Source organism: Salmo salar, chromosome 13 (assembly GCF_965601325.2).
Source record: "Salmo salar chromosome 13, fSalSal1, whole genome shotgun sequence".
Classification (NCBI taxonomy): domain Eukaryota; kingdom Metazoa; phylum Chordata; class Actinopteri; order Salmoniformes; family Salmonidae; genus Salmo; species Salmo salar.
The window spans coordinates 84932256-85004344 of NC_138303.1; the positions used below are offsets into that span (position 1 = coordinate 84932256).

The 72089-nt window shown below is 42.3% G+C and overlaps 1 protein-coding gene and 1 long non-coding RNA gene across 3 annotated transcripts; one reads left to right on the forward strand and one right to left on the reverse strand.

The window, feature by feature from the left end:
* Positions 1 to 14948: 14948 nt before the first annotated feature.
* Positions 14949 to 59849, reverse strand: LOC106567868 (connector enhancer of kinase suppressor of ras 2). The gene is made up of 22 exons (XM_082960397.1): positions 59307 to 59849; positions 48887 to 49050; positions 40093 to 40295; positions 33095 to 33200; positions 31852 to 31893; positions 31582 to 31701; positions 27601 to 27660; positions 27350 to 27418; positions 27012 to 27158; positions 25405 to 25538; positions 24928 to 25133; positions 24243 to 24332; positions 19729 to 19910; positions 19530 to 19578; positions 19198 to 19376; positions 18958 to 19031; positions 18611 to 18682; positions 18291 to 18358; positions 18039 to 18142; positions 17362 to 17851; positions 15159 to 15358; positions 14949 to 15061 (listed from the first exon to the last, which is right to left on the reverse strand). Exons 1-22 carry the CDS (start codon positions 59368 to 59370, stop codon positions 15014 to 15016), a joined length of 2871 nt encoding a protein of 956 aa, XP_082816523.1. The 5' UTR covers positions 59371 to 59849; the 3' UTR covers positions 14949 to 15013.
* LOC106567869 (uncharacterized) lies at positions 17797 to 20404 on the forward strand. 2 transcript variants are annotated; one of them, XR_014380166.1, is made up of 3 exons: positions 17797 to 18726; positions 19300 to 19381; positions 19548 to 20404. It is a non-coding gene; the product is annotated as an uncharacterized LOC106567869 (long non-coding RNA). The 2 variants fall into 2 exon arrangements; XR_014380165.1 differs by having other exon boundaries at positions 19300 to 20404.
* Positions 59850 to 72089: the final 12240 nt, after the last annotated feature.

Here is a 72089-nt window from a genome sequence, read left to right on the forward strand (position 1 = left end):
CACCATCATTGGCTATATTCTCCTCCTGGTCAAACAATGGCCCCATCTTAAATTCTCCTCCAAAAATCCCAATTCCCTTAGCACTGTCGCCAAGACCAGTTTGGGTTCTAATTGGTGCTAGAGTAACTATGACTGTAGTAACGGGTTGCTGCACCAAGGCCACTGTTATTCACAACCCTTTCATCATCACCACACAATTAACAAGACTTTCCACCTATATCATAACAAGTTACTAAAGAACTTGCAACAGGGACCAAAGTGGTTCAAAGTAAAATTTGAAAACATGACCCGCTTCACACTACTCACTGCTTGTCTGCAACGTGCTGTTAGAATGTCGATATTCTATCATAACCAGGACAGAAGAATAAAATGTATCATGAATTCTGGTGTATGTATGTTGTTCCTCAACCCTTGGTAGTGTCAAAGGTGATATGGAGATCTGTGGCGTGTTCCTGGAGGAACACTCCATCATTTGCCATGTGGATGCCATTAACTGCTTCTCAGGTAAGGTCAAAATATTGCTCAAGTAAGACATGATGAGAGTAATGCCATGGCCATGGAGCCTGTATACCAGAAACCCAATACCCACCACCCTAAACACACTTTACTGTATTTAGTGTGGCCCTATGCAGACAGAGGTGACAGAAAATGTGCAGGTGAATCAAAATATCCCTCAAGCCGACACCGTGATGGCTCTCAAAAACTACAGTACAATGGACTATGTGCAAACTGGAAACCCCATATCCTAAGGCCGCATTTATTATAGCTAGGGACTTTAATAAAGGAAATCTGGGGACACATCTGCTGTGCTACATAAACATCATGTAATCAGGATCATTGCTACTCTCCCTTCCGGGAAGCTACAAGGCTCACCCCCCCCCACCCTTCGGCAAATCATATCCCGCCTCCATCCTGCTCCTCTTCACCTATAGGCAACAACTTAAACAGGAAGCATCCGTGCCAAGGACTGTTCAACGTTGGTCTGACCAATTGGAATCTATGCTATGTTTTGAACATGCTGACTGGGAAATGTTCCAGGTCGCCTCTGAGAATAATATTGATTGGGTTCATCAGGAAGTGCATAGAGAACTTATCCAAACCAAAAAACGTGGATAGATGGCAGCATTCCCGCAAAACTGAGAAGTGCAAACCAATCAAAGAAGAAAAACAACAGTACATGAACAAAATGGAATCTCAATTCAACTGCTCAGACATGAGACGTATGTGGCACAGATTCCAGACAATCACGGATTACAAAGGGAAAGCCAGCCACATCGCGGACACCGACGCCTCGCTCCCAGATAAGCTAAACACCTTCTTCGGCCGATTCGAGGAAAATAAAGTTGAGCCGCCGACGTGAGCCCCCTCCGTTCATGAGGACAGTGTGCTCTCGTTCTCAGTGGCCAATGTGAGTAAGTCATTTACTGTAAGCGTGCTAAAGTGACCAGTGTTCAATGACTCTATGTACAGTACCAGTCAAAATTTTGGACACACCTACTCATTAAGGTTTTTCCTTATTTTTACTATTTTCTACATTGTAGAATAATAGTGAATACATCAAAACTATGAACACATATGGAATCATGTAGTAACACAAAAAAGTGTTAAACAAATCAAAACATATTTTATATTTGAGATTCTTCAAAGTAGCCACCTTTTGCCTTGATGACAGCTTTGCACACTCTTGGCATACGTAGACGCTGGGAGTCGAGAAGCAGGTGGTAAGTTTAATACAACAAAGATCATGGAACAATACAACATAGGAGTAGCGTCACGAGTACCAAATAAAGGGGATGTAATGAGTGAGGTAATGGAGTCCAGGTGTGCCTCATGATAAAGTGCAGGTGCGCGTAATAATTGATGCCAGGTGCACGTAACGATGGTTTCCAGGATCGGTGGTTAGTAAACCGGCGAGGTCGAACGCCGGAGGGGAGGAGCGGGAGTAGACGTGACATAGTTTTAGAATGGTCCACAACATGGTTTATGAATGTAAAAACATTTATTGGTGATCCGCTATAGGAAGATAAAAATGTTGCGGCGGTAATATGGTTCAGATCTTTTGACCTGGTTGGGCTAGCAGCAAGCCATTTTGGTTGGAGTAATGGTGCAACCATGACACTAATGAATCTGCAATCGCTTGTTTCTCTAGGGCATACAGAAACAACACTACAGCAAAGTCTTATCATTACAACAATTATTATCTGGGAGATTCTTTTCATAATCGCACAGGGCTCCCAAAAATAAAACTCCTGGTTGCAGACCAAAATATTTTGTCGCACATGCGAATTGGTCACACTTTAGAGCCCTGCTTACTGTAGTTGAATAACCAAAATAGATTTGTTCAAACTCAAGGTGTCATATCATAGCTGGCACACCTTTCGCAAAGATATTTTTTATCTTCGTTCTGAGTAGATATGAAATATGGTTTGGGAAAACTTTATATCTGCTTCTTCAAGTAAATGGGTTTTTGTAAAATTTTCAGAGGAAAAAGTTACATGTAGTCAAAGAGTTTTGCATAGATCTGTATCGTTTGTTTAACTTTGCAATCAATGTTTTTTGTTTGGTAAACATTTTAAAGTGAAAATCTGAATCTCAGTATCATTCTGTTATCGTGGAATTACACACATACACAGTGCCTTCAGAAAGTATTCAAACGTTTTGTTATGGCAAGCCTAAATAAGTACAGGACTAACAAGACTTGCTTAACAAGTCACATAATAAGTGTCATGGACTCACTCAGTGTGCAATAATAGTAGTTCACATGATTTTTTTAATGACTACTCCATCTTTGTACCACACACATAACATTATCTGTAAGGTCCCTCAGTCGAGAAGTGAATTTCAAACACAGATTTAACCACAAAGACCAGGGAGGTTGTCCAATGCCTCGCAAAGAAAGGCACCTATTAGTAGACGGGGTGAAAATAAAAAAAAAAGCAGACACTGAATATCCCTTTGAGCATGGTGAAGTTATTCATTACACTTTGGGTGGTGTATCAATGCTCCACAATACTAACCTAAATAACTGACATACTTTTATGGGGATTTTTGTATTATACTAATTATATTTCAGTGGGGGACATCAACCTTAGAGGGTTAAATACACATTGGATGGTGTATCAATACACCCAGTCACTACAAAGATACAGGTGTCCTTCCTAAAGCAGTTGCCGGAGAGGAAGGAAACCGCTCAGTGATTTTAAAACAGTTACAGAGTTTAATGGCTGTGATAGGAGAAAACTGAGGATGGATCAATAACATTGTAGTTACTCCAAAATACTGGTGCAATTGACAGAGTGAAAAGAAGGAAGCCTGTACAGAATTAAAAATATTCTGAAACATGCATCCTGTTCGCAATAAGGCACTAAAGTAACGCTGCAAGAAATGTGGCAAAGAAATTAACTTTTTGTCCTGAATACAAAGTGTTATGCTCATGGCAAATCCAACACAACACAGCACATCACTGAGTACCACTCTTCATATTTTCAAGTATGGTGGTGGCTGCATCATGTTATGGGTATGCTTGTCATTGTCAAGTACTACGGAGTTATTTAGGATGAAAAGAAACGTAATAAAGCTAAGCACAGGCAAAATCCTAAAGGACAAACTGGTTCAGTTTGGTTTCCAACAGACACTGGGAGTCAAATTCACCTTTCAGCAGGACAATAACCTAAAATGACAAATATACGCTGGAGTTGCTTACCAAGATGACATTGAATGTTTCTAAATGGCCTAGTTACAGTTTTGACTTAAATCGGCTTGAAAATCTATGGCGAGACTTGAAAATGCCTGTCTAGCAATGTCCAACAACCAACTTCACAGAGCTTGAAGAATAAAAAAAAAAAGAGTAATGGGAAAGTATTGTACAATACAGGTATGCACAGCTCTTAGAGATTTACCCCTTAAACACTCACAGCTGTAATCGCTGCCAAATGTGATTTTAACATGCCGCTGCCAAAGGTTATGATATGGCTTCCAGGACACATACTTTAGTAATTTTAAAAAGAACAAGCTCAAACAATTTAAAATATATTAAGATGTTCACCCCCAATCAATAGAATCTTTGTTTTTCTAGCTTGTCACACTATTTTTCCAATCAACTTGATTTTGGAGTATAGACCCATTTCCCGACCGCTTCATGAAAAGTTGCCCGCGGATTTTCGAATCAGTAAGTAGTTTGTTTACATGGAAGTAGATACGATCATGTCCGACTTCAGAAGCAGCTCATGCAAGTTAGAAAACACGTAATCATATGGTTATCGTCTTCAACATTGCAGATGTACTGTAATTGGAGGATTGATTATCTAGCAAGCTAGTGAGCCATTGAGGCATGGTAAAATAATCACAAACAGAGCTAGATGGACCCAGAATAATAATATACTTGTTGAGTAGTCTGCAGTCTGCAGACTTGTGTGTGTTCATGGTCATCATTCACTCACTGTGAAGTTTGTCATGCTTCAAGGCTTTTTAGCTGCAAGCATGCGCACGCATCACTCGAACATGACATTAGCTTGTAAACTCCAAAAACTACTCTATAAACCTAGTTAAGCTGTGGGGGTCACTGGAGGATGTTTGCTGGTGCTTGTGCAAATGTTCATTCTTTTGGAAATACCTTAGGTTAGCGCCAGCCTAGTGCATTAACTTCCATTAGAACAAAGACTGAAAGTAGACTAGTGAGAATTTTCACATTACAGGATGGATCCAAAATCGTCCTTCAGTTAAATATGTTTATATTGTCATATTAATATGACAGTTTTGGTTGAACAAAACAAAAAGTGGTAAATCAAGAAAAGATGTCAAGTGATCCAATACACAGTACTGTTCAACATAATTTACCTTGGCTCATCAAACCAGGGTGGATTGAACACTTTCATTGTAACATGAGTGGGAAAATTCTTGTGTTCATGTACTGTATGTATGATTCAGTTGCTGCAGCTATAGTAGACCTAGCTAGTGCATACAGGGAAGGGCTGCCTATGTGACAAGAATATTCATATCATAGTGGTCGGGTGGCTTTCTAGACCTTAAAGCTAGAATCCTTACATACATTTTTGGACTTATAAATTAATGATATATAGCCATTAATTCTTGAAGAGGATAACTTATATAAGCCTCATGAGCTTAGTTCAACTGTCGTACCCCATCAGAACCCAAAATATAAGCTTTTTCTACTCAAATGTTTGTAAACAACGTAAATGTAAACAAACACTGAATAGCCTCAAATGCTTAAAACTATCATTTTGATATCATGGATAGTCATTTCTTGCATCCATAGTTCTTTCTATGAATTTAGTAGTGGTTAGGAGTGATTTCTCTAGGCCCATCCCTCAGCTTTTGACTAAAATAGAGGTAGGGTTACTCTTTGTTAATTTTTCGACTAAGGATTCTAGCTTTAATGAACAGAAAACACATTATCTTAGTTTGATAACAATAACAAGGTCATTAAACAGTGTTGGCCGTCTCCAACGGGACTGTCTGTGTGTTCTCCGAACTGTTTGTAAGTTCACCATGATCAGGCATTGCTGTCCCCATAGATCTAAATAAATAGGGAACACCAGCTTCTTGTTCTGTCCTAAGCTGATTAGCATGTTACACTCAAACCAAGTGAGGCCAAATTAAATTGGCCACTAAAGGTACAAATATCCAATAAAAAAAAATCTGAACTTGACCCGTCTAACTTCAAAACAAGTCATCTTAGATATTAACTGAAGAAAGTATTTGCCCTAACCCTCATAAAAAAAGAAGATTGTTCTATCATGTGTAAAATAATAATATTTGAGTATATCTGGAAAATGACTGGAGATGTCATTATTCCCCTTGACATTAATGTAGTTAACTGTATGATTAACTGTGGGAGAACATTATTGTGGGGAAAAGATTAAAGTAGTTAACCAATACTTCATAATTGACTAAAACAGGTGATAACTTGTCAATAGAAATTAGCAGACACATTTATCCTTATGAATGTAGTCTTAGTCTTCAAAAGTTATAAGTCCTTTCTCCGCCATGGGAAGGCGTATAAGCATTACCATTTATAGATCATTTTTGTCTCTTCTCTTTAATGTGGTCCAAAGCTTTGGACGCAGTGGTGTGTATTCATGGATGCCAAGGGAAGCCAGGCTCCCCCCCAAAATGTACTAAAATAAAATTACCATACAAAATCATTTCTCTTTCATATCTGTGTTCCGTAAATGTCCTTCAATTCACAAGAGGCTGAATGTATCTCACCGGAGAAAGCATCTGAGCAAACAAAACAGCGCCCCTCTGTTTCAGTATGGGTAGTGTATCTATCTGATGCTGTCTGGTCAGAAAGAGTATGACATTGTTCCCGTCTGTAGCATTGAATGCAAGGGAAGCCAGCGAGCATTTAGTCTCCCTTGATGAATTGTTTAAATTTTTATTATTGCCCATCAGCGTTGAGCTAAACTGAGTAAGCTCAGCTGTGAATGGCCCTGGCGCACCCAAAGAAAGTGTTAATAAGGGAAGCCAATCACACCACATGCCAAATGTCATTATTGACAGAAAATACATTGAAATGTTGCATCTCGTTGTGTTGTTGTCTTTCGGTGGCTAGCTAGCTAGCTAACTTACATCACCCCTTTCCTAAATTAGCCGTGAATGGAGATAGGGATTTGGACATGGTTTTACTCAGTGGTGTAAAGAACTTATGTAAAAATACTTGAAAGTACTACTTAAGTGGACTCACTAAACACATGCTTCGTTTGAAAATGAGTTTTGGACATGCCCCTAGCTATCAGTAAATAAAAATAACAAGAAAATGGTGCCTCCTGGTTTGCTTTATATAAGGAATTTGAAAGGATTTATACTTTTACTAATGATACTTAAGTATATTTTAGCAATTACATTTACTTTGATACTTAAGTATATTTAAAACCAAATTCTTTTAGACTTTTACTCAAGCAGTATTTTACTAGGTAACTTTCACTTTTACTTAAGTCATTTTCTATTAAACGTATCTTTACTTTTACTCAAGTATGACAATTGCGTACTTTTTCCACCACTGGTTTTACTTAATTCTCAGTACTGGCCAATGACTATAATGGTGATTCTGATCCAACCATAAATTCATACATTGTACCCGAGGCCTGAGAGGATGGAAGTTCAACATGTGGTATGCTAATGTTAACTAGCTGGCCTGGCGCATCGTTGCCCATGAAAGGTAGTTAGGCTAGCGAGCAAGCATTTTAGCCAGGTAGCCTAGGACAACAAAAACTAAAAGCGTGTAATGTCAAATCAAATCAAAGTTTATTTGTCACGTGCGCTGAATACAACAGGTGTAGGTAGACCTTACAGTGAAATGCTTAGTTACAGGCTCTAACAAATAGTGCAAAAAAGGTATTAGGTGAACAATAGGTATGAGAGACAGTCATAGACCGCTTCGGCAACATGAAAGAGCGGAGGATGGCATTGGTGTTTTTCTACAAGTGGGTGAGTCAACATGTTGTTTCTAGTTGCACGAAGACAAATCAGTACCATGGACAGCCACATCATATTTAGCTTATGTGGATTGGACAAAAAAATTGTTTTTGGTATCTTGTAGTTGTAACTGTATTAGACTAAGTATAGGTGATTAGATGATGTTGAAATGTTGAAATTCAAATGGTGCTGGAATAGTGGAGGCAGCTCCTGTTTTCTTTGCGACTTGCGGTAACTCTCTGTGGTTCTAAATCAATAGTTGTTTAGCAGTCCGAAAATATCGTAAACATTACCTTGCTTGACCATTCTGTAGGTCATGTAACTGTTTGTTACATGCAATATGTTTTGTAGACTTCCCCGGACAGATCTCTCTCCGGTTTTGTAATGAAACAAATGTGTGGTTGAATTTATTCTGCCACTGTGTCTTATTATTGTCTCGGGTTTAGGCCTATATACTGTATCACGGTGTCAAGACATATGAGCGAACAGGATGTAGAGCAAACAACGCAACACATAGATTGTAATATGGATTTTATTCTGGATTGGCTTCCCCAGTGATTTTACCCACGCACCGCTACTGATTGGATGTGACATCCCCTTTTGTTTAACATACCGGTAAGTAAGTTGATTTGTGTGTTCAGTGTGTTATTCATGCAATCTGTGTAAGTTGATGTATGTAATGACAAGTGTAATAACTATGCATTGTGGAGCAGACTTAGAAATTCAGATGTTAAAGTGTATTGGAATCCAAACTGGATTCAAGACCAGCAGGTTAAGAATATGGTTCTGCATTGAGCTAGGTACACTATATTACCAAAAGTATGTGGATACCTGCTCACGAACATCTCGTTCCAAAATCATGGGCATTAATATGGAGTTGGTCACCCCTTTACTGCTGTAACAGCCTCCACTTTTTTGGGAGGGCGTTCCACTAGATGTTGCTTTGCTGCAGGGATTTGCTTCCATTTAGCCACAACAGCATTAGTGAGGTTGGGCACTGACAATTAACCCTGGCACGCAGTCAGTGTTCCAATTCATCCCAAAGGTGTCCGATGGGGTTGAGGTCAGGGCTCTGTGCAGGCCAGTCAAGTTATTCTACATCAATCTCGACAAACCGTTTCTGTATGGATCTCGCTTTGTGCACGGGGACATTACCATGCTGAAACAGGAAAAGACCTTCCCCAAACTGTTGCCACAAATTTGGAAGCACAGAATCGTCTAGAACGTTCTGTGAGCTTGTGTGGCATACCACTTTGAATTGTTGTTCCTCCTAGATGTATTCCACTTCACAATAACAACACTTACAGTTGACCGGGGCAGCTCTAGCAGGGCAGAAATTTGATGAACTGACTTGTTGGAAAAGTGGCATCCTATGACGTTGCCACTTTGAAAGTCACTGAGCTCTTCAGTAAGGCCATTCTACTGCCAATGTTTGTCTATGGAGATTGTATGTATGTGTTCTCGACTTTATACACCTGTCAGCAACGGGTGTGGCTGAAATAGCCGAATCCACTAATTTGAAGGGGTGTCCACATACTTTTGTATTGTGTAGGTAGGAGTGAGTGTATAATTAGTTGTTGTTGACCTTCATCCTAGAACATGAGATCATGAACATGAGATCTCCTGTTGATGTTCGTTAGATTTGATCTGTGATGTCCCATCAGGCTGCTGCTGCTACTACCTCATTCATCAACCTCCTTATAGGCTGACAGCCATGTTGAAGCTTCTCCCTTCTCTTGTCTTTAGATGGATATTATAGTGAATGTTCGGTGTTTTTCAAAAGCGTATCCACATAAGAGTTTGCAGGCAAGAGGTACTTATTAATGCTCACCGCTGATATAAAGAAACATCCAACATTGAGGGAGAAACTTTTAGAGGAAACATTTTATTTATCTTCTACAATCTGGGACAAGAATTCACCCTGGCATTTTATCGACACCAGCACACATCCCTGCACGCGCCACAAACTCACTATGCACATTAGTACATGTCATATGTGTTCCACAGAATCAACACCTACCCTAAGGGCTGTATTCAATCTGTAAAGCTGAAACATTACAGATTCCGCAATAGAAATTTGAAGGTAATTTCCGATTGAGCCGACATATGCAGAGTTAACCGTGAATGTAGTCTCCGCTAAAGTAGGAACATTGCGTTTCAATTTCAATGACACTGTAAAGCTGAACTTTCACAATATGGATTGAATAGAGCCCTAAGTGTTAATTACTATTACAGGGCTCCAGACTAACATTTTCCCCTGGTGTCACTGATGCGACTAGCTTTTACAGTTAGTGGCACCAGCCCATGATTTGGTCTGACCCAAATCATGAGTAATCATCATGAACATTAATCTTAAGTCATTCATAGTGCTTTATTAAGTGTAATAAATTGACTACTGAGGTATTCAAGAAATACGCTGTTTCATCTAACACATCAAAGCAGGAATGCACAACTGAAGATATTTTGTGCAATTCAATCACATGATTGTCATGACATTTGGGTTGACAGTTAGACTACAGTTGCTTTATTTTACTTTCAAAATAGGACTCCAGAATAAACAGATTTTTTTTGGTTGAATAGCAATTAATTACTTACCTCTATTTGCACTAACTAATATCATAGACTAATTAATTTAAGTTCAACGCCTGAGTAAGTGGAAACTTTAAACACATTAACTAGATTGCTAACTATAAATATACTACCCACTGCTAGTAGCCATGTATTCATCCAACAGTCAATTTAATGTCCTAAAAAAAACTTTGCATTTGTTGGCTTCTACCCATGAGACCTATAGGCCCTCGCAATGGTGGATGTGCATTTCATGCACGCCACTTCATATCTCAAAGCCTTAAAAAATATCTTGGTTGTAAAATAGTTGCTATTGATCTGAATATTGAGACTTGAGAAATATAAATTATACCTACAGAAAGCTGAGGCCCTCCTCTATTCAACATGGACAAGGGGATGAAGCTTCATTTGAAATGTTATACGATAAGAACACATTTTTCTCACAAGCGCATGGCTCGCTCATTACAGCAGCAGGCCCCAGCAAAACAGGCACTGGGACAGGGCACACACTTTCATTACAAGAATCATTAGGTTAATGCACTGTTGGACCAAATCATGGTTTTATCCACCCATGAGGTGAGGTGACAATTTAGAATGTGGTCTTTCTACTTTTATAGGCACCCTTTCCGTTTTTTACGATCCATGATCTTGGCTGTCTAACTGATGATAGAGTCAGAGCAGGTCTCTTTGCTGATGCCACGTTTGACTTAGAATGTGAGTTTGCATGACCTCAGTTCAGAAAACCGGGCCAGCCGTTGCCAACTGATCAGCCAAAGGCTCATTAAATCAAATCAAATTTATTTATAAAGCCCTTCTTACATCAGCTGATATCTCAAAGTGCTGTACAGAAACCCAGCCTAAATCCCCAAACAGCAAGCAATGCAGGTGTAGAAGCACAATGGCTAGGAAAAACTCCCTAGAAAGGCCAGAACCTAGGAAGAAACCTAGAGAGGAACCAGGCTAACAGAGAAATTGCAAAAAAAAGAAAGTAAAAAAATTACAAATTAACAGGCCCATGGGCCGCCGGCCACGTCACCATTTAAAACATTTTTTTACACCAAACTAATTTTTTTTGCAAGAATTGCCTAATGGTCAATCCGCCCTTGTCCTCTCAGGAATAGAGCACAAAAGAAAATACTTGAAATGGAGGAATCATCATTCAGGGAGAGTTCTGGAGATGGACAAGCCTTTGTTTATTATTATTGAATAAAAAAGTAAATTAGCCACAATACGGCAAACATGTGCAACTTCCATATATTTCAAATAGCATGGTATTCTGTTTAAGTTATACAAAGCATGCTCAAACATTGAACAGTTTATAAATACAGTTATTTACCTTTTAGCAGAGATAACTTCAAAAACAAACACTTTCTCCTGTCGCTTTTACTTAAAATGTAAAATATTTCTTTGAAACACAATGTGGACGATGGGTTCACACCAGCAGTTTCCAGATCACACACACACACACCTCGGAATACAAAACCATTTACAAACATTTGGATAGATAGCATGCATACAAAAATAGACACGTGTTTCTGATCAATGCTTCACAATTTACAGTACTGGTTTATTATTGCCAGTCCTCGTCTCTGTGCACCAGTTTCTGTTTATTATAAGAGAGAAATTCCACCCTGCAGCCATAATCTATGTTCACCCAGTCCTGGAGTGTTAATACTTTCAGAATCTCTGAGGCACAACACTGAAGTTGAAAGAACCTCCTTACATTTTGTGCTGACATACCAGTTGTGTGATATCCAGTTTATGAAATAAATATATACGCTTAACATACTGTACACTCTCATAACACACAGACATACAGTACATACTCATTTACCATTCACACATGCATAACATAAACATTGTAGACATCAAAAATACAATTGCTTATTATAGTTAATTTAGGATCAAGATTAATTGTAGTGATACTGTGCACAACCCTGGCATAGTCTTCAGAACAGACAGTACTGTACAGAAGCAGAAGGTTCTAACATGGTCATGCAGGTGAGCAGTGAGTTAAAGGGTGCCCCACTAATGCAATCTTTCAGATGGGTGGAAAAATCCAATATCATCAAACCAGAATAGGCTGTGGATGTCATGGTTGCCTTCTAGAAAAATAAATCAAACAATACATTCCTCCACAGACAATGTTCTGAGAGCGAGTGGGAGAGTGAGTGAATGAGTCAATGAGATGGGGTGGACAGAAACCCAGAGTGAGTTGTATGTGTGTTGAAGAGATAAAAAGACATAACGTGACATTTTCCTCACACAAAACAATGAACTGTGCAAAAAATACCATCAAATTCAGGCCAGGATTCAATCAGATCAGCGCTAACCCCGGTAGTGACAAACGCATAGCTAAATATTGCTTTTGACAGCTGCAACGCAGTTACACCTTCCACCCCCTAAACGAAAGCAATATTAAGCTATGCATTTGTCGGTTACCGCGGGTTAGCGCTGATCTGATTGAATCCTGGCCTCACTATATTCTCCAGTGCAATTTATGTTGTAACTTTCCTTTAACCTTTTCACACTTGAGTTCCAAATATCTCTAACTGTCGCCCCTGCGTGAGTTTTTTCATGAGCGTGATGTCAGAATGCTCTCACTGTTCCAAAATTTGATTGTTACACAACAGGACAGTTACCCGCGCTGCCCTCAAACCAAGGCACACTGCCTGCTAATTATCAATAGGCTATGTTTCAACTTGTCAATTTCAAATTATTTTCGAACAAGTTTTATTTTCTAACAAAAGTTTGGATTGAGGTGTGTTCCGCCTCCTCGTTAATTTGCATAAGAAGTAGCCCATTTCACTCTTGCTGACAATTTATGTTTGAGGCTTTACTGAGCAGACAAACATCTCTCTTCAATTTGAGCCCAAGACATTGCGCATCTCTCGTCAGAACAGGGCTTGCACAAACATTTTCCCCCAGCACATTTTCTGGCTGGGGCCCGCATTGTCTTCATGGTTCTTTGTCTTACAAATTGGACTTTGGACATGTGTACGTTCCTATCAAAGTAAGTGGCTTATTTTCTGTATATCGTGTTATTTCCTTTTTATTTAACAAGGCAAATCAGTTTAGAACAAATTCTTATTTACCAAAAGGCAAAAGGCCTCCTGTGGGGACGGGGGCTGGGATTAAAAATAAATTAAAATGTAATAAAAATATAGGATAAAACACACATCACAATCCAGATGTTTGTATGGATCATAATGTATTTACTCTTTTATTAACATGTTTTCAAGTACTGGTGACAAATAATGCATTCCGATTCTTGCATAGATTGTAATGGACACAAATGATGCGTGTAAAATACTTGAATGTTGTACTGATTATGATGAGCTAATGCTAAGCTATTTGCCAGCTATGTGTGGTGCCATGTTTGTGAACATTCTGTTTGTCAGACCAAAGATGTTATAACAACTCGACTGACTTATGGTGCTTTCAAGACAACTGTGAACTCTGAAAAATACTAGGTAAAATCATGACGTCAATGATCTTCGGGTCAGAAAGTTGGAGCTCTAGAAAGAGGCCCGAGTTCCCGAGGGACGAGGAGACGTTCAAAATGTTCTTCCTGAGTTCCCAGTTGTCTTGAACGCGGCATCAGATTGTAACTTTGGTACCTCGGGGTTACCAGCTCCGATCCCTCTTTCCATGGGGTTTATTTTTATTTAGCTTATAACCTTCTTGTGTTTGCCCCCCATTTATTGATAAATTCCCCATCAAAGTAGTATTTCCTGCATCATATCCCCACAAGATACCTTCCCCCATTTCTACCCCCAATGGATTTGAAAACCCCCCCACAAATGAAAGGAACACCCCCACAAACCCCCCTAAAATGGTTTCATCCCTGTTTTAGGTTTTGCGCTATGGTTAGGCTAGGCAGTAGGCTTGTATTTGATGTGAGGTAAAAACATTTTATTTGCTTTGTGATTTGTCAAAAATGGTTAACGACTTGTCAAGTCATGTGTTCCAGTTCTTGTATACACTGTAACAAGTACATCAACAATTTGTAATATGCTGAAAAGTGGCTAAACTAAGTTTAATATTTTTCAGGCAATAAGCGCAGCAATCGTTGATTTTGTTTATTTGCGTTTTATAGTGAATAGCATTCTGGGATTAGGGAGTTTTCGCTTGTCAAACGTAAACCAACATGGCTGCCATCATAAAGAATTGAGCTGCTGTTAGCATAGCTGACACGCATTTCTTTTCTAAACAACATTACGTTAGTCTCGTGCTCACCAGAGATGTGGTACATTGTAAACTAGTCTAGCTGTTAGGTCACCAACTTTATGTTTTATTTTTCTGTCAGTGCAACTTGTTATTTAGACTGGTTTATGGAATGAGTTTGGCTGTGGATGTGTTCCATGTGATGCTTAGATGATGAAGTTCGCATTTATCTTTTACAATAAAATATAAAATTGAGGAATAAAGTTTAAGACCTTTTATTTTCCATCAGTACAACAAAAATATTTAGATGCTGTTCAGACAACAATGGTGTTTAGACGCGTTTGTTGCATCATAGGTTCTGTTACAACTGTTCCAATCACGTATTTGAGACCGCACGCTGCAGGGACCACTCAACAATGATTACATAAATACATGATTGTACGCATCAAAGGATTAACAATGTCTTATAAGAAGAAGAATATTATTGAACCAGAGTTTAAGTAAATAGTGTGAACATGCATTGCACGCATTTTATGATGCAAACTTGGATATTTAGTCATCCCATCTATTTAATATGTTATGGTTATTTTGCTCACTGAACAAACTATTTTGCATGAGGAAAGGTCCTTAGAAGCAGATGTGGGCATGTAGAGAGAGTGAGTGACTGTGTGAGAGAGAGAAAGAGAGGGAGAAAGAGAGGGGTGGGTGTAACACTGGTTGTTATGGTTGTCTTCCAGGGATGAGGGGATGTCTGGGGTAGGGCAGTAAGGGCACGTCCCTTGGCAGGATATATGGGGTGACTGTAATGGTGCTGCTGGGTCCATGGTCTGTTCCACATAGGCTATCCTAAAAAACCCAACGATGGGTCAGAGTCCTGAAGAGGGACATTCTGTCAGGAGGAGAGAAGAGGACAATTTAAGAGGTAATACACTGTATACACTACAAACACAGTACACACACACTATATTCTATAGGTCCTGTCATACCTTGAGAGCACTCTGTAGGATGCGGAGACGGTGCAGCTTTTCACTGAGCAGTGGGTCGTTGACGCGGCGGACAAATGAGCGTTTGTACTCCAGACGGGAGGAGGGCCGGTGATCGCCTATGGAGGACAGGTTGGCCCTCTCCAGGGCCCGGTACAGGTCCCCCAAAGAGTCAGCCTGAGGACGTCCCTCCCGCTCACAGCCTGATGACAAGCAGATTCACCATACGTGTCATTCATCTGCTGTTTTATTTTGCACCACATAACAACAACATGCATGTGAATCTAGATCTCAGCACAGCATTGCACTTCCTCAAGGGCAGGCAACACACACACAGTAGGCTGCTACTGTGGAAACCTGAAAATAACTGTGCAGTGACGCTCCCCATCCAACCTGACAGAGCTTGAGAGGATCTGCAGAGAAGAATGGGAGAAACTCCCAAAAGACAGGTGTGCCAAGCTTGTAGCGTCATACCCAAGAAGACTCGAGGCTGTAATCGCTGCCAAAGGTACTTCAACAAAGTACTGAGTAAAGTGTCTGAATACTTATGTAAATGCAGTATTTCAGTTTTTGCTTCGTCATTATGGGGTATTGTGTGTAGATTGATGAGAAAAAAAAACGATTGAATTGATTTTAGAATAAGGCTGTAATGTAACAATGTGGAAAAAGTGAAGGGGTCTGAATACTTTCCCGAATGCACTGTATACTGCCCTCTTATGGTGCTATTGTCACATAGCGCTTATCTTGTTAAGTTATCTGGCAAGCTTTGTGGACTCAAACAGAAAGGTTTTGTGTCTGGTGGTTGTCATACTATGTTGTGCATTTGTGAGACATGCTGTGTGTTTCGGGGGTCAGTTGTAAATCTGTGCCTCTTGAAGTGTATCATGCAGTGTTTGCTGCATGTTTTGTGTTAGATATAGTCTACAGAGAGAGCAGTAGAGAAATTAGGACAGAAAAAAAGTCCCCTTAGGCATGTTTCTTTGTCCTCTTCAAAGTTGAACATTAACATGGGCTGAAAGGATTCTTCTTCACCCCCCTCCCCCCAAAACACACAAACACACATGCGTTTGTGTGTGTGTCTGTGTGTCTATTTGTTATCTAAGGGCAGACTTGAACATTTAAGTACATATGTTTGCTTGCCTCTACGAGTGACATATATGGATTTATGGAGGTGTTATATGTATCTTTGTACTGAATGCATTTATGTGTTTGTGTTTGTTATGTACTGTATATGGATGTACGAACTTGTCAGGATATGGCTGTAAGCTACCTCTCTCTGTCTCTCTATAGGGCATGTACATCAAATCGACATATGACGGCCTGCATGTCATCACTGGAACTACAGAGGGAGTGAGTATATCTTCAACATGCTCAGTCAGGGCTATGAAGCCATTTGGCATGTAAATCATTCTCCTATGATACAGACGGAGAAGTGTCACTCATGGCTGTGTCACAGTGAATCCCATTAATGACAGTGAACAGCATCAGGCCAATCCGTTTTTATAGCTGTGTGATGTGTCTTCCTGTCCATAAGTCTCTGGCTGACCGCTGTAAGAAAATCCACGCAGGCGATGAAGTCATCCAGGTCAATCATCAGACAGTGGTGCGTCTCTCTCTCTCTTATTAACTTATATTATCTCTCTGCCCATCCCCTTTATCTTATTCTCATCTTACGTTTACATACTGGTATATGACTACCCTATGATTACTACTACGCTTGTGTGAAAGGTCGCCCTATGTGTTTTTCATTGTACGTGTGTGTGTGTGCCTGTAAGACATCAAGGAGGGGGTTGGGCTGCCAGGATGAATTAGGGTCAATTAGGACACTAAGATTTCACTTGACTTTAGAATAGTGTCCTGGAGGTCTGTAGGGATGGGGCTGGTCTAAATCTCAGACAATCAGCAAAGTCTGTGACACAGACTGTGTCTGAACAATGCCTTTAATTAGCAACGTCACTCACTACTGGTTACCAGGTTATAACCCTATAAGTACTAATTTCCATTTAAGTATATTCAACTATTTATACCCATCAAGTTATATCCTAGAATGTATATCCTAGAATGTGGCAGAGAGAGTGAGAGTGAGGTTGTTGTCAAATCTCTTTCTTCTCTGCCTCACAGTGTCATGTCTCTCCATTTCATGGCGTCATCGTGGCTGTCACATCTCTTTGTCCTGTGTCTCAGTCATGTCTCAGTAGTGTCTCACCTGTGTCTCTGGCCAGCTGGTAGCGGTGGTGGTCCCTGTGGTCAGAGGCGCTGGCTGAGGCGGAGAGGATGGCATGGAGCCCACTGTCTCGGGGAAGGGTGAAGCTACGGGGTTTCCCCCCAGCCTCTACAGGGACACTGGGGCTGAGTTGCAGGGGCAGTGGGCCATAGTGCTCCTGCAGCAGGCTGCGCTGAGCAGGGAGGGTTGACTGGCGGCGGTACTCCACAGACAGGCCACCTCCTCCAGGGGAACGCAGCAGGGCCTCCTCCAGGGGCAGGGTCTGCAGGTAGTGGAGCCCCGTGCTGCCCAGGGGAGTCTCAATCAAGTCCTGCCACGAACGCCGTTGGCTGGAAGACTTCTGACCAGGGGAGCCGCCCCCGCTGCCCTCCTGTGGCTCGGGGTGGAACTCCTCATGAGAGGAGTGTGACTGGAAGGTTTCAGCGGAGAGGCGGCCATGTTTGGGCTCCAGGTATGGACTCATCTGGGACACCTAAAGAGAACCAGACAGAGAGGTGTAATGGGATTGTAACAGTTATTAATATAAATACCAGAATGATAAAACAAAGAAGGAAGAGACGCAGCTAGAGAGGTATATAATGGCATTGTAACAATAATGTAAATAACATTAAAAGTATGCACAGAGTTGTTGTCTAACTTTTAGAGAGAGATTAACTTGCCGAGGGGGGCCTGGGGTAGCTGTCGTAGGGGGGTGGAGGGCTGTCCTGTTTGGGTATTGTTGACGGCATCTCCATTTCCTCATGGTCACTTTCACTCCAGTATTCTGGTGATGATGACAAGGAAGAAGCAGAAAAGAGGACACGTCACCATCAGAAAGAGAATGTGGGGGGATTTTCTAAAGTAGGGAAAACAAAGCGGCTATTGTCCTTTATTATTGCCAGCTTTATTAATGTGTATTCATGTATTCTCACCCTGGTCCTGTCGGATCCTCTCCTGCTCCGAGTAACCTGCCACTGCCATGGTCAGACGACTCAGCCACCTGTGAGGGAACAACACTAATGAAACGTGACAGCTACACACCATTCCAGATCTCACACACCACACACCATTCTGTTATCCCCTGTTGTTTATGCATCTCACATCAGCTCACCTGGTCATCTGCCTAGCCCTATTTTCCTACACTTTTCAGGCTTCTGTCAGTCTGTCTCACCTCCTTGTCTCTTCCTGTCTCCCCCTCTCATATCTCAGCTCTGTGTCAGCTACAGTAATCATCACTGACAGTGACTCTCACCTATTCATGTCATCCACATTGTCTGCTGCAAAGTAGAAACTCTTGATCTTTGGATGGCAGGCCTTGAAAGCACTGGAACACGGAAACATGATGTTAAGGACAGATTCCACCATACTGTAAATATCCTGGGGCACATACACAGACTGCATATTCTGTACTGTACATAGAGACACAAGACACCCATAAACATATATTGCATTTAAAGACACACACACACACACACACACACACACACACACACACACACACACACACACACACACACATGTCGAGGTTCACAGAGACAAACGGACCACAAGACTCAAATATGAATGAATTGGTATACAAACACAAATACATGTACTCACTACTTCCTACGGCACTCAGATGCACGATCAATCTTGAATTCAGGGAGACTTACAAAGCCCTCTGCCTTTTCATCCTGAGGGAGGAAAAAACACAATATCATATATTGTTCTGACACCCATTCATTTTCTGACACATACAAAAAATATAAAGGGATGGTTTACATTTTAGATCAGATAATCAGGACAGGAAGCCATGGTACTACAAATCAGCAAGTCTGTTAGTGTCACTCACACACTCACCTCCTCATTCATGTACCAGTACAGGCAGGTATCTTTCAGGATGAACCAGTACTTTTTCCACTTCTGGGAGAAATAACTTTTAGCATCCTTCTTCTTCCACAGCCAGCCCTCACAGTCCCCACGCCCCAGGTCCTTACAGGAGATACGCCTCTTACTGATGGAGGACAGAGAGCCACCTACTGAAGTGAGGAGAGAGGAGGAGAGGGGTAGCAATGAAGGGACTCTATTGGGTGATCTGCTGTCAGCATACATTTATGTATCTACAGTAGGTGTATGTACTCCATATTTGAGACTGTACATGGGGTATGAACTGTAGGTTTTGAATAACTCACCTTTACTTTTCTTCCTAGACCTTGAGAGCAGCGAGGATCGTTCAAACATCTACAAAATACCACACATGAAATTGAGAGATAGCAATACACATTGATCTGTCTCCACTGTTATCAGTCCTCAAAATAACTTACCATAATCACAACAAACAAACTGTATAAGTCAGTGTTGTCTCAGGGGTCTGGGACCAGTGGGACTTACATGGTAGAGGGAGGCAGAGTCAGAGCTGGACGTGGACATGGAGACCTCCATCTGGAGGGCTGGGTGGAGGGCGTAGTGGGCAGGGCTGCTTTTGTCACTCTTCTTCCTGCTGCGTCCTGTCAGGTACTCCTCTGGCATGGCCTTGTCCTCACTCTGACTCACATAGCGCAGCAGGGAGTTTTCTATGGGAGCAGGAAAGGCCAGCAATTCTATCACTTTGTCTAATGCCATTTGATTCTATAGACCTACAATGTGTACATCATTTCTACCTACTGAATATTAATTGTGCTGTAACTTAGTTAAAAACCTCTACTGGATCAGTGTCCCGAAATCGGGACAGTTGCTGCTCAATATTTTACTTGAATGGCGTTGTAAACAAAAGCCAACTTTCCGGGGCATAGACATGTCTTATATGGTCAGAAAGCTTAAATGTTGTTAACCTAACCACAGTGTACAATTTACAGTAGATATTACAGCTAAAAAATACCATGCTATTGTTAGAGGATAGTGCACAACAACAAAACACTTTTATCAAGGCAACTGGTTTGATACATTCACCTCTGACGGTATATAATGTACTTACATTCAGTAATCTTGCTCTGATTTGCCATCCTGAGGGTACCAGAGACAGAATGCAGCATAGTTTTGTTTGATAAAATAAATTGTTATATCCTAACACGATCCATGTTTTATACAGCATTTCGTGTGAATTCCAACTCTTTCAACAAAACAATCTATGAAATCTAACCGGCTAAACCTTGTTTCACCCGGTCAATTTTGGTTTCTGTGCAATCCTCAGACAATCTAGAAGGCAACCCAAAAATTGTTAATCATTTTACATTACGTATTGGCTACATAACATGTCAATTAGCCCATGAAGGACAGCCCTCATTATGCACCAATGAGACAGGCGGTGTTGACTTGATTGACCGTCTCTTGCTCCAATGACCACCTATCATTTTGAAACATAGCTAGCTAGATAGCCAATGAGCTGGGCTTTACATGAGAATGTGATGGTCCTTTGTAGGACTAATGGCCATTGTCTTATGGCTCCGCGCAACACGATTCATTCCCCATTGAAAATCCACAAAGTTTTCTCAAAACTGAAAAAGTACAACATGGCTGCTAAGAGTATAAACGCTAAATCGAACTTCAAGTATACACATTTGGATGATATTATTGCAGAAATTGACCGTGAGAGTGAAACGAGTAGTCCTGCGAGCAAGAAAGATTGGAAGGAGAAGGTAACGTTACTTTTATATCTGTAAGTAAAATACATGTTTTCTTCCCGTGCTAATCCAGTTGTTTAAATAGATGCATATTCATTTAAGATATTTGTCTTTGATTTCTATACATGTACAGTATATATAATATATAGACTTAAGGCATACAATATATTAGTATAGTCTGTGTATGTTATGTTGGCTATGACATGCTGTGGCTGTGGTTTTTGAGCGTCTTATAGGCTATTGGTCCTCGTATTTCATTATAGTGATTGTGTTCCCCATACTCTATATAGATAAACAAACGGGCAACATTTTTAGAACACCAACTCATTCAAGGGTTTTTCTTTATTTTTTTTACTATTTTCTACATTGTAGAATAACAGTGAAGACATCACAACTATGAAATAACACATAACACATCCCAAACCATCTCAATTTTGTTGAGGTCAGGGGATTGTGGAGGCCAGGTCATCTGATGCAGCAATCCATCACTCTCCTTGGTAAAATAGCCCTTACACAGCTTGGAGGTGTGTTGGCTCATTGTCCTGTTGAAAAACAAATGATAGTCCCACTAAGCCCAAACCAGATGGGATGGCGTATCGATGCAGAATGCTGTGGTAGCCATGCTGGTTAAGTGTGCCTTGAATTCGAAATAAATCACAGACAGTGTCACCAGCAAAGCACCCCCACACCATAACACCTCCTCATCAATACTTTACGGTCGGAAATACACATGCGGAGATCATCCGTTCACCCACAACGTGTCTCACAAAGACACGGCAGTTAGAACAAAAAATCTCAAATTTGGATTCCAGACCAAATGACAAATTTCCACCGGTCTAATGTCCATTGCTCGTGTTCCTTAGCCCAAGCAAGTCTCTTCTTATTGGTGTCCTTTAGTAGTGGTTTCTTTGCAGCAATTCAACCATGAAGGCCTGATTCATGCAGTCTCCTCTGAACAGTTGTTCTTGAGATGTGTCTGTTACTTGAACTCTGTGAAGCATTTATTTGGGCTGCAATTTCTGAGGCTGGTAACTCTAATGAACTTATCCTCTGCAGCAGAGGTAACTCTTGGTCTTCCATTCCTGTGGCGGTCCTCATGAGAGCCAGTTTCATCATAGCGCTTGATGGTTTTTGCGACTGCACTTGAAGAAACTTTCAAAGTTCTTGAAATGTTCCGTATTGACTGACCTTCATGTCTTAAAGTAATGATAGACTGTCATTTATCTTTGCTTATTTGAGCTGTTCTTGCCATAATATGGTGTTTTACCAAATAGGGCTATCTTCTGTATACCCCCCCTACCTTGTCACAACACAACTGATTGGCTCAAACGCATTAAGAAGGAAAGAAATTCCACAAATTAACTTTTAAGAATGCACACCTGTTAATTGAAATGTATTCCAGGTGACTACCTCATGAAGCTGGTTGAGAGAATGCCAAGAGTGTGCAAAGCTGTCATAAAGGCAAAGCTTTTGACCGGTAGTGTATGTGTTGTGTATTTGATGTATTGATGCAGTGCTAACCCCCTACTAAAATAAAGGTTAAATAAAATAAGTAATGGTAAACTTGAGTTCTAACTGATTTTTTTAAAATCCTCAATAGTGTTAGAGACTCCTCCATCCCCCACTCATTCAAACGTAGGACCTGAATCCTCCAGTCTGACCCTCCTGCTGTGTCTCGCTACACACCCTACCCCCGCCCGGCAATCTAGAGGTGTGAAGGTTGTACCTTTTATGTATGTAAGCTAATGATCCATCATGTATGACATTCCTGGGAGTGTGTAAACTTACATATTTTATTACCATAGCATTTTTGTATGTTCCCAATTTGGCCACTTGGGTACATTTGGGCAAACTCGGGACACCTGGGAGACTTGATACAAAATATTATGTAGATCTCTCATTCTTGAATGTATCAGTCTGACACTTTGCACACACACTGCTGCCTTCTTGTGGGAAAAATCTAAATTACACCCAGCTTCCTATGTCAATGTATGGCCTTTCTTTTGCATTTCAAAGATGACACAACAAAAATATAAATAGAGAATGCATGTTTTTTTTTGTTGTTTTATCTTTTACCAGATCTAATGTGTTATATTCTCCTATATTAATTTCACATTTCCACAAACTTCAAAGTGTTTCCTGTCAAATAGTATCAAAAATATGCATATCCCTGCTTAAGGTCCTGAGCTACAGGCAGTTAGATTTGGGTATGTCATTTTGGGCGGAAATTGAGCTGAAGGGTCCGATCCTTAAGAGATTTTAATGCCAACTTAAACAATAGCGGAAAAACAAGCCAAGCCAAAATCCAATTCTAGAGATTGTGTAATGATTGTTTGGATGAAAGTGGACAGTTGTGTGACTTGTGAGCATTAGGGCCTTATGGCTGGAGTAAGGCCCACTGACGAATGTCCTCCATCTGACTTATGGGCTAGTTTTGTGAGTCATGTCATTGGGAAGTGTAATTGATGTTTTGTGTAATCCTGTGGTGTGTCCAGGCATTCGACTTTAGGGCTCTAAGGCTTTACTCTGCCTTGTCATTCAGACAAATATCTAGACTTCACTCAAACTCCATTACCGCACTGAAACAACATAGCCATTCCTAAAGGACTGTCATTATGTTGATATTTGCAGGGCATTTCCCTCAAAAATAGAAATAAATGTTGCATTCAAGGCAGAAATTCAATATATCAAAGATACTGCCTCTTGACAAAAAGGCAGATAAATATAGCACCCTCACTGATGCTGAAAAGCCCACTGGAACAATAGACTGACTGCCACCACCCCCTTCAGGAATCATAAACATAATATCACAATGTCTGCCTCTCAGACGGAAACAAGGCCATTCGCTCTCTTCCTACTCTGTTTGCCACTGGACTTGGCAGCAACCAATGAAATGCACGAATCTTGGGAAGATCCTGGCTACAGTTGCCAAGGCAACGACATACAGTACCTTCAAGACCCAAAAGCAGAGAAAGAGACTGAGAGAAAGAAGTGAGAGAGGAAGAGAGAGAGCAGGAAGGACTAATTAAGATATACAGGAAAAAAGGGACAGATAAAGAGGATAGCTAATTCAGTATCATATCTATCATGCACTGAGCCCTGCCTCACATGGCTGCTCAGCCTCCCGGTCCCTTGGCTAAGACATCTGAGATGGGGAGGTAGAAAACCCGTCCCTGGCCCAATTATGAGAGATTTCCACCCACTCACCTCTGCTGCTTTCTCTCTCTTTCTGTCTCCCCTCTCTCTTTATCTCTCCCTCTCTCTCCATCCCAGCCTCCCACTCACCTCTCCTGCTCTCTCTTTTCAGCTTGGCCGAGTCTTCATAGTCTCCCACCCAGTTATATTCCACTGGCATGGAGATGGGTCTAAGCCTGCCTGGAGCACACAGCACAGATAACATACAACATATCAGACCTACCCAGGAACATGAAAGAGCTACAAACATTCTATATTAACACCACAGTGACACAAACACTAACATTACAAACACAGAAGGGATTGCATAGGAACAAGTGCACCACAGGCATCCCACATCCAAACACATAGCCTTGGACTGGGTTAATGCCATATCTGGGGGATTGATATCCCACACCCAAACACACAGCCTTGGACTGGGTCATGCCATATGTGGGAGATTAACATCCCACACCCAAACACACAGCCTTGGACTGAGTCATGCCATATGTGGGAGATTGACATCCCACACCCAAACACACAGCCTTGGACTGAGTCATGCCATATGTGGGAGATTGACATCCCACATCCAAACACACATTCTTGGACTGGGTTAATGCCATATCTGGGGGATTGACATCCCACATCCACACACACAGCCTTGGACTGGGTCATACCATATGTGGGGGATTGACATCACTCATACAAACACACAGGGTTGGACTTGATCTTACCATACAGTATGTAGGGGGCTGACATCCCTCATACAAATATGCAGGCTTGGACTGGGTCATACCATAAGTGGGGGTGCTGTCCCTGCGGGCAGGTGGAGGTCCATGGTTCTGGTCGTACTCGTAGCAGTAGAGAATGGCATCCTCCTCGACCAGAGGAAAACGTCGGCGACACTCCTGGTCCAGGAAGGAGTTGGGGGACTCAGAGCCCTTGGCTACCGGGACTTCAGCTTGGAGGTCATCGTCACCTGGTAGATTCCCCTTGTCATCTCTGCAGCACAGATCATGGAGAGAGTCTGTTTGCCTACGGAGCATCGACTGCGTAGGTAAACCTAAACAAACTCATATACTACAAGGCATATACATCACCCCTCAAAAGGGAACAAACTGACTAAATAAACAGACTATCGTAATTACACAGGTAAACCATTGTACAATATTTCACTGCAGTTAGCTTACTCACAACATATGAACAGTGACTACACTGTAATCCCTAAGGTAAGGCATACAGTATGTCATAGTGAGGCAGCTTGTGTGTGTACCTGGGGGTGTATGGTTCATCAGGGGGCGGGGGGATGAAGAGGTCCTGCAGGGCACAGCTGTCTCTCCTGGACGGGGTGCTCAGGGTACTGGTGGGCGTGGCCACACTGCTGCTGGGGCTCTGAGGGATGATGGGCTGTGAGGAGAGAGAGATAAAGAGGGGGGAGAAGGGGGAGAGAGAGAGAGGGGGTTCGTTTTCTGACATACTGCAGTGATGTGTAGTTTCGTAAACAGTTTAAGACTACGCTTAATCAAACCATTAGAGCTTCAATATGTGTGAATTGCTTGTTTCTCAGTTGGAGAATGGCTAGAGGCAGGGTCAGGCCATGGAACATATATTTCATCCTTTTCATTTGATGTGACTATAAATTCAAAGCATAAGACAATAACTGAATCTGGATGCATGATGAAACAAGAGGAAGAGGAAGGTAGGGAGAGGAGAAGAGAGGTAGCAGAGAAGAGGTAAAGGTGAGGGGGAGGCGGCAGAGCTCTGATGCGCTCCAGTTGGTCAGGGCCCCAGGATGGAGGGAGGAAAACAGCACTTAGCCCAGCATGGGACTCAGAGGGGGGGGCAGGGATGAAGTCACATATGCCCCTCACACACACGCTTCCTCCACGCACCAGTTCAGATACGACACCTATATTACACAACGTTTTGGGGCAGAATATGACACACAGACAGACACAGTCACAAAAACTCACTGCTTTACCGAGACCCACCAACATACAAATGCACTCTCCTGATTGCATACTCACCGACACCATGCACAGACAGTCACATACTATGCACATGCAAAAGTTCACACACCATCTCAGCCATGAACCTACTGATAAGATAGATGTATACAGTACATAAATCACTTCTCACTAACACAGAGGCTGTGTCTGTGTCCATATATACTATAAAGTAACCACTATAAAGCCCCGCCTTATTACAGCTCACTGGTCACCATAGCAGCACCCACCCGCAGCACTCGCTCCAGCAGATATATTTCACTGGTCACCCCCACAGCCAATTCCTCCGTTGGCCGCCTTTCCTTCCTGTTCTCTGCTGCCAATGACTGGGACGAACTGTAAAAATCGCTGAAGCTGGAGACTCTTATCTCCCTCACTAACTTCAAGCACCAGCTATCAGAGCAGCTCACAGATCATTGCACCTGTACATAGCCCATCTGTAAATAGCCCATCCAACTACCTCATCCCCATACTGTATTTATTTATTTATTTTGCTCCTTTGCACACCAGTATATCTACTTGCACATTCATCTTCTGCACATCTATCACTCCAGTGTTTAATTGCTATATCGTAATTACCTCGCCACCGTGGCCTATTTTATTACCTCCCTTATCTTACCTCATTTGCACACACTGTATATATACTTTTTTCCCCTACTGTATTATTGACTGTATGTTTGTTTATTCCATGTGTAACTCTGTGTTGTTGTATGTGTCGAACTGCTTTGCTTTATCTTGGCCCGGTCACAGTTGTAATTGAGAACTTGTTCTCAACTAGCCTACCTGGTTAAATAAAGGTGAATTAAACAATTTTTAAAAAAACATAAAAAACACACATTCATCAGTTGTGTGGAGGTTGAAAGTGTTGTCATACTTGCAGGGCTAAGGGTTTCCATCTCATGTTCTTCAGTAGTGCTGGGGTGGATGTCAGCGTGCTCTGTGGGCGCTTCTTCAGAGTCAGCATAACACCCCCGGGGTCCCCGCGCAAAGAATTCACCAAGTTCTTCAACTGCCAGCCCACCTAGCGCCACACGCCAACAAACACACACACAAACACACACACATAATGAAAAACACATAGGGCGACCTTTCACACAAGCATAGTAGTAATCATAGGGTAGTCATATACCAGTATGTAAACGTAAGATGAGAATAAGATAAAGGGGATGGGCAGAAAGATAATATAAGGTAAGAAGAGAGGGAGAGACGCACCACTGTCTGATGATTGACCTGGATGACTTCATCACCTGCGTGGATTTTCTTACAGCGGTCAGCCAGAGACTTATGGACAGGAAGACACATCACACAGCTATAAAAACGGATTGGCGTGATGCTGTTCAGTCATTAATGGGATTCACTGTGACACAGCCATGAGTGACACTTCTCCGTCTGTATCATAGGAGAATGATCTACATGCCAAATGGCTTCATAGCCCTGACTGAGCATGTTGAAGATATACTCACTCCCTCTGTAGTTCCAGTGATGACATGCAGGCCGTCATATGTCGATTTGATGTACATGCCCTATAGAGAGACAGAGAGAGGTAGCTTACAGCCATATCCTGACAAGTTCGCACATCCATATACAGTACATAACAAACACATCAATTAATTACGTTTGAAAGATACATATAACACCTCCATAAATCCATATCGTAAATATTCAATCGGTCCCTGTCAATCATAGAGGCAAACAGACAATCGTACTAAAATGTTCAAGCCTGCCCTTCGATGGGCTGTAAGTGCATAACAAATAGACACACAAACACACACACTCAGTGCATTTCAGTCTGAGTGAAATGAGAGTAAGAGGTTTATTTTTGTCCCATTCGGCCCACTCCTCTGTTCAGGTTATATTGACTGTACGGTATGTGAAAAGCCCTGTGGCCCTCTGTGTGGTCTGTGCATATGTTTGTGTGTGGGGGTGGGAGCTTACAGCCCCAAGCAGGACAGTCATATCTAAGTGCAAGTCAGAGCAAACATGGAGGTTTTAGATAACAGTTTATGTCCACATATTGTATAGGAGAAATAAAGTAAATACAGTGTATTCGGAAAGTATTCAGACACCTTCACTTTTTCCACATTTTGTTACCTTACAGCCTTATTCTAAAATGGATTAAATTGTTCCCCCCCATCAATCTATACACAATACCCCATAATAACAAAACAAAAACAGCTTTTAAGAATTGAAAAAAACAACAGAAATATCACATTTACATAAATATTCAAACCCTTTACTCAGTACTTTGTTGAAGCACCTTTGACAGTGATTAAAGCCTTGAGTCTTCTTGGGTATGATGCCACAAGCTTGGCACACCTGTTTTTGGGGAGTTTCTCACATTCTTCTCTGCAGATCCTCTCAAGCAAACTCCAAGTGGGCTGTCATTGTCACAAGTATCTTCGTCTTCTGACGATAATGCGAAATCGTCATCGGAAAAGGTAGACCAATACGCAGCAGGTGTGCAGTTGTTCATTTTGAACATTTAATGAAATCAACACGAATACAAAACCAACAAACAAGAAAACGAACGATAAACTGACAGTCTGCAAAGCATAGGCTCAACACAGAACAATCACCCACAAATCACACACACAAACACACCCTAATATATGGGACTCTCAATCAAAGGCAGATAGACAACACCTGCCTTCAACTGAGAGTCCCAACCCCAATTAACCAAACATAGAAACACACACACCAGACTAACCATAGAATACAAACACATAGACCATCAACCAAAAACCCGGAAATACTAAATCAATCACCCTTTACACAAACACACCACCCCGAACCACATAAAACAAATACCCTCTGCCACGTGACAGTACCCCCCCCCCCCCCCCCCCCTTAAAGGTGCTACCCCAGAAGCACCTTAACAAAAAATAACCCCAAGCGACACCAAAAAAAATTCCCCTTTTCTAAAGGGAGGGAAGGGAGGGTGGCTGCCGTCAACGACGGCACTGTGCTACACCCCCCCTCCCCAACCCACCTATTTCTGGAGGTGGCTCCGGCTCAGGCCGTTCCAGGCTGTCGGGGCAGTCTGGCAGCTCGGGACAGTCTGGGCAGTCTGGCAGCTCGGGACAGTCTGGCAACTCGGGGCAGTCTGGCAACTCGGGACAGTCTGGCAACTCGGGACAGTCTGGGCAGTCTGGCAACTCGGGACAGTCTGGCAACTCGGGACAGTCTGGTGACGACTGTTGACTGGCGGGCAGCTCTGGTGACTGTTGACTGGCGTGGCTGGGTTGACGCACTTGTAGCCTGGTGCGTGGTGCTGGTACTGGGCTTACCAGATTATGTACACGCACCTCCAGGCTAGTGCGGGGAGCGGGAACAGGACGAGTCGGACTGGGTTGACGCACTTCCGGGTCCGCACGAGAGACAGGAGCTGGAAACCCAGGGCTATGGAGGCGCACAGTCGGTCTCGATCTTACCTCCTGCACAACCCGTCTTGGCTGGATGGAACTAGTAGCCCTGTACGAGCGGGGTGCTCGTACAGGGCAGACTGGGCTGTGCAGGGGCCTGATGGTAGCCGTGCGTAGAGCAGGGGGTTGGGTAGCCTGGTCCTCGGAAGCGTACCGGCGACCAGATGCGCTGCGCAGGCATCCTCCTACCAGGCTGGATGCCCGCTCTAGCACGGCACCTGCGAGGGGCTGGAATAACGCGCACCGGACTGTGCGTGCGTATGGGTGAAATAGTGCGCTCCTCAGCGAAACATAGCGCTCTCCACCCCATACGCTCCTCCATATAACCACGGGTAGCTGGCTTCCGGCTCTTCTTACGCCTAGCCAAACTACCCGTGTGCCCCCCCCAAAAAATTTTTTGGGGGTGCCTCTCGTGCTTCTCCCTCAGCGCGTACTTGGCCTCGTACCTCCGCCTCTCTGCCTTGGCTGCCTCAATTTCCCACTGCGGGCGGCGATAATCCTCAGCCTGGTGCCAAGGTCCGGCCCCGTCCAGAACTTCCTCCCAGGTCCACTTCTCCCGCCAGTCCAACTCGAATTCCCTCTGCTCCTTCTTCTGCTGCTTGGTCCTTGAGTGGTGGGTGATTCTGTCACAAGTATCTTCGTCTTCTGACGATAATGCGAAATCGTCATCAGAAAAGGTAGACCAATACGCAGCAGGTGTGCAGTTGTTCATTTTGAACATTTAATTAAATCAACACGAATACAAAAACAACAAACAAGAAAACGAACGATAAACTGACAGTCTGCAAAGCATAGGCTCAACACAGAACAATCACCCACAAATCACACACACAAACACACCCTAATATATGGGACTCTCAATCAAAGGCAGATAGACAACACCTGCCTTCAACTGAGAGTCCCAACCCCAATTAACCAAACATAGAAACACACACACCAGACTAACCATAGAATACAAACACATAGACCATCAACCAAAAACCCGGAAATACTAAATCAAACACCCTTTACACAAACACACCACCCCGAACCACATAAAACAAATACCCTCTGCCACGTCCTGACCAAACTACAAAAACAATTAACCTTATACTGGCCAGGACGTGACAGTCATGTGCCTTTTACTGAGGAGTGGCTTCCGTCTGGAATAAAGGCCTGATTGGTGGAGTGCTGCAGAGATGGTTGTCCTTCTGGAAGGTTCTCCCATCTCCACAGAGGAACTCTGGAGCTCTGTCAGAGTGACCATTGGGTTCTTGGTCACCTCCCTGACCAAGGCCCTTCTCCCCCGATGGCTCAGTTTTGCCGGCCGGCCAACTCTAGGAAGAGTCTTGGTGGTTCCAAACTTCTTCCATTTTAAGAATGATGGAGGCTACTGTGTTCTTGGGGACCTTCAATGCTGCAAAAATGTGTTGGTACCCTTCCCCAGATATGTGCCTTGACACAATCCTGTCTCGGAGCTCTACGGACAATTCCTTCAACATGGCTTGGTTTTTTTCTCTGACATGCAGTGTCAGTGTATTTCAGAGCAACCTTATATAGACCGGTATGTGACTTTCCAAATCATGTCCAATCAATTGAATTTACCACAGGTCGACTCCAATTAAGTTGTAGAAACATCTCAAGGATGATCAATGCAAACAGGATGCACCTGAGCTCAATTTCGAGTCTCATAGCAAAGGGTCTGAATACTTATGTAAATAAGGTATTTCTGTTTTATTTTATTTTATTTGCAAACATTTCTAAAAACCTGTTTTAGCATTGTTATGGGTTATTGTGTGTAGATTGATGAGGGAAAAAAAGTAATTTAATACATTTTACAATAAGGCTGAAACGTAACAAAATGTGGAAAAAGTCAAGGGGTCTGAATACTATTCGAATGCACTGGTTATAGGAGTTACCCATAATATTTATCTATTACCCAGAAAGAGTGCCTGTTTTGTATTTGTGTGAGAGAGAGAGAGAAAGTAAGTACAAGGCACAATACCTTCTAGTATGTATGCCTGAGTAACTGGGGAGTCTTACCAGTCCCTCAGTAGACTTGATGTTGGCCAGCTGAACTACCTCCAAATGGGCTGACTGAGACACCATCGGGTCAGAGGACAGAGAGATGATGTGATCACACACTCCAGATAGAGTCTTACACTGGAAAAGGGAAGGATGGTGCGAAGGGGAAAAGAGTGAACAGTGATTTTAGATCGATTAGGGATGAGTCGCCAGCCAGTAACTAAGTTATGGGGATTCTAATTCTGTTTGGATGTGTTGAAGGGAATTGAAATAAGTGGGCCCACTCACCACATGCAGAATCTTATTTTCGGTCTCATACACAGAACAGTCCTGCCAAACAGAGTGAGATGGAGAGGCAGAGGTTACCACAGGACAACGTGTCAGAGAAGTCATTATTATTCCAGTTATAACAAAGTGGCTATTTGCAAAGAACAGAGAGGTTCAGCACCAATGTCCCCCCCCCCCCCCGTCCCCGTCCCCGTCCCCCCCCCCCCCCACACACACACACACACACACACACACACACACACACACACACACACACACACACACACACACACACACACACACACACACACACACACACACACACACACACACACACACACACGAGTCACTCTGCCCTTTCAGGGCCTGCATCCCTCGCTACCTCTCTCCACTCCTTCTCTCTCCCTACAGGCGATATCTCTCTGCCATCAGACAGACTCTAAGGACAGCCACACACGGCTGAAATCTCCTCTGCAATACCTGCTGCTCTTTTGGAGCACCTCCTCAGCCTTAGACCAGACCCTCTCCTAAGTGGCATAGCACAGTTTCACGAGCCACCCGCAAGGTCGAAGCAAGCCCCCCCCCCCCAACTAATCTCATGCAATTCTATACATTTTGCCATGAGGCTGAGAGAAAAATGTGCCGTTTTAAAGCTATGTTCCTGTAATTCTAAACATTTTGCTATGGCTTATGATGTGTTCATATGCTATCTGGGGAGCCCTGAGCTTTTGGGTGGACTGCGGGGGTGCGTCCTACGCCACTGCCTCTCGTATGTGCCTGCCTGTCCTTGTGCCAATCCCTACAGGACCCAGGGCTGAACTAACACTCCCTCCCTGCAGCCCTTCCCCTACAGTATCTTGTCCTGCTCTAGTGAAGACGGATGCCTCTACACAGTCACAGCCTTCCCCTATTTATATCTATTGGAACAGCTCAGCACTGCTCCCGCAGTATGAATTAGAGCAACACAGAGAAACACATCCTCCCAGCAAGCACTCATACTGTATGGTAGGCATGCAGACCGTCATGCTCTTTACAAAAGGCAAGGCTACATTTGAGTAGCCAGAGGCTGTCCTCTCTCCATGGGCATGATGACACATATAGTCATTTCCAATAGCAGAGTAGAGCACACAGCTCCTGTGTTGACTAACTTAATTGAAAAAAGGCCTTTGAGAAATGTTTGTTATAACCCAGTTTTGGGAAACAGTAACAGTGGTAATGCTAGCTCATGGTACAGCTGTATATGGGACTGTGTTTGATGGCTTACCTGCTGTACAATCGTGGTGAGCTCTAGACACAGCTGAATCACATTGTTTCTTGTCATTGAGTAGTCTGCCACTGCTGCGAACGGAGACCTGAAAAAGAAGTAGCACCTGGAATTAACCATTAGATCATTCTTAATTCTAATCCCTTTGACTGGACAATACATGTGGGTGAGTATGAAGTGTGTATCGTGTGCCATATTATATATGACAATGACAGTTATCTACAGTGCCCTCCCTAATTATTTTCTTCTTTTGGCTCTATACTCCAATAGTTTAGATTTTAAATTAAGCAATGTAAAAGTGCATACTGTCAGCTTTAATATGAGGACATTTTCATCCATATCGTGTGAACTGTTTATAAATTACAGCACTTTCAGTGCATAGTTCACCCATTTTAGGGGACCAAAAGTTTTGGGACAAATTCACACTTTTTAAAAAATGTAACTAGGCAAGTCAGTTAAGAACAAATTCTTATTTACAATGACGGCCTACATCGGTCAAACCTGGATGACCCTGGGTCAATTGTGCGCCGCCCTATGGGACTCCCAATCATGGCCGGTTGTGATACAGCCTAGAATCGAACCAGGGTGTCTGTCGTGATGCAGCGCCTTAGAGCGCTGCGCCACTCGGGAGCCCCTTATGTGTATTAAAGTAGTCAAAAGATAAGTATTTGGTCCAATATCCATAGCAGAAAATAACTACAACAACCTTATGACTTAATGAATTTGTTGGATGCATTTGCTTTTTGTTTTGGTTATGTTTCAGATTATTTTGTGCCAAATAGGAATTAATGTTAAATAATGTATTGTTTCATTTTGGAGTCACTTTTATTTTTTGGAGTCCCGTGTAGCTCAGTTGGTAGAGCATGGTGTATGCAACGCCAGGGTTGTGGGTTTGATTCCCATGGGGGACCAGTATGGAGAAAGAATTTATGAAATGTATGCATTCACTACTGTAAGTCACTCTGGATAAGAGCATCTGCTAAATGACTAAAATGTAATGTGAATAAGTTTCTAAACTTACAAATGCACAAATATCATGCCCCCAAAAAATGGTGAGAGATTAGCATGTCTTGAGGGTATGATATTTGTGCGTCTGTAACTTTCTCACTCATAATTATTCAGGATTAATTCAGGATTATCCGTAATCATGGTAGCATCCACATTATGTAGACGTGTTCAGAAACATTCTATTCTTATTTACAATAAAAGTGACTCCAAAATGACACAATACATTATTTACCATTTATTTCTATTGGGCACAAAATAATCTGAAACACAAACAAAACAAACAGCAAATGCATCCAACAAATTTGTAGTCATGTAGTCATTGCGTGGTATGAATATGGGACCAAAAACGTAACTTTTTATTACTTTAATACACATATACTGTAATTAAATTTGTCCCAAAACCTTTGATGTCCTAAAATGTGGGGACTATGTACAAAAAGTGCTGTAATTTCGAAACGGTTCACCCGATATGGATGAAAATACATTCAAATTAAAGCTGACAGTTTGCACTTTAACCGTATAGTCATTGTTTGAGTTTAAATCCAAACCTTTGGAGTATAGAGCCAAAAGAAGAAAAAATGCACTGTCCCAATATATACTGAACAAAAATATAAACACAACATGCAACAATTTCAAAGATTTTACTGAGTTACAGTTCATATAATGAAATCAGTCAATTGAAAGAAATTCATTAGGCCCTAATCTATGGATTTCACATGACTGGGAATACAGATATGTATCTGTTGGTCACAGATACCTTAAAAAAAATAGGAAGGGGCATGAATCAGAAAAACAATCAGTATTTGGTGTGACCATCATTTGCATCTCCTTCGCATAGAGTTGATCAGGCTGTTTATTCTGGCCTGTGGAATGTTGTCCCACTCCTCTTCAATGGCTGTGTGAAGTTGCTGGATATTGGCGGGAACTGGAATACACTGTCGTACACGTCGATCCAGAGCATCCCAAACATGCTCAATGAGTGACATGACTGGTGAGTATGCAGAACTGGGACATTTTCAGCTTTCAAAAATTGTGTACAGATCTTTGCGACATGGTGCTGTGCATTATCATGCTGAAACATGAGGTACCACGGTATCTCTGTGTATTCAAATTACCATCGATAAAATGCAATTGTGTTCGTTGTCCGTAGCTTATGCCTGCCCATACCATAACCCCACCGCCACCATGGGGGACTCTATTCACAACGTTGACATCAGCAAACCACTCGCATACACATGTTCTGCGGTTGTGAGGCCGGTTGAACGTACTGCCACTCTCTAAAACGAAGTTGGAGGTGGCTTATGGTAGAGAAATGAACATTAAATTCTCTGTCAACAACTCTGGTGGACATTCCTGCAGTTAGCATGCCAATTGCACGCTCCCTGAAAACTTGAGACATCTGTGGCATTATTGTGTGACAAAACTGCACATTTTAGAGTGGCCTTTTATTGTCCACATCACAAGGTGCACCTGTGTAATGATCATGCTGTTTAATCAGCTTCTTGATATGCTACACCTGTCAGGTGGATGGATTATCTTGGAAATTGAGAAATGCACACTAACAGGGATGTAAACAAATTTGTGCACAAAATTTGAGAGAATAAGCTTTTTGTGCGTACGGAACATTTCTGGGATCTTTTATTTCAGCTTATAAAACATAAGACCAACACTACATGTTGCGTTTATGTTTTTGTTCAGTGTAGTATTTGACGCTGGAATTGTTCAGTTCTTAAATTGCAGTGCAAGTCGAGGGAATCAAACTAGCTGCAGAAAAAAAAAGTTTGTTTACTGCATATCTTAATGCATCCACCCACACACCCGTCACACACACACACACACACACACACTACACACACACCCACACACACTGTCTGGCAGCATCTCACAGAGGACCTGAGGAGGATAAACAGCAGCACCTAACAGACACGCTCAGTGCTCTCTCATGGCCAACCTCTCAAAAACAACACTTACATAAAAGCTTACTCATCTTTTGTTTGTCAGCTGATTGCTAATGGAAATTATGTAAGGACATCAACTTAGTCATGTTTGAGTGGTCAAAAACAAATCAAATGTTATTTGTCACATGCTCTGAATACAACAGGTGTAGACTTTACAATGAATTGCTCACTTACAAGCCCTTAACCAACAATGCAGTGTTAAGAAAAATAAGAGTTAAGTAAAAAATAGATAAGTAAAAAATAACAAATAATTAAAGAGCAGTAGTAAAATAACAGTGGCGAGGCTATATACAGGGGGTATCGGTACAGAGTCAATGTGCGGGGCACAGGTTAGTCGAGGTAATTCAGGTAATATGTACATGTAGGTAGAGTTAACCTGTTAGGGCTAGGGGGCAGTATTTACACGGTCGGATAAAAAACGTACCCGATTTAATCTGGTTATTACTACTGCCCAGAAACTAGAATATGCATATAATTATTGGCTTTGGATAGAAAACACCCTAAAGTTTCTAAAACTGTTTGAATGGTGTCTGTGAGTATAACAGAACTCATATGGCAGGCAAAAACCTGAGAAGATTCTGTACAGGAAGTGCCCTCTCTGACCATTCCTTGAGCTTCTTGGCTCTGTTTATTGAAAACTGAGGATCTTTGCTGTAACGTGACACTTCCTACGGCTCCCATAGGCTCTCAGAACCCGGGAAAAAGCTGAATGATGTAATTCCAGCCTCTGGCTGAAAAACATTAGCGCCTTTGGTAAGTGCTCTATCAGAGGACCATCAGACTGAGGCTCGTGCACGAGGGGATCCCATGTTTTTATTTTCTCTTTCTTTGAACGTAAACACGCTTTCCCGGTCGGAATATTATCGCTTTTTTACGAGAAAAATGGCATAAAAATTGATTTTAAACAGCGGTTGACATGCTTCGAGGTACGGTAATGGAATATTTAGAATTTTTTTGTCACGAAACGCGTCGTGCGCGTCACCCTTCTTTACACTTCGGATAGTGTCTTGAACGCACGAACAAAACAGAGGATATTTGAACATAACTATGGATTATTTTGAACCAAACCAACATTTGTTATTGAAGTAGAAGTCCTGGGAGTGCATTCTGACGAAGAACAGCAAAGGTAATAACATTTTTCTTATAGTAAATCTGACTTTGGTGAGGGCTAAACTTGGTGGGTGTCTAAATAGCTAGCCCTGTGATGCCGGGCTATCTACTCAGAATATTGCAAAATGTGCTTTCACCGAAAAGCTATTTTAAAATCGGACATAGCGAGTGCATAGAGGAGTTCTGTATCTATAATTCTTAAAATAATTGTTATGTTTTTTGTGAACGTTTATCGTGAGTAATTTAGTAAATTCACCGGAAGTTTGCGGGGGGTATGCTAGTTCTGAACGTCACATGCTAATGTAAAAAGCTGGTTTTTGATATAAATATGAACTTGATTGAACAAAACATGCATGTATTGTATAACATAATGTCCTAAGATTTTCATCTGATGAAGATCATCAAAGGTTAGTGCTACATTTAGCTGTGGTTTGGGTTTATGTGACATTATATGCTAGCTTGAAAAATGGGTGTCTGATTATTTCTGGCTGGGTACTCTGCTGACATAATCTAATGTTTTGCTTTCGTTGTAAAGCCTTTTTGAAATCGGACAGTGTGGTTAGATTAACGAGAGTCTTATCTTTAAAATGGTGTAAAATAGTCATATTTTAGAAAAATTGAAGTAATAGCATTTCTAAGGTATTTGAATAACGCGCCACAGGATTCAACTGTCTGTTGAGTAGGTGGGACGCAAGCGTCCCACCTAGCCCATAGAGGTTAAGATAATGTGGCTGTATTGTCTTTCATGAGGTCACCAACATGAAACAAAATGGACCGGGTCGTAGCTGGCTTCTCCACCGACCGTTTACACATTCTCCAGAATAGGAATATTGTTCAATTCTCAAACTCTGGGATGTAATAGAATTTGGCGGGAGAGTTCCTTTGTTCTGCTGTGACTCTCTCTCTTCCATATTGCATGGTCAGGGAGACAAGAGTCTCTGCAAGGGTGGCGAACATGGCGCAATTCGTGACAAAAAAATTCTAAATATTCCATTACCGTACTTCGAAGCATGTCAACCGCTGTTTAAAATCAATTTTTATGCCATTTTTCTCATAAAAAAGCGATAATATTCTGACCCGGAATCTGCTTTTAGGTAAACAGACAAAGGAAAAGAAAGCATTCGGTCGAAGCGGGCACGCGCCTAAGCCCATAGTACTCTGAGTGGCCACTTGCCAAAAGCGATAAAGTGTTTCAGCCAGAGCCTGCCTCGATATCGTTCAGCTTTTTCCCGGGCTCTGAGACCCTATGGAAGCCGTAGGAAGTGTCACGTTATTGCACAGATCCTGAGTCTTCAATAAAAAGAGCCAAGATGAAACACTACTTCTCAGACAGGCCACTTCCTGCTTGAAATCTTCTCAGGTTTTGGCCTGCCATATGAGTTCTGTTATACTCACAGACACCATTCAAACAGTTTTAGAAACGTTAGGGTGTTTTCCATCCAAAGCCAATAATTATATGCATATTCTAGTTACTGGGCAGGAGTAGTAACCAGATTAAATCGGGTACGTTTTTTATCCAGCCGTGTCAATACTGCCCCCTAGCCCTAACAGGTTAACTCTGTTTATACAGGTTCCTCAGTTATGAGGCTTGCATCTAATTATTGTAGAAAATGAATGAGTAAAGATGAAACTATTTGTGAAATGATGTAATGTGATATTTTGTCTTCTAAATTAGAGAATTGTTTTCATAAGTAAACTGATGCTCACTCAGTGGCCACGCCCAAGTTGGTTGGAAATGTTGAACCAACCCCTTCTCTACATTTCTATAAAAGCCCCTATGACGAAAAGTCACCTTAGTTCCAAATAATGGGAGGTCTTGTCCTCCACGTTGAAAGGGCTAATTTCAACTACAGTATACAGGCCAGGAAACGAGAGAGCTTGCTCCACACGTGAAATGGTATGAACTCTGAACTATTGATCACTCAAGAAGAAGTGAGTCCTAGATTACAGCCTAACAGACTATAGCTGGAAAGGTAGCAAATCTAATACGAGAACACTGACCGACGCGGAAGAATCTCAACAGTGAGATGAACCTTTCAGATCATGTGTACCTCTCACACAACAACCCGGAAGAATCTACAAAGGACAATGGCGACATCGACTGGGCAAACCAGAGCCTCACCAGCTCAACTATCGAAGCCAGCTTCACGTAAATACAATGCATTGCTTTTCCGAATAAGCAATCGTTAGTGGCATATGTATTTATGTGAGGATAGCTTTCCAGGTCCAATAGAGACTCATGTTCCTTGGTCTTCCTTCCAAAACTCCCTTCTGTTCTCTCTGAATCTATCATGGTATAACCAAACTGTTTTTGTTTAGTCCACTAGGGACGGAATTTACTGTTTAATGTTATTATGTATTGTATATTCTGTAATTGTTCAATTAGTTAGTAAGTAAATAATTGAGCCAATTTGTGTATGGATGATTCATAAGTAAAGGCTGGGTTCGTGCAGATAACCAAGAATTTTACGACGTTCAGATTTGTAAGTCGCTCTGGATAAGAGCGTCTGCTAAATGACTTAAATGTAAATGTAAATGAGACTGATATTAGGTAAAGAATAATTAATGACTGATTGACTGCTATTGATATAAAAGATCTTTAAGAGTGGATTCGGGAGATAGCCGCTCTATATAAACTAATACTTCCGTGGTGCCCCAGGTTATTAATGAGTTAATTGTTGCATGATTTAATTCAATCACGTAATCAATTAAATGTTAGGTAATCGATTTGATAAAATAGCATGTCATATTAAAGAAGTCAGAGACACGACACACCCTATGGGTTGAGGCAAAAGTAGTGCACTACATAGAGAAGTGTGTGATTTGAAAAGCAACCTATGAAAATAGTCTGGGTAGAATAGAGTGTGCCTGAGCATGTATGTGTGTGATTGTGTGTGTACTGTAGCTCATTGCAAATCTCACCTATCCAGCCATGCCAGCAGGCTCTTGGCTGCAGCGATGAGGTCCACCACAGAGGTGAGGAAGTCATTGGGCAGCTTGCGGGCGGCACGGCCGTCATAGTGACCACTGCGACGTCGCCCTGTGATGAAGTTCTGCAGGTTCTTGGCTGAGGCATTAAGCTTATGGGATAGAGTCTTCAGATTCTCTGTCTCCAAACCGTAGTTCTGAGTGAGAAAGAGAGAGAGGAGAGGGAACATGATTTGTTTTGTTTTGGTTGATTCTTGTTGTCGTTATAATTTACTACCGGGATGCTATTGTTATTGTACATGGGATTGTTGATGCTTTCTGTTGTTTTATGTTTCTACAGAACCCTCAGAAAGAGGTGATGTTGTGTCTCAACGGGTCTCAAGGGGTTTTACCTTGTAGATATAAATTCCAAACAAACAACAGCAATGTCACAGCCAATATTATACACAATTACAGGAAGTCGACTGCCACAGGTGCATTTCACTAAAGGAGATCTTCACTATAGTGTGTGAAGAACGAGTGCACACTAACCAGTGAGTCACATCCTGTACATGTGAAGGCAACTAAAAGAGAAAATGAAAGGCTACTACCTTCCCCAAGAGTTGTAAATATATTATATGATAATATTGATGAGATAAACAAGTCTACGGTAATCATAAAAATGCTCCCTTGTGCGTAAGTACTGTTCACAGGAGGTGAATGTGGCATAAACAAATAATTTACTGTAACGTTTATTTCCATGCAGGCAGTGAAAGTACAGGGATTAAAAGTGTGGTAAATAAAAAGTCAGTCGTACTGGCAGTCGTACTATCAGTCGTATAGGGAGTCCTGCCCGCCTGCTTACACCTGCCTCGCTGTTCGACCAACATGTGAGGATCTTACAGAACCAGTGATCCATCAGACACAACCCCCTCTCCCTCCAGCTGTCACCTCGCATGTGTGGGGAAACCAGAACACTCATTATGCACTACCCACAATGCCCCCTATGCACGTGGAGGTCTGTGGGCTTCTGTCATGCCAGTGTCATGACTGTCCTGTGAGGATCCAAATAGGTCAGATCAGCTTTGCAATAAATAACATAAAGCAGACCCCCTCTCACCTGTAAGTGGGGGTTGGCACCTCACGTCCTGTTGTAAATCAAGGACAGAACACTCAGACATCCCTCTCCAAATTCACCCAAGGAGTGTGCTTTTTTTAATGAAGACTTCTCCAGCCCAACTCTAACACGTTCAAAAGTAACTACTGGAACAATATTTCTAACATTGAACGTGGGGAGTGGTCAGAGGTGACCTAAAAGAACACTAATGTCATTTGTGATGTCATTAAAAATGTTATAAAGGTAATAATGTAACTTGAAAAGTATACACACTACATGAATGAAGTTTCCATCCTCTGCCTTGTGTATGCTATATGAAAAATAATGAAAGTATTTTTGCAAAGAGCGGGATGTGATTTTAGAAACTGTAAGAGAAAATTGTTTCTATAACTGTGCACAGTAAGTAGTCACCGCCTCCTTGAGTGAAGTCAGAGAGCGTGTCAACCTGACGCAACCGCCCCTTTTGAATGAACTGTATAACATTATTAGTTAAGAATTAACATATTAGACCTGAAAGACATAGCGCTGCAGCTCACGTTTAAAGTGGTTTGAACTCTGAATCTCAACACGAGGTAGAGACAATGAAGTTACCTCCCGGACAATCACTGCTAGCTGTCCTAAGTAAAGTATCTAGAAAAGTGAACTTAAGTGGGACCACTCTACTACTCTTTTCAAACCATCGTAGTACGCTACTCCCATTACTCCACTGGGAACCATGAACACGGCTGCCTAGCCTATCTTCTCGCCCTCTCCATGTCCTGTTTCCGGTCACAACTTGCAGACTTGTTTACGCTGCTGTGCGTTTTGTTGCCGATCTTACTTTGCTACCTGACGGTTTTTTACTTTTTCATTACCGTATATTTTAAATTTTTCCCTCACTCAACTTTTTTCATTCAACTTTTTCAACCCGGAGGTTTTATCTGGACATGGTTCGTCAGGACTTCAAACAGCCGAAGCTAAGTAACATTAACATGATGCCTTCTAATTGCAGTCGTTGTACTTATAATATACAGGAGAACGATCGCCTTACGGCAAGGATAGCTGTGCTGCAAGCCCAGCTTCAGACGCAATCGTTAGGCAAGGGTAATTTCAGTGTAGGAAAGGATGAAACAGCGTCTGTGCCACCAGTAAGTACAGATAGTAACGTTAGTATAAACCCCCTCGCACGGTCCCCGCAGCCGGACATCTTTCTCATGGCTTCTGGAGGGAAACGCTGTAGGAATGCTCAACCGGTGTCGCTTATTCAGCCGACAGAAACTTTCAACCGGTTCTCCCCATTAAGCGAGTCGGAGTCGGAGGCCGAGACTTCTCTGGTCTCTACTCCTCCCGTTGTGGGGTCTGAGACGCCGACAGCTCCCACCATTAGCTCTGACAAATTGAAAACCCTAGTCATTGGCGACTCCATTACCCGCAGTATTAGACTTAAAACTAATCATCCAGCGATCATACACTGTTTACCAGGGGGCAGGGCTACCGACGTTAAGGCTAATCTAAAGACGGTGCTGGCTAAAGCTAAAACTGGCGAGTGTAGAGAGTATAGAGATATTGTTATCCACGTCGGCACCAACGATGTTAGGATGAAACAGTCAGAGGTCACCAAGCGCAACATAGCTTCAGCATGTAAATCAGCTAGAAAGATGTGTCGGCATCGATTAATTGTCTCTGGCCCCCTCCCAGTTAGGGGGAGTGATGAGCGCTACAGCAGAGTCTCACAACTCAATCGCTGGTTGAAAACTGTTTTCTGCCCCTCCCAAAAGATAGAATTTGTAGATAATTGGCCCTCTTTCTGGGACTCACCCACAAACAGGACCAAGCCTGGCCTGTTGAGGAGTGACGGACTCCATCCTAGCTGGAGGGGTGCTCTCATCTTATCTACGAACATAGACAGGGCTCTAACTCCTCTAGCTCCACAATGAAATAGGGTGCAGGCCAGGCAGCAGGCTGTTAGCCAGCCTGCCAGCCTGCCAGCTTAGTGGAGTCTGCCACTAGCACAGTCAGCGTAGTCAGCTCAGCTTTCCCCATTGAGACCGTGTCTGTGCCTCGATCTAGGTTGGGCAAAATAAAAAATGGCGGTGTTCGCTTTAGCAATCTCACTAGTATAAAGACCTCCTCCATTCCTGCCATTATTGAAAGAGATTGTGATACCTCACATCTCAAAATTGGGTTACTTAATGTTAGATCCCTCACTTCCAAGGCAGTTATAATCAATGAACTAATCACTGATAATAATCTTGATGTGATTGGCCTGACTGAAACATGGCTTAAGCCAGATGAATTTACTGTGTTAAATGAGGCCTCACCCCCTGGTTACAATAGTGACCATACCCCCCGTGCATCCGGCAAAGGCGGAGGTGTTGCTAACATTTACGATAGAAAATTTCAATTTACAAAAACAAAAACAATGACGTTTTCGTCTTTTGAGCTTCTAGTCATGAAATCTATGCAGCCTACTCACTCACTTTTTATAGCTACTGTTTACAGGCCTCCTGGGCCATATGCAGTGTTCCTCACTGAGTTCCCTGAATTCCTATCGGATCTTGTAGTCATAGCAGATAATATTCTAATTTTTGGTGACTTTAACATTCACATGGAAAAGTCCACAGACCCACTCCAAAAGGCTTTCGGAGCCATCATCGACTCAGTGGGTTTTGTCCAACATGTCTCTGGACCTACTCACTGCCACAGTCATACTCTGGACCTAGTTTTGTCCCATGGAATAAATGTTGTGGATCTTAATGCTTTTCCTCATAATCCTGGACTATCGGACCACCATTTTATTACGTTTGCAATCGCAACAAATAATCTGCTCAGACCCCAACCAAGGAGCATTAAAAGTCGTGCTATAAATTCTCAGACAACCCAAAGATTCCTTGATGCCCTTCCAGACTGCCTCTGCCTACCCAAGGACGTCAGAGGACAAAAATCAGTTAACCACCTAACCGAGGAACTCAATTTAACCTTGCGCAATACCCTAGATGCAGTTGCACCCCTAAAAACTAAAAACATCTGTCATAAGAAACTAGCTCCCTGGTATACAGAAAATACACGAGCTCTGAACCAAGCTTCCAGAAAATTGGAACGGAAATGGCGCCACACCAAACTGGAAGTCTTCCGACTAGCTTGGAAAGACAGTACCATGCAGTATAGAAGAGCCCTCACTGCTGCTCGATCATCCTATTTTTCCAACTTAATTGAGGAAAATAAGAACAATCCGAAATGTCTTTTTGATACTGTCGCAAAGCTAACTAAAGAGCAGCCTTCGCAAATGGAGGATGGCTTTCACTTCAGCAGTAATAAATTTATGAATTTCTTTGAGGAAAAGATCATGATCATTAGAAAGCAAATTACAGACTCCTCTTTAAATCTGGGTATTCCTCCAATGCTTCATTGTCCTGAGTCTATACAACTCTGCCAGGACCTAGGATCAAGGTAGATACTAAAGTGTTTTAGTACTATATCTCTTGACACAATGATGAAAATAATCATGGCCTCCAAACCCTCAAGCTGCATACTGGACCCTATTCCAACTAAACTACTGAAAGAGCTGCTTCCTGTGCTTGGCCCTCCTATGTTGAACATAATAAACGGCTCTCTATCCACCGGATGTGTACCAAGCTCACTAAAAGTGGCAGTAATAAAGCCTCTCTTGAAAAAGCCGAATCTTGATCCAGAAATTATAAAAAACTATCGGCCTATATCGAATCTTCCATTCCTCTCAAAAATTTTAGAAAAAGCTGTTGCACAGCAACTCACTGCCTTCCTGAAGACAAACAATGTATACGAAACGCTTCAGTCAGGTTTTAGACCCCATCATAGCACTGAGACTGCACTTGTGAAGGTGGTAAATGACCTTTTAATGATGTCAGACCGAGGCTCTGCATCTGTCCTCGTGCTCCTAGATCTTAGTGCTGCTTTTGATACCATCGATCACCACATTCTTTTGGAGAGATTGGAAACCCAAATTGGTCTACATGGACAAGTTCTGGCCTGGTTTAGATCCTATCTGTTGGAAAGATATCAGTTTGTCTCTGTGAATGGTTTGTCCTCTGACAAATCAATTGTAAATTTCGGTGTTCCTCAAGGTTCCGTTTTAGGACCACTATTGTTTTCACTATATATTTTACCTCTTGGGGATGTCATTCGAAAACATAATGTTAAATTTCACTGCTATGCGGACGACACACAGCTGTACATTTCAATGAAACATGGTGAAGCCCCAAAATTGCCCTCGCTAGAAGCCTGTGTTTCAGACATAAAGAAGTGGATGGCTGCAAACGTTCTACTTTTAAACTCGGACAAAACAGAGATGCTTGTTCTAGGTCCCAAGAAACAAAGAGATCTTCTGTTGAATCTGACAATTAATCTGGATGGTTGTACAGTCGTCTCAAATAAAACTGTGAAGGACCTCTGCGTTACTCTGGACCCTGATCTCTCTTTTGAAGAACATATCAAGACTGTTTCAAGGACAGCCTTTTTTCCATCTACGTAACATTGCAAAAATCAGAAACTTTCTGTCCAAAAATGACGCAGAAAAATTAATCCATGCTTTTGTTACTTCTAGGCTGGACTACTGCAATGCTCTACTTTCCGGCTACCCGGATAAAGCACTAAATAAACTTCAGTTAGTGCTAAATACGGCTGCCAGAATCCTGACTAGAACCAAAAAATTTGATCATATTACTCCAGTGCTAGCCTCCCTACACTGGCTTCCTGTTAAGGCAAGGGCTGATTTCAAGGTTTTACTGTTAACCTACAAAGCATTACATGGGCTTGCTCCTACCTATCTTTCCGATTTGGTCCTGCCGTACATACCTACACGTACGCTACGGTCACAAGACGCAGGCCTCCTAATTGTCCCTAGAATTTCTAAGCAAACGGCTGGAGGTAGGGCTTTCTCTTATAGAGCTCCATTTTTATGGAATGGTCTGCCTACCAATGTGAGAGACGCAGACTCAGTCTCAACCTTTAAGTCTTTACTGAAGACTTATCTCTTCAGTAGGTCCTATGATTAAGTATAGTCTGGCCCAGGAGTGTGAAGGTGAACGGAAAGGCTGGAGCAACGAACCGCCCCTTGCTGTCTCTGCCTTGCCGGTTCCCCTCTTTCCACTGGGATTCTCTGCCTCTAACCCTTTTACAGGGGCTGAGTCACTGGCTTACTGGTGTTCTTCCATGCCGTCCATGGGAGGGGTGCGTCACTTGAGTGGGTTGAGTCACTGACGTGGTCTTCCTGTCTGGGTTGGCGCCCCCCCTTGGGTTGTGCCATGGCGGAGATCGCTGTGGGCTATACTCGGCCTTGTCTTAGGACGGTAAGTTGGTGGTTGGAGACATCCCTCTAGTGGTGTGGGGGCTGTGCTTTGGCAAAGTGGGTGGGGTTATATCCTGCCTGTTTGGCCCTGTCCGGGGGTATCATCGGATGGGGCCACAGTGTCTTCTGATCCCTCCTGTCTCAGCATCCAGTATTTATGCTGCAGTAGTTTATGTGTCGGGGGGCTAGGGTCAGTCTGTTACATCTGGAGTATTTCTCTTGTCTTATCCGGTGTCCTGTGTGAATTTAAATATGCTCTCTCTAATTCTCTCTTTCTCTCTTTCTATCTTTCTCTCGGAGGACCTGAGCCCTAGGACCATGCCTCAGGACTACCTGGTATGATGACTCCTTGCTGTCCCCAGTCCACCTGGCCGTGCTGCTGCTCCAGTTTCAACTGTTCTGCCTGCAGCTATGGAACCCTGACCTGTACACCGGACGTGCTTGTTGCACCCTCGACAACTACTATGATTATTATTATTTGACCATGCTGGTCATTTATGAACATTTTAACATCTTGACCATGTTCTGTTATAATATCCACCCTGCACAGCCAGAAGAGGACTGGCCACCCCTCATAGCCTGGTTCCTCTCTAGGTTTCTTCCTAGGTTTTTGGCCTTTCTAGGGAGTTTTTCCTAGGGAGTTTTTCCTAGCCACCGTGCTTCTTTCACATGCTTTGCTTGCTGTTTGGGGTTTTAGGCTGGGTTTCTGTACAGCACTTTGAGATATCAGCTGATGTACGAAGGGCTATATAAAAATACATTTGATTTGATTTGATTTTGTAGCATGCAGCCATATTGTTGTCAGTCGCTAGGGACCTGTTTCTAATGTATTGTGTATGTTTATCCTGTGTTACCATTTAGTTAGCTAGTAAATAAATAATTCAACCAATTTGTGTGGTACTGAATCATTAGTAAGGCCCGGGTTTTTGCAGATGCAAGGAGGTTATGACTGTTCAGAATGATGATATGATACGAGGCTATGATTAATAAGTTGATTATTTATGGATGTGATAGGTAAAGACCTTTAGAGTTTAATTTGGGAGATGGTTACTCTTTAAAGAACCGCTCTCGTGGTGCCCCAAATCCTAATTAGTTAATTGTTACATAGTTAGTTGATTAGATAAATAACAGTCATCAGATTAATGAAAGTAAAGTTGCAACACCAGGGTTTCTTGGATGGGGGCTGGCCGATGAGTAATCATATTTAATACAGCATGCCTGACGGACTGATTTAACCAAATCCCAGTTACATAAGGGGCTTTGGGAGTGAAGGCAAGGCTTACCCATATGGCTATGGAGGATGAGTGGGCTTCAGATAACATCTGTGACCTCTGTCTCCTAACTCTCCGTCCCCTCCTCTCTATCTCCTCTCTCTCTACATCACTCCTTCCCACTCTCCATCCCACCTCCTCTTTACGCGTCACTCGTTTCCCTTTAGTCCCATTAATCTCACCCACTCAATCTCTGCTCGCACTCTCTATCTTCTCTTTCTTCCTCTCTCTCCCCCTCTTTCTCTCTATCTGTTCGATGCTCTTGGTCATCACTCTCTATCATCCACGTGTCACACCCACCAAAACCACCCTAGAAGCTGATGTGTATTGTTTTGTGTCTGTGTGTGGGGTGGTGTGATTGTACAGTATGTGTGTGTGTTTATTTTCTCTGGAATCAATTACAGTGAGTAACTATCCCTCCATCATACAGAAGGACCAGTGGAAGTTAACTGACAAACAGGGAAATTACCTGGTCTAATACAACACTATCAGCCTAAATCAGAAGTTTACCCAGCTGTGAAGGTGGCAACTACTAATTATCAATAATCAGAAAGAAAATGCTACCTAAGGGGATTATAAAATGATATGTCCTAAGATTGACACAGACGTCAGGCAAAACAAAACATACAAGATTGAACAAGAGTCTGAAATGCTGTCAGAGCAAAAATGCTTCAACATATCCTAGCACTGCACTCCTAAGCTGTAAAGACTCTTACAGATAAGCACTATCCCCACCAGCTGCCTGTTTGACCTCTATAAAAGGGGTCTTCACTATGTCCACATTTTTTTAAGAAAAACAGATTAAACACCAAAGCCTGACTTCCTAGACACAGATTAAGCCTAGGCTTGGACTAAACAGCTACTTCAGTTGGTGAGTCTCTGGATGGTTCTCTGACTTTCTGACTTGATTCACACTCTTTAGGGGGTTCATGGATCCTCTGGATGAGTCATTGAATCTCTGTGTAAATCATAGATTCTCTGTATGATTCATGACTCCACACAGCCTGGTGGTGACTCTAGAGAGGAATACATGACTGAATGAAGGGGATGGAGGACTCACCAGGACACAGCCCTAATCCCTGACCAGCACCCCCTGACTCCATCATGGCTACTCACCAGAGCACAGAGTAGATCCACAGCCTCCAGGATGAGCTCCTGGTGTCCGATACGGGACACTCCCAGGTCCTCCAGCTCCTGGTGGGTGATACGAAGCAGCTGGTCTCCTCCCACCTTCTCCCTCTCAAACGTCTTAATGTACTGCTGCAGACAGTCATCCAGCCCTGGAGAGAGAGGAGACGAGATGACGCGGTGAAAACTAATTACAAAGGGAAATATTCATTCGATAAATGGATTTGTTCTGGCTCACTCCTCTCTGCTCCTGTCTGCTACTACCTCATATACATCTATTGATGTTTCATTTAAAAATATTTCTGGTAAGGAACTGTAATAGCATATAACTTTGAGAGACAATATAATACTATTCAAGTTACAATAGTCTTTGTATCAACTCCATCCATCCATGCAGGTTATTATGACCAACTAAGGCCAATGCAGGCAATGTGTTTCAGATGTAAGCCCCAACAACCTCAGTCCCTTCCAGACATCAGTCTAAATATTGTGTGTGAAGATGTTATGTTATCTGGTCAGGGCTGTGTGAAGAAACTCCCTCTTATCAGTTCAGCTCTGCAGTCCTGAGGGGTTTACAGTGACTCAATCGCTTCATCTTGTCTCTCTCTCGCTCTCTCTCCCTCTTTCTCGCTCTCTTTCTCACTCTCCCCTCTTTCACTCTCTATCTCTCTAAGTGTGTGTGTGTGTGTGTGTGTGTGTGTGTGTGTGTGTGTGTGTGTGTGTGTGTGTGTGTGTGTGTGTGTGTCTCTGCGTCTCTCATTTCTGGGCTTTGAAACTGTAGCCTTTGAGTGTGTGCCAGTGCTTGGTTTAATACAAACTGACACACAGAGATCTCAAAGATGAACACACGTGGCAGAGCTGAACATAGTGCTGTTCTGGGCACAGCTGAACAGACATACATACACAGCCTTAGCCAACCATAGGCAAGCTTTAATCACCCACGTTACACAGACCTCCATGGATGTCCAACAAATTACAATGGTACATACAACCCACACACAATCAACCCTTTCCCCCTACGCATACCATTACATACAACCTTCCTCCTATTATTAACAGAACCGACACACGTCATATATTTATTAAGACCATGACATTCAAACACTCACAGCATTTACTACATACATACGGCCCACTCATAACCAACAGTTGACAGAGGCCTGTCATGATAAACATTTAGTCCCACATTAAACCCAATTGACACAAAGCATCATCCTCCCATTCTTCCATGCTTCCCTCCCTGGGGGAGGAATAGAGGAGCTTTTCAAATTGATCCTCCCATCCCACTGGCATACAAAAACAGAGATGGCACCATCTCAGTGATCCTCTCTGAAAGCTTTAATTCACAGCTGTACAAACACCATCAGTCACTGTCTGTCTAAGTGTGGACTCAACACTCACACACAATTTCTCCAGCACTGACACAAACTGCTTACAGACACACAGTGCTGTTACACGCACACACACACACACACATCATGCTGGTTAAGTGTGCCTTGAATTCGAAATAAATCACAGACAGTGTCACCAGCAAAGCACCCCCACACCATAACACCTCCTCTTCCATGCTTTACGGTGGGAAATACACATACAGAGATCATCCGTTCACCAACACCGCATCTCACAAAGACACGGCCGTTGGAACCAAAAATCTACAATTTGGACTCCAGACCAAAGGACCAATTTCCACCGGTCTAATGTCCATTTCTCGTGTTTCTTGGCACAAGCAAGTCTATTCTTCTTATTGGTGTCCTTCAGTAGTGGTTCCTTTGCAGCAATTCGGCCATGAAGGCCTGATTCACAAAGTCTCCTCTGAACAGTTGATGTTGAGATGTGTATGTTACTTGAACTTTGTGAAGCATTTATTTGGGCTGCCCTACATTTTGAGTAGCCTACTGAACGCGCAAACAACATGGAGTTATTTGGACATAAATTATGAACTTTATCGAACAAAACAACATTTATTGTGGACCTGGGCTTCCTGGAAGTGCCTTCTGATGAAGAATATTAAAGGTAAGTGAATATTTATAATGCTATTTATGCGTTTAGATGACTCCAAGATGGCCGGTGTCTATAATTGCCTGCTGTTTTTTTCTGAGCACAGTACTCAGATTATTGCAAAGTGTGCTCTCCCAAGTTATTTTGAAATCTGTCAACGCGATTGCATTCAGGAGATGTTAATCTATAAATCTTTGAATAACAGTTTAATATTTTATCAACGTTTCTAATGAGTAATTTTGTAATTTGTTGTGCTGATTCACCGGAATTTTTGGAGACAAAATATTTTCTGAACATCACCGCCATTGTAAAATGCTGTTTTTGGATATAAATATGAACTTGATAGAACACAAAATGCATGTATTGTCTAACATAATGTCCTAGGAGTGTCATCTGATGAAGATTGTCAAAGGTTAGTGCATAATTTTAGCTGGTTTTCTGCTTTTAGTGACGCCTGTTCTTGCATTGAAAATGGCTGTGTGTAATGTTTTGTCTATGTACTGTCCTAACATAATCTAACTTTATGCTTTCGCCGTAAAGCCTTTTTGAAATCGGACAACGTGGTTAGATTAAGGAGATGTTTATCTTTCAAATGGTGTAAAATAGTTGTATGTTTGAGAAATTTGAATTATGACATTTTGTTGTTTTCAAATTTGGCGCTCTGATATTTCACTGGCTGTTGATAGTGTGTACCACGGGTGGGACGCTAGCGTCCCACGTTGCCCATAGAAGTTAAGAAGCCTTTTGGATCTAGACTTGGAGCTCTGGTACCACTTGCCATGAAGTAGTAGAGAGAACAGTCTATGACTAGGGTGGGTGGAGTCTTTGGCAATTTTTTGGGCCTTCCTCTGACACCGGGCGGTGATGCAACCAGTCAGAATGCTCTCGATGGTGCAGCTGTAGAACTTTTTGAGGATCTGAGGACCCATGCCAAAACTTTTCAGTCTCCTGAGGGGGAATAGGTGTTCTCCTGCCCTCTTCACGACTGTCTTGGTGTGTTTGGACCATGATAGTTTGTTGGTGATGTGGATACCAAGGAACTTGAAGCTCTCAATCTGCTCCACTACAGCCCCATCGATGAGAATAGGGGTGTGCTCGGCCCTCCTTTTCCTGTAGTCAACGATCATCTCCTTTGTCTTGATCGCGTTGAAGGAGAGGTTGTTATCCTGGCACCACACTGTCAGGTCTCTGACCTCCTCCCTATAGGCTGTCTCATCGTTGTTGGTAATCAGGCCTACCACTTTTGTGTCGTCGGCAAACTTAATGATGGTGTTGGAGTCGTGCCTGGCCATGCAGTCATGGGTGAACAGGGAGTACAGGAGGGGACTGAGCACGCACCCCTGAGGGGCCCCTGTGTTGAGAATCAGCAGGGCAGATGTGTTGTTACCTACCCTTAGCACCTGGGGGCAGCCCGTCAGGAAGTCCAGGATCCAGTTGTAGAGGGAGGTGTTTAGTCCCAGGGTCCTTGGCTTAGTGATGAGCTTTGAGGGTACTATGGTGTTGAATGCTGAGCTGTAGTCAATGAATAGCATTCTCACGTAGGTGTTCCTTTTGTCCAGGTGGGAAAGGGCAGTGTGGAATGCAATAGAGATTGCGTCATCTGTGGATCTGTTGGGGCGGTATGTAAATTGGAGTGGGTCTAGGGTTTCTGGGATAATGGTGTTGATGTGAGCCATGATCAGCCTTTCAAAGCACTTCATGACGACAGACGTGAGTACTACGGGTCGGTAGTCATTTAGGCAGGATACCTTGGTGTTATTGGGCACAGGGACTGTAATACCAACATGCTGGAAACATGTTGGTATTACAGACTTATTCCAGTCTGTGCTATCAAAACAGTCCTGTAGCGTAGCATCCGTATCATCTGACCACTTCCGTATTGAGAGAGTCACTGGTACTTCATCTCAAGGACAGTTGTGTCAAATAGGGACAGACCTACTTAGCTTACACACACTACTTTCGCACACACAGACACACAGTGTTGTTATACACACTCACACTCACACTCACACACACACACACACACACACACACACACACACACACACACACACACACACACACACACACACACACCACACACCCACACACACACACCATGGATCTCATCTCAAGGACTAAATAGGGGCAGACCTACATGGCACAGCCTGATGTTCACGGCTGTTGCGGTGAACATATTACTACCACACCAGCGGTCACGAGTCATGAAGGCAGTCAAATTCCACATTAAGGTTTTGTCACAGTAATTAGGCTTCTCCAAGTTCATACTGTTGCCGGTCATTGGTAGCCTACCAAACATGCTAACGGCTTGGTACTCAGCACTCTATTGTCCCTCTAATCACTCTGACATCAATGCAAATGTTATTGAAAATCTAATCAAACACTTCATGAGAGCCCATGAGCTCATGTTGTGCAACATTTCTATAGGCTATGCATTTGTGGGAGAAACATAGTGATGGCTGCTAATAAAAAGATGGGGAACCCATCAACTTTCTATTGGCTAGGCCAACTGTTTTTATTTCTCAACTTTCCTAATATTAAGCACATTGCTTATATTTACCACATGACTATAGCCTACCTGGCTGGCATGAAAATAATAAAATAAAATAAATAATAAAATAATCCACGGGGAAAAGCTTCCTCCATTCGCTATTTAAATGCATAGATTACATGTATTTTTTCCACTGCCCGTTTCGATACAGGTGCATGATAATGGTCCATTATAAATCAAAACAAATGTCACACATATATTATTTAGCATGTTTAAAAACAAGATTAAATCAGGAAGTCTGATTGGTGATAAGTCTAGCCTATCACTTGAATTATATATTATCATTTGTGAATGATGCCCAGCATAAGAAACAATGCCTTTTTTTACGATTTATTTTAAATTATAGTCGCACACCTCTTGTAGCCTAGCCCATAGGCCTACATGTTTTAGGCCTATGGGCTAGGCCACTAAAGTGGCCAAATAACTTAAAATCAAGAACATTAATCTGCTTTACAGGGGGTGTAGCGCCTAACTGGCATACATAAGCAGCGCGTGAGTTTCAAGTTTGGGAAAAATACTTTTCACCATTAAACATGCACCTTTATAATAAAAGCATGACATGCATAATTGCATTTGCGGTCACTTTTGATAATGGTGTTTTCCCTAATGGCACATTCAGGTTATAGCCTACTACCATGTGAGATTTGCTGCGTTTATAATGCGAAGAAATAGACTAATAGTTTATCAACATTTTAAGCTAAACGTTCTGATCTGTTGCGTCAGTCACATTGTACAAAAAACGTTTTTTTGACGCTAGTGGTTGTATTAATTTGAGATCTATTGCATCTCACAACTGTCCCAGACTATGTTTAGAATATTTAATTCTCACACAGAATATAATAGGTCGACTTTTGTACTATGGGGGATAGTAGATTGACATAGGCTATTGCTTTTGCTGTTCGTTAGGCCTACTCATCTTGTTGGCTGACAAAAAGTAAATGTGAACAGTTCTTCCAATATCTTCAATATGCACCTCGGAATTGGATAAGGACGCGCGCAGTTGCCTCCCGGATGTGTCTGACTTGTAGCCTGTGAGAAAGACCCGATCAGGTGACGGAGAGCCATGCGAGTGAGAGACGCTTCGGATTGTGCAGCACTCTCAGGGAGAACGGCACAACACAGCACTCCGGGCCGCAAAAGGCATGGATTTGTTTAGGGTGCATTACGGCCACAAAGGGGATGCTGCCGTGAAATTCGAGGCATTATCAAGTGCTTGTCAAATTGTGAATGAGAGACTATTGAAGTGTTTACAGCCTGCGCAAAAAAACAAAGCAGAGCTCATGCCTTTTAAGCGACTTTTTTCAAATCATCATTAGAATCTCATCATGCATCCTTACAATGTATTAAAAATCAAAACATATAGCCCAACGTTTGTAGAACAACTAAAGTTACATTAATAACTCTAAATTAAGAATATAGGAGTACATATTTCTTTGTTAACCGCTCTACACAGAATAGCCGCTTATGCGCACTTTGTTCGATTATATTCTACATACTATAAAATAATATAAAATAATGCCACAGAATTATAAGCAAATATTGTCTGCTAAATGAACTACTGTAGTCCACAGCTATTTGTCATAGCCACATCAGGACCTAACAACTCAGAGTATGCTATTCTGTTCTTCTGAAATAGACTATGTTTTCTTCATATCATGCTTCTTTAGACCTGTCTAAAATAAATAGTGGATTTATTGTGAAGGTGTAGACTATATCACATGGATGCTAAATGTGTTTATGTTAATTAACGGTCAATTACCATGACACCGACTGTTATTTGCTTGACAGTCACCGGCTGACAAAATGTAATGACCCCCACAGCACTAGTCATGGCAGCCATTATTCCTTACATTGGCTATGATACAGAGAAACATATAAACACACAAACATCCATGTAAACACATTCATACACACCTTTACATACAACAGACAAGAAGGAAGTGGAGAGAAAGCAGAACCAGTCAGGTTGTCTGTGTTTTGTTCCAGAGCACAGCAGCTCCATTTCCCTCATCTCTCGGTCTCAGTGTTTCTTCCTCTCTCCCTCATCCACTCTCCCACACTCTTTTTATCCTTCTCCTCCCTTGGTCAGCCTCCCACAAAGAAGGCTGTGGAGCCCTCCTTTTGATTTAATCTCGATGTCTTCTTGGGCCTAGACCTAATGAAGGATTCAGCTCAAGTTCAGCTGGCAGCTAAATGATGGAGAAGCTGCAAGAAGAGAGTTCTATGGCTTTGTACACAATTTAAGGGCTTAACAAATCAGCCTCTTTACCAAGTTAATGGAGACCCACTTGTCAATGAAAAAAATCCCATGTTGCTATAGAAACCATGCAGTGGGGTTTGGAGTACAGTCTGCTGCAAGACGACAATACTGTAAGTAAACATGTAAGTGAAACATTATGGATACAGAAAAGACCCCTCTAACTTCTCCCCACCAAAACAAGCAGGGACATTGTCTAAAGTATGAATGCTCTCTCCAGATAACAGGGCTATCCCCATATATAAACACACAGATGATCCATTCTAAAGGACAAACACGTATTTGTCCTTTAAACATGTATATTACACCTCAATTCAGAGATGGGCTTTGTCCATCTAAATGGGCAGAGCAACCCCTCCATAACAAACTAGCCTATAGCTTTACCCCAGAAATCCCCCCTTAATCAACGGACCTGGCCTCCTGTTAACAAACAGAGCTATTTTTGTGATGAGATCAATGGAGGAGACAGACAGCCACCCAGACTGGGAAGAGCACACAAAGAGACACAGAGAGAGATGAAATGAGAGATCTGATTAAGAGACTATTAATCCACTAGTAATTGAGGCTGCGGTGAGTAAATTCTGTTTAGTGTTGTGATACATTATTGAGTTGGCTTTCTAGGGGAGGGGGCACTATGTTAATCTACATATTTTATCACTGTCAAGAGACATGGGCAGGGTGCCAGTCATTCAGATCAAAACACACACACACACACAAAGTTTGACAGGGCGGTTAAGAGCGTTGGACTAGTAATCGGAAGGTTGCTGGTTCGAATCCCCGAGCTTGGTTTGAATCCCTGAGCTGACTCGGTGAAAAATATGTTGATGTGACCTTGAGCAAGGCACTTAACCCTAGTTGCTCACCTGCTCCCGAGTGGCGCAGTTGTCTAAGGCACTGCATCTCAGGGCTAGAGGTGTCACTACAGACCCTGGTTTGATTCCAGGCTGTATCACAACCGGCAGTGATTGGGAGTCGTATAGGGTGGTGCACAATTGGTCCAGTGTTGTCAGGTTAGGGTTTGGCCGGGGTAGGCTGTCATTGTAAATAAGAATTTGTTCTTAACTGGCTTGCCTAGTTAAATAAAAATAAATGAAGACGATAAACACACTCAACCCAAGAAACATGGTGTAAATGTGCACACACATACTCTAGGCTATACATACACTCCCATACCCAACATATGGCACATAATATTCAAACATCAAATATGCATGATATGCAACCCAAGTGAGGAGATTGGTCTTTTTTAACATGATTCTACTTGGACAGTGCATTTCAGCTTAGCTAGATTCATGATCATCTTACTAATCGCCTTTAGCACAAATGTATGGCAGGTGTTTTGTGTGAAAATAATTTATAATTTATGAAACTGTTTCTCTTTTCATAAAACACTTAGCTTGAACATGAACCGAGTATTTGCAGCTGTTTAAACTGCAATATATCTGTAAATAAGCACAGTTCGCCCTTAATTTAAAGGCTCCATATATTTTCCATAAGTGGAGGGGTTTTTCTGTGGAGAGGCCTTTGTCGGTGCTGAGAGGGTAGAGAGGCTTGGACACAGGAAACACCAGGAGGATGCAGAGAGTGGCATTATGGGAAGGTCACTGGGTGCTCCTATTTGGCCTCAGGACATCACTGAGCTGTATGCTAATAATGGAACCTCTGAATGGTAATGATGAGACGGAGATGCCGTGGGCTCTTGGGACTGGGAGTATAAGAATGGATCTGAGACAAGATTACACAAACTCCATTTCCTTTCATTCTCTCTGTGAATGTGGCTCCCTCCATTCCTCCATCCCTCACTTTACATCAACATTACTATAGGCTTTGCGCCTAGAACCTGTCTCAGCTCTAGTCATCAGATGTGGCTCGGCTACCATAGGGCCCTCCCTCTGAAATGTCTTCCCTTCCTCATCTCCTCTCCATCTCTTCCAATATACAATCTCTTTCTCTTCTCTCCATCAGCTCTGAATCTCCTCATTATTATCATTTTACTCTCTCCTCTGCCATTCCCACTTCCTCTTCCATTACATCCCTATAATCCTCCGATTCCACTAGTCTTTCCAAGCAAACACTCTCTCTCACACACACATAAGCACACACACACAGACACCTACACTAATATGTACTATTTTACAGAACTTGTAAACTGCTTTGTGTCTAATCCCAGTAGTCAGTCAGTAGTATGTCTGACTCAGCCAGCCAAGCTCCTGTGTATGTTTGGAGCGCGACTGCGTCTGTGAATGAGCGTGTGTTGAGGCAGTGTGGAGGCATGAATAAGTAAATTAACACATTAGTTTGAGCATCACTGCGAGGGTATACTCATTCACATAAGTACCCTGCTCAGCACAGACAACCAACACCTTACACAGTAATAATGATACATATCAACACAGAGGTACACAGGCATGAGATACACACGAAACACATGACAGTAACACACAATCTATGTAAACAATAACCATAGAATGAACAGAAAACATGTTCTCTCTCTCAAATGGAAAGTGTGTGTGTGTGTGTGTGTTTGTGTGTGTGTGTGTGTGTGTGTGTGTGTGTGTGTGTGTGTGTGTGTGTGTGTGTGTGTGTGTGTGTGTGTGTGTGTGTGTGTGTGTGTGTGTGTGTTAAAGATAGTCTTATCAACTGCTGTTCCATCAATCCACAGTGGCTCAGCAGCACATGGGGATTTACCACCATCTGGTTAAGCATCTCTCCAAAACAACATGGGCCTACCTCCAGCCTTGATCCATGACCTCACACACACTACATCTCTCATAGGAATCACCTGAACCGGCACCACATACTGTAAGAATCATCTGTCTTCTCTTCTTCACTCAAGATATAATTATTACTGCATTATCACACGCTGTATTGCAGATGTGAAATAATAAATAATCGATATATTTAGCATATGCACTAGATCCACTCCAGAGGAATGTAATAGCTATTAGTAATATATTCTCTACAAAGTCCATCTTTTACATTCCCTATAACTAACCTCCACAGAAATTAAAGTCATTTTACATATATTAGTGTCTAACATGCTACACTTCAAATAGCTACAGGTCTACATTACTATAAATACTTTTTCACTTCAGAGTCAAATTCACCCCAATGCCTTAATTTCAGTGGATCATTAATCCCATAATGGAAATATTCAGACCCTTCTGATCGGCCATTTAAAAGGCAAAAACTGTACTGAACCAACTGAACTGAACCACTGAACCACTGAACCAACTCATCCTTCAGTGCTTTGAGATTCTCTCAGGTCCAAATCTATATCACTGCCAATTCCACACCCCACATTTCTACTGAAAATGTAATTCCATTTGTGGTATAGAGATACCACATTGAATAGAATAATAGAATATAATAAAATATCAATATGTTGCCATTATATAATTTCCTACATATACGGAGGTTCAGCAGGTGTTTTTCTTTCCCCCAATCACCAGTGATGGCTCTAGCCTCGCACTGTTTATTGATCGGAGTGGGCGCATTTAGTGCCGTTATACTTGAGTCCAGAGAAGATATATTTCACTGCATTTTGTGTGCAGGTTGGTTGCCAACAGCTAATGTACATCTATCTTCAAACCGTGGCGTACCTTTCATCCAGTCCACCACTTGACTCGAACTCCACTTGCTCACAGGCTCCATGACCAGAGCCATTGAGGAAGTTTTTCAGGTCTCGCCTGACAAAATAAACGCTTTAACACTTCAATCTATTACATTCACCAAATTCACCAATGTTTGTTCTATAATCCGTTTGTGTGTTTTCTAACAACGGTGAGGGAGGTCCATCGGATCCGAGGCGACGTTATGCGTGGCTTGATTCAAGTCCGATAGATTTCTACACAATCCTCTGCGCTTGGTGCTTGCGTTGTTCGCTCGAATATCGCGAATATCTCCTTTATTTGTCATTCACGTCGGCTGCTGCCAACACTGCATGATTCTGGTGGAACCATCTGCGACCCTCTCGCCAATTCATCTCCAGCCTAGTATCAACTGATCAGTACAGCCAGCCTCCAACCATCCAATAGAGGACGCATTCACTGGCATCTGTGGGTGTATTTCCCAGTCGCACTGTGCAGTCCATGTATTTTCCTTCAGACCAACCCACTGAGTCACACTAGCGCTTGCAGGCTTTTTTAATCCTCATCAGATGCACGTTCACTGTATCTCCCTCGCCTCTTTGTCGCTGTTCACGCCTCCATCATACAAGCGCTGTCTAGCGGAAAATACGGTCGTAACAGAGGCTGAGGATGCTGTAATGTCCCCCTCTCTTATTATCATCCTCTACGAAGCAAGTTGATATGTAGCCCTATTCAATATAACATTAATTGATCTGTCTAATTGAGAGTATGAAAGAGAAGAATGAATGGGCATAGGGCATTGCAATATATATTTTGTTCTTTGAAATAACCGATCAATCATCCATTACGCGTTTGTAACTCAGAATGTCTAATGTTTTATGCCCAATAGTTTCACTATGCATTATGAGTTTCTATTGAAGGCATATGATACTGTAGGCCTATTTATATTAAAGATGACTGTATCAGGGTTACACAAACACCATGCATTACAGGACTAAGCTGGTTATGAAAGAGTGGGCGCTTTTTTCCATTAACAGAAAATGATTTGCCTTGCTTAAAGATAAAAACCCTTAATTGAAACAATTACAAAGCTGACACCTCGCCTGTTTTGGTAAAAAGCTGAGCGGTAGGCCTGGAAAAATATAACCACTCTCAAATTCATAGAAAGAGTTATGGATGGAAGAACTGACTTTCCATGATATCAAAATTAAAGTTTTAACCATGTTTTGAGGCATTACAGTGTTGTTTACATTTACAGTAGAACAAGCTTATATTTTGGGTTCTGATGGGGTATGACAGATGAACTAAGCTCATGAAGCATTTATTTATAAGTTATATTCTTCAAGAATCAATGGGTATATATCAATCAATCAATCAAATGTATTTATAAAGCCCATCAGTCAATGTCACAAAGTGCTAAACAGAAACCCAGCCTAAAACCCCAGACAGCAAGCAATGCAGATGTAGAAGAATATATCATTCATTTACAAGTCCAAAAATGAATGTAGCAATTAAGGATTCTAACTTTAAATCACACATATCAATTGAAGGCCTTGGGATGTTGCTGCCTGTAAAGCTAGCCTGGGTACATCAATTACACCCCCTATTAAATAAATCCACCAACAGACTCAAGACTCAGTCACGACTACAATGAATCTCTTCGACATAACAAACATCCCACTCACTCAGGTGAAAGCAATAGAAGACTAGCATGAATGCATCCCACTACTGCAACATGAATAGGCCCACCATAAGCTGACATGCTGCCTCATAAAGTAGGCTCATGGAAACAACAAGCTCAGATGAATTGATGTGATTTTGCTTTACTGGTTTGGCATAATGTGCATATGTGGCTTTCATGGCCTTAACCAGATGTGATGTAATGTATCTGCACACTGAACTATTCTGAATCATATTCTGTAAATAATAATCTAACCCAAAGCACGGACACAGCCACTTCAAACCCCTCAGTATTGGCAGTTAGGCTGTTGCACACTAGCCCAGAATGCACAATACCTCTATGAGAGAGCCTATAGAGCATAGAAAAAGAGACTATGGAGTGTAGAAAGATGTGTCATCAGAACAAAGAACCACTCTTTTTCCATGACCCCAGACCTGTGCAACAATATTGTTCAGGCTTTGCACAGTTCATTTTTTGTGTAAAATTAGTCACCATCATGTTATCGACGTAAGAGGGATGGTTGTTCTTCCCAGAATCATGGTACAACAAAGAGTCAGCCACTAATTTTCTAAAATGCCTTGAAGACTAATTCTCAGTGATATCAATCAAGATGTATATCAAAAAATGTGTGTTTGAAGTCTAAGGATATACAGGAAGCGATAGACAAGATAAGAATATATTATATAGGCCTATCTCATAGGACAATAGCTGTTAACCACCAAGTCTTGCTTTGTTAAATCAAAGCATCTTGGCTTGTCCTTTGTTTCATTTATGTAAGATTAGCAATGGCTCTTGCCCCTCAGCCCCACCCCTATGGGTATGTGAATACATTTGCTCTGTGTGGAGGTATCGTTGTCAGCATCTCTGACTAATTTAAACAGAAGAATGTGTAATCTGCTTTGCAAGACGGGCATGTGAAATACAAGAGCCTTAAGTTACAACTGTTCAGTTCATTTTCTCCTTGCAAGTTATTACATTAACATTTTAGTCATTCAGCAGACACTCTTATTCAGAGCGACTTACAGTAGTGAGTGCATACATTTCATACATTTTTTTCTCCGTACTGGTCCCCCCTGGGAATCAAACCCACAACCCTGGCGTTGCAAACACCATGCTCTACCAACTGAGCCACACGGGACCAAGCTATGAATGGAACTTTTATGTCGCTATTCATTTCCCCATTATCTGTGAATAATTTATATCTTTGGGGAAGCTCTCTCCTCTCTCCTGCTATTATCACTCTACCCTTGTAGACTCGTATCTGTCCCTGTGCTCTGAGTGTGTGTGTGAGCAGCTAATGGGTCAGAGTCTACATCCAAAGAGTCTGTTTGGTTTCTCAGAAGAAATTGTGAATTAAGTTGCAATTCATAATATTGCTAGTATTTTAAGAATTATGTCCATAAACTGTTGTATACAATATTATAGAGTAGGTCTATTTTGAGAACGTATAGGCCTATCATAGAGCCACTTTTAAAACAAAGTAAGCCAATTGACCATTAATTGACTTTGAGTCATAGAGAAATTCTAGTGATCACATTTTTCAAAGTAGACTATAGCCTATCTTTGTTTCAGTTAATCAAACATTGCAGTTAATTTCACATTTTCTAAAATGAGGAGGAGCAAAGCAGAGATATGATAGCACTCAAATCCAGATGTTCATCAACAGTCAGGTGCTTCAGGACCATCAACCGATCACTGCCCGCACCTGCCTGCCCGTCCAGCATTACTTCTCTGGATGGTTCTGACTTAGATATGTAGACAACTACAAATACCTAGGTGTCTGGTTAGACTGTAAACTCTCTTTCCAGATTCACATTAAGCATCTCCAATCCAAAATTAAATCTAGAATCGGCTTCCTATTTTGCAACAAAGCATCCTTCACTCATGCTGCCAAACATACCCTCGTAAAACTGACCATCCTACCGATCCTCGACTTCGGCGTTGTCATTTATAAAATAGCCTCCAACACCATACTCAACAAATTGGATGCAGTCTATCACAGTGCCATCCATTTTGTCACCAAAGCCCCATATACTACCCACCACTGCGACCTGTAGGCTCTTGTTGGTTGGCCCTCGCTTCATACTCGTCGCCAAACCCAATGGCTCCAGGTCGTCTACAAGTCTCTGCTAGGTAAGGCCCCGCCTTATCTCAGCTCACTGGTCACCATAGCAGCACCCACTCGTAGCACGCGCTCCAGCAGGTTTATCTCTCTGGTCACCCCCAAAGCCAATTCCTCCTTTGGCTGCCTTTCCTTCCAGTTCTCTGCAGCCAATGACTGGAACGAACTGCAAAAATCACTGAAACTGGAGACTCATATCTCCCTCACTAGCTTTAAGCACCAGCTGTCAGAGCAGCTCACAGATCACTGCACCTGTACATAGCCCATCTGTAAACAGCCCATCCAACTACCTCATCCCCATACTGTATTTATTTATTTATCTTGCTCCTTTGCACCCCAGTATCTCTATTTGCACATTCATCTTCTGCACATTTGCCATTACAGTGTTTAATTGCTATATTGTAATTACTTCGCCCCCGTGGCCTATTTATTTCCTTACCAACCTTATCTTACCTCATTTGCACTCACTGTACATAGACTTTTTTATTTATTTTTCTACTGGATGATTGACTGTATGTTTTGTTTATTCCATGTGTAACTCTGTGTTGTTGTATGTGTCGAACTGCTGTGCTTTATCTTGGCCCGGTCGCAGTTGTAAATGAGAACTTGTTCTCAACTAGCCTACCTGGTTAAATAAAGGTGAAATATATATATATATATATATATATTAAATAACGTTTCAGGTAAGACCCAAGTGCAGACTATGTTGAAGTAACAATGTTTATTACAGCAACCGGGGCAGGGAAATGACAGGTCAAGGCAGGCAGGGGTCGATAATCCAGAGTGGTGGGGCAAAGGTACAGGATGGCAGGCAAGCTCAGGGTCAGGCAGACAGAGGTCGGTAATCCAGAGTAAGGGCAATGGTACAGGACGAAGGGCAGGCTCAGTGGCAGGCAGAGTGGTCAGGCAGACGGGCTCAGAGTCCGGACAGGCAAGGGTTAAAACCAGGAGGGCGAGAAAAAGAGCAACTGGGGAAAAGCAGGTGCTGAGAAAACCGCTGGTTGACTTGACAAACAACATGAACTGGTGACAGACAAACAGAGAACACAGGTATAAATACACAGGGGATAATAGGGAAAATGGGCGACACCTGGAGGGGGGTGGATACAATCACAAGGACTGGTGAAACAGATCAGGGTGTGACAGACAGGTGAGACCAATTATCTCAATCATGGCTGCCCATAGACTCAGTCTGGCTAGGAGGGGCAGCCATGGGGTCAGGTGCTCCTCGATCTCTGATGAGGATAGCACTCTGGTTGTGCGCCTTGCAGTCCTTTTGTCAACTGGAAAATGTGATTACACCTTGGGACTATGTAAGAATACATTTCACAGACGTATTTAACCATTGCAAAGTTTGTGAAGCTGAGTGAGCGACATACTGTAGGTATACTAATCACGGAAATCTCAGACCTAGTGGGAGGTAACCCGTCTGCCTAGGAATACTGTGTAGCCGATAGGCATAGCCTAGGGAGACTCACCTAACATGTTACTGCTCTATTAAAAACGGATTTAAAAAATGTATCTCTAAACGAGTGGATTATTTATCCTTAGGCTCCCTGCGTGGTATGTATATAAAACATTTATAGATAGAACTTCACTAGAACTTCACTAGATCATATAACTTTTTCTAAATGACAAAATATAAGACACATTTACCTCAAAATTGTTTTGTTGGAGTGACTTAAAAAATGAAGATGAGACATAAAATGTATACAGTAGTTGAGCAAGAGTAGTGGCAGCCAGGGGAAAAAACTGGGGCATAAAGCACCAGGCAGCTACTGGATTTCTGTGGCCTTACACCACACAGTGCTACTCAAGTCCTGTCACGGGTGTCGAAAGGAGAGGACCAAAGTGCAGCGTGATTCTCGTTCCACATAATTCTTTATTAAACTGTGAAACTCTGCAATACATACAAAATAAACCTGAATAAACACAACAACAAACCGTGACGCAGAGGTGAAACATACACTACTCAAAATTAATCTCCCACAAACCCAGGTGGGACAAACACCAACTTAAATATGACCTCCAATTAGAGACAACGATGACCAGCTGCCTCTAATTGGAGATCATCTCAAACAAAGCCCAACATAGAAATACAAAACTAGAACAACCCAACATAGAAATAGAAAAACTAGAACATAACAACATAGAAAAAACTAAACTAGAAAACCCCCCTGTCACGCCCTGACCTACTCTACCATAGAAAATAACAGCTTACTATGGTCAGGACGTGACAATTCCTCACGCACTATATCCTGTCTTTCTCTCTTTCTCCTCTCCCTAACAAAGCCCCAAATTTGTGAGCTAACTTAGAACAAATAAAATAGTACAGGCTAATTTAACATGGTACATACTGTACATAAGCATGAATCAGAATGATATCGACAATGATATTTTTTCAAATAGAGAAAGTTTCTATTTGATGTGTGAGCACTATTTCTCAAAACAAATGATAATTGGTCAAGTATATACTGGCTAAATTGTTTTAGTTCAAAGACAGCTTTGGTAGTATTATAAACCTTAAAATATCTGGTTTTTAGTATGCTACAGAATTAGAGAAGGGCTGTTTCAATGAACCTCAGGCAGTAGGCTCAAGCAAACCTGTTTCTCTCACTAGTCAGAGGATGCATGGATATTTCCCAGAATCTGATCACCAGCAGCAACCTATCTTCCTTATTTATGTTTAGAAAACAGATTTGAAGGCCACAATTGTGGGGGCAAAGAACTAATCATGTTTACGCAACCTATAATAATCACCCTTAGAATACTTCCAGAACCATCTTTATTTCTTATTTAAATTTGAGAAAATCTACAATAGAAATTGGCCCACCCCAGTCTTCATTCATAGGGATGCATGTGACATTGCACAGCAATAAGCTGGTTTATATCTCTGTTATATATTTTTACTTATTGATTTCAATATGGAAGGGAAACCAGGTACTGGTGTTTGTATATACTGTTCCCTTCATTGTCTTATGTCTGGTGGTGTCACTCCTATGCGACGCTCATCCCTCATCCGAGTCAGTGCAGGCAGAATTGTTGCCCTATCTGATGTAAGACAATGGGAAAAGGGTATACCTAGACAGTTGTACAACAGAATGCCTTCAACTCAAATGTGTCTTCCGCATTTAACCCAACCCCTCTGAATCAGAGAGTTGCGGGGGGCTGCCTTAATCGACATCCATGTCTTTGGCGCCCGGGGAACAGTGGGTTAACTGCCTTGCTCGTGGGCAGAACGACAGATTTTTACCATGTCAGCTCGGGGATTCGATCCAGCAACCTTTCGGGTTACTGGCCCAACTCTCTAACCACTAGGCTACCTGCCGCGCCCAATGCTGTTTCCCGATGTCTAAAAGGCAAATGTATTAACTATATTTGAATAATTGTGTTATTCCTATACTATATTTTTGTGTAACAAATGTGTAAGAGTTCATTCAATTGGGGGAGGTGAGGGGGCATGGGGGTGGATAGGATGGTCCCCCACGATGAAAGGGGGGCATGACTGAAAAAGAAGCACTGATCTAGCTAATGATTAGCACAAATACATATGGGCAACTCCAGGCTTATGAATGCATTACGCCTTTGGAGTTGCCAAAACACACATACTGGTATATCCCCACACATACAAACTTAACATGTATTCAAAACACACGCATGTACACACACTCACAGGAACACATAGGCATGTGACAAAATAACACACACACGCACATACTCAGGAAACATTTTATTTCAAAATAAAAGTATATTGTATAATGGTAACTGTTTTTTGTTGTCACTGTACCAAACCCTATGACACACTAAATACAGAATAGTATTGGAGCAGAACAGGGTCAGCCTTGCCCTTGTAGCAGTTTAGGGCAAAGTGCCTTACTCATGGCCACCAAGGCAGTAGGCTATAGCACCTGAAAAGTATTGTAGGTGTAATTAAACTTGTCTGAGACCTAAAGATTTGTGTAAGCTCCCTGAGCTAATGCCTACACTTAAGCTTAGCAGGGTAACACAGTTTTGTGGCCTGCAGTAGACCTAGGTTAGACACCATTCTGTCCCATTGGTTCTGTGACTTGGATAGGTACAGTAACTGTGAGGAGGTGAAATGGGTGGTGGAGTGTAACAAATGTAGTTCTGTAAACCATGCTTGTGTGTTTAAAGGTTTTTTGATACCTGAAGACACTTGCCTTTTGGGGGCCCTAAGATACATTTTGTTGGAGACCCCCCACCTTGTGGGCAAAACATTTTATTGCCCCCCCCTCTTGATGATGGAGAGAAAAAAATTGTTTTACAGATACTTTCCTGCAATTCTAAACATTATTTTTTTTTTAAATGTTTTATGTCGCTTTGCCTGGGGCCAGCCCTGCCTAAAGAAGATAAAGTAGCAGGCCAGTAACTGGAAGGTTACCGGTTTGAATCCTAGGGCTGGGGTTACTCAACATTCAAGTGTGGTTCACCAAACTACCAAACTACCTCTGTTACACTTCTAGACCCATCTGGGCACAGACTGGATTCTAGCCCAGGTGTCTCTAACCCAGTCAACCACAAAGTCTCAAGCAAGGTTACTCATCATCATACACATCCTGTTGTGTGTATGGTGTGTCAGGGTTTAGGTACTGTGATAGCAAATAGACAAGTTCCAGTTGAACAATGCTAAAGTCAGGATTCAATTCGGACTGTGGAAGATCCTCAATGTAGCGTGGTTGATGGGATTGAGCAGAGATGTGCAGCGTTTACTTTGAATGCGATCTTCACAACAGGGGTAACATTGCCTTTAAATGGTGCATAGACAAAAAGGGGCGATCAGATTTAATCCCGGCCGGAGTAAAGATGTGTTCAACTGCAACTGTTATTTGGAAAATTCCATTACACTGATGCCATTACTGTGTGTGTGTGTGTGTGTGTGTGTGTGTGTGTGTGTGTGTGTGTGTGTGTGTGTGTGTGTGTGTGTGTGTGTGTGTGTGTGTGTGTGTGTGTGTGTGCGCGTGTGTGTGTGTGTGTGCGTGTGTGCGTCTACATTTCAATGTGGTTTGGTACATTTTTACATTTGACATTTCAGTAATTTAGCAGACGCTCTTATCCAGAGCAAATTACAGTTAGTGCATACATCTTAAGATAGCTAGGTGGGACAACCACATATCACAGTCATAGTAAGTACTTTTCCTCAATAAAGTAGCTATCAGCAAAGTCAGAGCTAGTAATTCTTTGGGGGGGGGGGGGGGGGGGGGTTTAAGAGGTTTTTCAAAGATGGGCAGGGACTCCGCTGACCTAGCTTCAGGGGGAAACTGATTCCACCATTGGGGTGCCAGAACAGAGAAGTCCTTAGACTGGCCAAGAGACCAGAGGTGGTAGAACGGAGTGCTAGGGTTGGGGTGTAGGGTTTGCGCATAGCCTAAAGGTACAGAGGGGCAGTTCCTCTTGCTGCTCCGTAGGCAAGTACCATGGTCTTTGAATGGATGTGAGCTTCGACTGGAAGCCAGTGGAGTGTGCGGAGGAGAGGGGTGACATGGGAAAACTTGGGATGGTTGAATACCAAGCGGGCTGCAGCATTCTGGATAAGTTGCAGGGGTTTGATGGAACAAGCGGTGAGCCCAGCCAGTAGCGAGTTGCAGTAGGCCAAATGGGAGATGACAATGACAAGTGCCTGGATTAGAACCTGAACCGCTCCCTGTCTGAGGTAGGGTCGTACTCTAAGGATGTTTTAAAGCATGAACCTGCAGGAGTGAGTCACTGCTTTGATGTTTGAATGACAGGGTGTTACCCAGGTTGACACCCCCAAAAGTGTTGCACTCTGGGAGGGGACACCTTGGAGTTGTCAACCGTAATGGAGAGGTTTTGGAGCGGGCAGGGCTTCCCCGGGACAGAGCAGCTCTGTCTTGTCGAGGTTGAGCTTGAGGTAGTGGGCCGACATCCAAGCTAAGATATCTGCCAGGCATGCAGAGACACATGCCACCACCTGGGTGTCAGAAGGCGGGAAGGAAAAAACTAGTTGAGTGTCATCTGCATAGCAATGATTGGAGAGACCATGTGAGGATATGACAGAGCCAAGTGACTTGGTGTATAGAAGGGGAGAGGGCCTAGATGCAGGAATTTGCATTTAAATCTTGGTGGGGGAAAAAAAAATGGTATGCATGCCATCAAAGCCACTACACAACACAACACTAAACAATAAATGAATTGCACTATAACGGTGACAAACGGTGTCCACAAATTGTTAGGGCCAACATAAAGCTGTCCCAACAGCAGTCCAAACATCTTACCAGTGCTACACCTGGCTATCAGCGGAGCCTTGTCTGGCAGCGAAACAGTTCATTCAGCCACATTTACTGCCGTTTTCAAAAACATAGTTGATATGGCTGACTTGCTGAAACAAATGTGGTTTCTAATGGCAATTGAGATGTACAAATTGTAGCATAAGTGGATAAGAGGCAATCCGTAATTTCTAGGATGGACGTAGTCAATATAACTATTTGTTCAGCACTTTTGAAATGTACAGTGACAGAATTCAGAACATGGGCCGTTCTTACAGTGTTCTCCCTGTACACCAAGTCAGAACCATAGGATACATAAAGGGGGCAGACAATGAAATCTCTTACAAAATGTTATGATTACATTGCTCTAAAACAGGTTATAGGCTACATGTGCACCACTAAGTCAGAACAGTAGGTGAAATTAAGAGAGGTAAATTGACCAAATTATTAGGGTGAGGCACGTGGGCTACTAACAGCTTACTACACAAAATACACTTAGTATTACTTTCGTAGCTACAGTATACATATCTCCCTGGCATATTACATCATTTATGCAGCAGCATACAAGACATTTTTGGACTCTACTTGTTGTGCTGTGCTCACTTGAATAGGAAGGTGACACAGTGGTCCTTCGTGGGCAAATTTTGTCATCAAAGTCTGTCATTCTCTGGATTTATGGTGCTAACAAGACAACAGGGTACTCAAGGTTGAATCATGATGATGTAATTGATCTTCAAGTCGTAGCTCTAGAAAGAGTCCAGAGTTCCCGATTTACAATTCCGAGTTGGATGACCGTTCAAAACGTATTTCCCAGTCGGAGCTCGTTTTTTCCGGAATTCCCAGTTGTCTTGAACTCACTGAAGTCAAGTTTTCGCAGTTCCGAGTTAACAGTTGTTTTGAGCGCGGCACAAATCATGCTTCATTGACTGCATGGCTAATGTTGAATGTTTATCATTTTAAACTTGGAAAACAGACACTTAATACCAGATTTGGGACCACACAGCCACGCCACCGAATAGCAGGCTAGTGATTGCTTTGCAATGCTTGCAGTTAGCCACTGTCACTGATTCCTTCCAAACCACTCATTGTTGAATTTACAATTTCCAACTTGTTGTGTAATGTTTATGTCCAATGGCCAATGAGCACCGATACATTTTATCTATCATTTCTCTTCATTATTTCTATTCATATGACATGGGTTAAAAGGGATTTGCCAGTAGATTGTCGACTTGATTCATGATGATGACTGCTAGCTAAGATTTTGAAAGTATGACGTTGACATGATCAGTCCAATCAAAGCTACTGTAGATATAATGTGAATTGATGTCATTTTATCTGTGGCCAATGACCATAAGCCTTCTTGGATGGGTACTTCTAATGTAACTCTATGGCAGCACCCAAGGGGCTTGAATTTTCTAGGTCTACCCTTAGACTTGGCGTGACGTACTGTCCCCACGAGTGACTGAACACTGAGCTAATCATGGCGCAACTAGAGAACATTACAAACACCTACACTTCATATTTTCCACTGGCTACCCCACCACCACAGAAAGCACTGAGCTAGGCTGAAACACCTAGATTTTGGAGCTGCCTTACTCAAGGAAGCAAAAAAGAGGCCATTGTTTGCAAACTGATATGTGACACGTATTAATGTCAAAATAACATTCAAAACAGGTAAGCCCCCACCTGCCCTGAACGACGGGTCGCCACTGATGTGTGTACATTTCAATGTGTGCTTGTGAGTGTCTCATGTGTGAGTATTCCTGTATGATGTGCATGAGTTTGCTTGTGTTGTAATTGGCAGTGGGTGGTGGTATGTGCATCAAATTAACATTAATGTAAATGTAAAATGTAAAATTAAGGAAAGTAGTACATCAAAATATTGATTTTGGTATGTTATTACATGATTGGTTGAAGTTATAACAATATTCATCAAAAAAAGTTGTTACTCACCAGTTCATGTAATAACCACCCATTAATGTAATATTACATTTAGCAGAAAACGTTATTACGTTAACCGTTCAACATTTTATTACGTTAAGCCGGCATGCTATTACATTTTTTATTTATTTATTTAACCTTTATTTAACTAGGCAAGTCAGTTAAGAACAAATTCTGATTTACAATGACGGCCTACCCCGGCCAAACCCTAACCCGGACGACGCTGGGTCAATTGTGTGCTGCCCTACCGGTTTTATTACATCACAAATCTAAAGGTTAATACAAAAATAAGAGTTATTACAGAAACTGGTGTTATTACATTAACCATTGTTACAGGCTCATGTCTGGAGGGGGAAATAATATTTTAGCTGGTGTCAGCATTCTTTTATTTTCATTCATTAATTTGTATACATTTTTGGGGAGTAGAAAAATCACCAGAACAGACTTTATGAGAGTCTACAAAACTAGCACATACAAGGTTATGACATTTACATTTTTAGTTAAAGCAGGGCTTTGGTGAACTGTTAGAGTTGACAAACAGTCTGAAGTAATACAGAATGTCACGCCCTGATCTGTTTCGCCTGTCTTTGTTATTGTCTCCACCCACCTCCAGGTGTCACCCGTTTTCCCCATTAGTCCCTGAGTATTTATTCCGGTGTTCCCTGTTTGTCTGTTGCCAGTTTGTCTTGTCAAGTCAACCAGCGTGTTTTTCCGTGCACCTGCTTTTTCTTATCTCTCTTTTGCTAGTCCTCCTGGTTTTGACCCTTGCCTGCCTTGACTCTGAACCCACCTGCCTGACCATTCTG

What these genes read in the sequence shown, in the direction of transcription:
- LOC106567868 (XM_082960397.1), bottom strand. Translation starts at nt 59,370, where the DNA reads ATGGCTCTGGTCATGGAGCCTGTGAGCAAGTGGAGTTCGAGTCAAGTG. An exon ending in CTGCTGGCATGGCTGGATAG is followed by an intron (nt 33,201 to 40,092) that starts GTGAGATTTGCA and finishes GGTTAATTCCAG; the next exon opens with GTGCTACTTCTTTTTCAGGT. An exon ending in GCTACCCCAGGCCCCCCTCG is followed by an intron (nt 17,852 to 18,038) that starts GCAAGTTAATCT and finishes GGTTCTCTTTAG; the next exon opens with GTGTCCCAGATGAGTCCATA.